The sequence below is a fragment of the Oryctolagus cuniculus genome, chromosome 11 (genome assembly GCF_051225735.1).
Source record: "Oryctolagus cuniculus isolate XC-2025 breed Fujian yellow rabbit chromosome 11, ASM5122573v1, whole genome shotgun sequence".
Classification (NCBI taxonomy): Eukaryota; Metazoa; Chordata; class Mammalia; order Lagomorpha; family Leporidae; genus Oryctolagus; species Oryctolagus cuniculus.
In genome coordinates this window covers 114,039,752-114,104,462 of record NC_142877.1, presented here as the reverse complement: position 1 = coordinate 114,104,462, position 64,711 = coordinate 114,039,752, and the positions used below count along the sequence as shown (strand labels likewise).

Genomic DNA, 64,711 nt, shown 5'->3' with positions numbered 1-64,711 from the left:
GGGGCTGATGCCTGGCCGGGTTTAAAGGAGTGGTGTTTATTCCTGTTTATGTTTTTACTTCGGTGTCTGTGTTACACTGGGGGGCAGGGAGGTCTTCCTTGTCTAATGTCCTTTGGTTTCTCATCCATGTTTAAGACACAGGCTCTCTGAGGCTGATAAGGAGCCCTGAGAGTTGGGGGCGGGGGGGGCAGCTCTGGGTGTGCAGGTGACCCTCTGGGCCTCTGCACGGGGAGGCAGCTAAGTTGTTGGGAACCCATCCCAAGTGATGGCGCGTGCCAGGCTTTTTCTTTTTTTTTTTTTTTTTTTTTTTTGACAGGCAGAGTGGACAGTGAGAGCGAGACACAGAGAGAAAGGTCTTCCTTTGCCGTTGGTTCACCCTCCAATGGCCACCGCGGCCGGCGCGCTGCGGCCGGCGCACCGCGCTGATCCGATGGCAGGAGCCAGGTGCTTCTCCTGGTCTCCCATGGGGTGCAGGGCCCAAGCACTTGGGCCATCCTCCACTGCACTCCCGGGCCATAGCAGAGAGCTGGCCTGGAAGAGGGGCAACCGGGACAGAATCCGGCGCCCCGACCGGGACTAGAACCCGGTGTGCCAGCGCCGCAAGGCGGAGGATTAGCCTAGTGAGCTGCGGCGCCGGCCGCCAGGCTTTTTCTTTACTAACATTTCCAGGAAGGTGTCCAGCACCTGACAGTCCACGTCTGGAACATACGCATAGGCTGGGATGGACTGTGGGCGGGAGAGGTCCTGACCAATCAGAATGGAGACTTTCAGCTTCGCCCCTGCTTTCCCCGCCCTCTGCTGTGCAGGTGCCCCGGTGTCCTGCCCGCCTCCTGCTGACCTCCTGCAGGAGGCTCCAGGCTCAGCCCTTGGCTTCTGGCTCTCAACCCATCTCCAATTCCCCTCCACCTGCTCCCCCAGCTCACAGCTCTCATCGGGGGTCGGGAGCCTCATTCATTTTCTTCCCCCGGGCACCCCACTCGGTGCGCCCAGCTTCTTCTGCTCTTGCTCCACACAAAGCCTGCGTCTTCCCTCTTCTTGCACCGATGAGGAACTGCACTCGCCCAGGGTCACAGGGGTGAGCTGGAACGGGAGGTCCCTGCTGCTCCCCGCCATCACCCGGCCTGGGGTCCAGAGCCGCTGGATGGGGAAGCCAGGTGCAGGTGCCCAGAGCCGGCCAGGCACTTGACTTGTCTGTTCAGTCCTGCTGGTGGTCACCGCTCCATTTCACACACCAGGGAACTGAGGCTGAGGGCGCCCAAAGCAATGGAGGGAGAGGCCTTGGGGGCCCGTTGCCCTGCACGGAGGCCGACCTCCCCGGGTATTTCAGGCGTCTTTCCAATGGGCCCCCCGGGCATCCCACAAGCAGAGCGGCTGGGCTGCCCCATGGGTCAAAATACGGGCAGACTTCTCTACCGAGCCCTGGTCCTCGGCACACTCCACCCCCCACTCTGCTCCAAGGACCCCAGGACCTCTCCGCGGTCTAGCAACTGAAGTGTTAACGCCCGGCACATCCACAACCAGATGGAGGTTGCAGCACCATTAACCGACTTCTAGAACCTTCGCCATCCCAGTGGCGCCCAGGCTGACCCAGGAGTGCCAGGCACGGTGCTAGCCCAGCAGACTCAGATAGGAGGCAGGCCCCTCGCAGAGCCAGGGGCTGGGAGCTGTGTCTTTGGCCAAAAAGGGAAGCACCCAGTTCTTCCTGTGCTTCGGCCCCACTGTCTCCCTCCAGAGCCTACTAGTGGCAGGGCCGTTCAGCGGCAGCTGGCAGAGCAGAACCGGATTTGCAGTCTTGGCCCAGAACCTGGGAGCAGCCGCAGAAGGGAGACTCGGCTCATATCCTGGAGACAGGACACTCTGCAGGGAAGGCCACCTTCCCCATGGGGACTCCCCGGGAAACGGGCCCCAGGCCGGGCAGCCACTCTCCAAACTTAAAGAGACATTAACTCTTTTAGAAATGAATTCTCATTGGCTAACATTTTAGTGAGCAGCTACTTTGTACCAAGCCTGTGCTGGTCCCTGAGGGGGGCTTTGGAACCAAGAGGGATCCTAGAGCGGAGTGTGCAAATGCTCCCTCCCCCGGTGGCCTCAGGGGGCCTCAGGGGGCCGCAGTAGTGCCCTCTGCTTTTCCACCACAATGTTCAGATGGCAGGGGCTACCCCGTGGGTCACGGAGCCACGAGAAGAACTGAATGAGCTCAGGGATCAAGTGGCCGGTGCACGGGCTTGCAGCCGGTCCTTCCTTTTCCCTCCCTTTCCATTCTTCTCTTCATCTTGGCTTCATGTCTGCTGCTGACTTTTTCTTCTCCCTCCTCTTCTTCCTCCTACATCATCATCACCATCATCATCATCACCATCATTTTCTTTTTTTATAAAGATTTTTATTTATTTATTTTACAGGTAGAGTTACAGACAGTGAGAGAGAGAGACAGAGAGAAAGATCTTCCTTCCGTTGGTTCACTCCCCAAAATGGCCACCATAGCCAGAGCTACACCGATCCGAAGCCAGGAGCCAGGAGCTTCTTCCTGGTCTCCCATGCGGGTGCAGGAGCCCAAGGACCTGGGCCATCCTCCACTGCACTCCTGGGCCACAGCAGAGAGCTGGATTGGAAGAGGAACAACCGGAACTAGAACCCAGCGCCCATATGGGATGCTGGTGCCACAGGCGGAGGATTAACCTAGTGCACCACCGGGTGGGCCCATCATCACCATCATTTTTTTTTTTTTTGACAGGCAGAGTGGACAGTGAGAGAGACAAAGAGAAAGGTCTTCCTTTGCTGTTGGTTCACCCTCCAATGGCCGCCAGGGCCCGCGCGCTTTGGCCGGTGCACCACGCTGATCCGAAGCCAGGAGCCAGGTGCTTCTCCTGGTCTCCCATGGGGTGTAGGGCCCAAGTACTTGGGCCATCCTCCACTGTACTCCCTGGCCACAGCAGAGAGCTGGCCTGGAAGAGGGGCAACCGGGACAGAATCCGGCGCCCCAACCGGGACTAGAACCCGGTGTGCTGGCGCCGCAAGGCAGAGGATTAGCCTAGTGAGCCGCGGCACCGGCCAACCATCATTTTCATTATCATCTTCATCACCATCATCTTCACCATCGTCTTCATCATACCATCAGCTTCATCACATCACCATCATCAACCATTGGGTATCTGCTATTTAGACAGCGTGTTAAATGTTTGCATGCGTTTATCGCTCACAGTGATCTTGTAAAGGGACACTATTATCCACATGTTAAGATAAAGAGCCCGAGGCCATCCGGTGCCGTGGCTCACTAGGCTAATCCTCCGCTTTGCGGCGCCGGCACACCTGGTTCTAGTCCCGGTTGGGGCACTGGATTCTGTCCCAGTTGCCCCTCTTCCAGGCCAGCTCTCTGCTGTGGCCAGGGAGTGCAGTGGAGGATGGCCCAAGTGCTTGAGCCCTGCACCCCATGGGAGACCAGGAGAAGCACCTGGCTCCTGGCTCCTACCATCGGATCAGTGCGGTGCGCCGGCCACAGCGCGCCGGCCGCGGCGGCCATTGGAGGGTGAACCAACGGCAGAGGAAGACCTTTCTCTCTGTCTCTCTCTCTCACTGTCCACTCTGCCTGTCAAAAAAAAAAAAAAAAAAAAAAAAGCCCGAGGCCTGCAGACTGTCAGTTGCCCAATGTTGCAATATGCACAAAACAGGCATGGTCACTCTTCCGTTGGTGATGGAAGCACAGCCGTCACTCAGCCCCCCGATGCGGTTCTCAGTCCCTGTGTGTGTGTGTGTGGGAGGGGAGGATCCGACTCACCAAACAGCAGCCACGTGCTTTCTGTGTTGTTCCTATCACAAAACAGGTTGCCAAATCACCCTGCAACCCACATTGCCCCCAGAGGCACTTTTTTAATGTTTAAAAATAAATCATGGTGAGGCTGGTGCTGTGGCGTAGCAGGTAAAGCTGCCGCCTACAGTGCTGGCTTCCCTTAAAATCACCGCTTCAAGTCCTGGCTGCTCCACTTCTGATCCAGCTCCCTGCTAATGGACCTGGGAAAGCAGTGGAAGATGGACCAAGTCCCTGGACTTCTGCCATCTACATGGGAGACCCGGATGGAGTTCCAGGCTCCTGCCTTTGGCCTGACTCAGCCCTGGTCATTGTGGCCATTTTGAGCAGTGAATCAGTGGATGAAAGATATTCTCTCTCTCTTTCTCTCTCTCTCTCTCTCCATCTCTCCCTCCCTCCCTCCCCACTCTGCCTTTCAAACAAAGTAAACTTTAAAAATTAATTAAAAAGGCCGGCGCTGTGGCTCACTAGGCTAATCCTCCGCCTAGCGGCGCCGGCATACCGGGTTCTAGTCCCAGTTGGGGTGCCGGATTCTGTCCCGGTTGCCCCTCTTCCAGGCCAGCCCTCTGCTGTGGCCAGGGAGTGCAGTGGAGGATGGCCCAAGTGCTTGGGCCCTGCATCCCATGGGAGACCAGGAGAAGCACCTGGCTCCTGGCTCCTGCCATCGGATCAGCGCGGTGCGCCGGCCGCAGCGCGCTGGCCGCGGCAGCCATTGGAGGGTGAACCAACGGCAAAAGGAAGACCTTTCTCTCTGTCTCTCTCTCTCACTGTCCACTCTGCCTGTCAAAAAAAAATTAAAAAAATTATGTAGCGGACTTTAAAAAAATGGCAAACGCCCCATCGTAGCTCACTGTGGGGTGCATCTCTAAGTCTCCCACTGGTGAGATTCCGACAGCTCCTGGCTCATCTTTAACCGGCTTTGATTTCGAAACCATGGTTTGTTATCACCAAGGTATTCTCAAGTGAGCATTCCTTTGTGGGCATATTCAGAAATACATCTGTGTAGTGGATAAAGGTAACACAGACCATGCCTCGGGTGGGACTGCTGGCTCAGAGGGCATGCGCCATTGTAACTGGGGTAGAAATCACCTCCTAAGGGGAAACTGAGGCTCCTCACCAGGATGCCATCGTTGCTGTGACCAAAGGTCTGCAAAGTTTTTTTCAATCTGATGAGAAAAGAAAAAATAAACGGGGCCTGGCACCGTGGCTCACTTGGTTAACCCTCCACTGTGGCTCTGCAATCCCATATGGGCACTGGGTTCTGTCCCGGTTGCTCCTCTTCCAGGCCAGCTCTCTGCTGTGGCCTGGGAAGGCAGTGGAGGATGGCCCAAGTGCTTGGGCCCTGCACCCGCATGGGAGACCATGAGAAGCACCTGGCTCCTGGCTTTGGATCGGCGCAGCACCGGCTGTAGCAGCCATTTGGGGGGTGAACCAATGGAAGGAAGACCTTTCTCTCTGTCTCTCTTACTGTCTGTAACTCTACCTGTCAAATAAATTAAAAAAAAAAAAAAACTTAAAAAAAATCACTGGTCCTGATTAGTGCTTCTTGGATGGCGGGAGAGACAGGGCGGAGCCCCAGATGTCTGGTGGCCGCTGGTGTTTCTGTTCCTTTCACACCGCATCCGCGCCCTAGGAAACCCTCTCTCCCATTGGCTCGCCCTTGCTTTCCTTACTGATTGTGAGCTCCGTCAGTCAGCAGGGCTGGCCCTGTCTCTGCCGTGGGTTGGCTCAGCACTGGGCACTTGGAGCCTTGTGGAAGTTCCCGGCCGTCCTGCGGTGCTGGGCATCTGTTTATCCAGAGGACCCGGGAAGCCTGGGGGCTGTCGGGCCGTCTGCTCCCCCTTCCCCCGCAGGTACAAGAACCTGCTCTGGGTTGCTCAGCCACAGGGCTGCTGGATGTGTCCCTGTGCCCGCCCCGTGCCACCCCTGGGCCGCCCCCTCGCAGCACTCAGCAGCGCCGCCCTGGGCCTGCCCCTGCCCCCAGGGCTGCTGCCTCCGCTTTTACGGCCAGCTCCGGGATGCGCCTGGCTCCTTTTAAGGAGCTATGCATCTTATACGTTCCTTAATCCTCCAACTAAATTTACCAGCCATTGCTTGCAGCCAAGGCATCAGCTAAATTAAACTTTGGAGTGGCGAACACGCTGTATCAGATGCCCCGCGCAGGGAGCCGTGGTGGGAGTAGCCAAGCCCCATCTGTCCTGAGGGCTGGGGGTCAAGCTCTCATGCCCCTCCCACAACCTCCCTCCCCCAGAATCACGACGGGCCCCCTCCCAGGCCCCATGCCCTCCCGCCATGGCAAAGACTCACCCATTCATTTGGCAGATACTTGTTCTGGGGCGCGATGGGGTTTGGCTTCCAGCAGGGGAGAGAAGCGATGCACACAGGAGTATGTGACCCCCAGGCAGGCGGGCAAGCGCACTGAGCAAAGCAAAGCTGTGGAAGAGAGAGGCAGGGTGGGGAGGGCTGCAGCCAAGGGGGAGCCCAGGCACACAGACCCGGATGAGACACCAGCAAGAGCCGACAGGTGTCCGGGCAAGAAGATTAGGGAAGACCTTGGGGTGAGAACTGCCAAGTACTGGGCACTGCCATGGTGTGTCCTGGACCAGCAGGGTGCCGAGTACATGTAGTGAAGAGTGGGGCTGGGTGGAGGGGGGGACCCTGCAGAGGCTTGTGGGCCAGGAAGGGATGGAAGTGTTGAGAACAGGGAGGGGTGGGGTCTCGGTTCCATGCTAAACGGTTTCCCCTTGTGTTTGCCCTCTGGGGCCCAGGATGCGGGGAAAGTCAACATGGACTCCCAGGATGGCGCCCGGGGACTGTCACTGGTGACCCACAAGCCTGGATGGAGATGTTTCAGGCCCCTTGCCATGCTGTCTCCATGCTGGGCTCAGAGCTGCAAGGTGTGACGGTCCAGCCGGGACTTGAACTGGCGCCCATATGGGATGCTGGCACTGCAGGCGGCGGCTTTACCCGGTACGCCACAGCGCCAGCCCCAGCTTCCCCTTCTTCCCTTTAAAAGCCCTGACTCATCTCCGCCCAGGAGGATGGAGGATGGTTGTGGAGACGTCTGTGGCTGCCCCCGCGTTCTGTGGATACTTTCTCTTTCTTTTACCCTTGAACCTCACCTTTGCTGACTCAGCACCTCTGCTGTGGCTCTAACTTCCCTTAGCATGGTGAGCCAGCCAAGCGGCCTGAGAACCCAGGCTGCACTTGAACTCAAATAATCAAACCTCTGGCAAGAGCCACCCTACCAGGGCCCACCCCCAGTGACCCGAAGACCTCCCACAGGCCCCGCCTCCTGGAAGGGCCCCACCCCCTTCATCCATCTGCCATGGACTTTCAGACGCCAGAGTTTGAGAATCGAGCATGAGCTGTGGGGATTACGCCCTGCTGCACCCATAACAGAATGTTCTTTAAGCCCAGCATCTCGCATCTTAAAGCCACAACCGGCGTTACTTTGTTCCTGATTCTGTACTCAGGCGAGACTGGGTGGGGGCGGCTCTGCTGTGCCCAGGGCGGTGCTGGCGAGCTTGGCTCCGTGAGGAGCAGAGGATCCAAGGTGATTCCGTCTCTCGAGGGTGACTGTGTTGGCTGGGGCTGCCGGGCTTCGCTCTCACCCCTCGCTGCCTGTCTCTCCCCAGGGCCGCCCTTTCCAGCTGGCCGGCCCGGCAAGAGCAAGGCGGTCAGATTTCTTCTCACGGGCGCTGGCTCTCTGCTGCATTGTGTTTGCTCACGCAAGGCAGAGGACCAGCCAGGACTCAGCCACAGGAGGGAAGTAGACTCCGTTTTCTGATGAGCAGAGCTGCAGAGAATGTGCGGCGACCATTAACTCACCACAACGAGCCCTGAGTTCACAAACATAATTCCCTCTGCTTCCGAAAGCTTGGTCCTTGCCGATGAAGTTACCCTGTACGTGTTGTTTTTCCTTTTGTGTAGGGAACGGCCCAGAGCTGTGGCTCGGTGACAATGCAAAGTTGGAAATCTCCGAGCCCTCCTTCCTTCCTTCCTTTGAGAGAGAAAGAGAAAGAGAGAGAGAGAGAGAAAGGTCTTCCATCTGCTGGTTCGCTCCCCAGATGGCTGCAACGGCTGGAGCTGAGCCGATCCGAAGCCAGGAGCCAGGAGCTTCTTCTAGGTCTCCCACGTGGATCAGGGGCCCAAGGACTTGGGCCATCTTCCACTGCTTTCCCAGTCCATAGTAGAGAGCTGGATGGAAGAGGAGCAGCCGGGACTCGAACCAGCGCCCACACGGGAAGCCAGTGCTGCAGGGGGAGGATTAACCCGCTGCGCCACAGCGCCGGCCCCTGGCTTTTCAACCAGCTCCAGCTCCGGGCGTCCGGGAGGATGGGCCTTTGCCAGCTGCTTTCCTTCAGAACGTGGTGGCTTCTCCTTGACTCTCCCTGTGTCCCCACAAAAGCGCCCCCGGAATTCTGTCCAAGACAGACTTCCCTCGACTCTGAGCGTGGCAGGCTGCGTGGGAAGCTCATGGAAGATGGTTTTTACACGTGGTTTTCCTAGGCGAGGAAGAGAGTGAGCTCTTCCCGGCCTCGCAGCCCCGCTGTGGTCTTTACACCGACGTCCCGGTCCGCTCGGCCCTGAGCCTCTTGCTGCTTGTGAGAACGCGGGGCTGACGGAAGGCACCAGCCTGGGTCCTCTGCCGCCGAGGATTGTGCCTGCACACCGGTCGGTTCCTTCTTTAACTTGTGGCTGGCAACGCCTTCTTACACGCCACCCGGAGAAGCCAGGGTCCCCCTCAGCATTCTGCCCGGCCGAGCCCTGCGAGCCTCCCCAGTGGCCGGAGGCAGCTGCGTTGCTCCAGCGCTGGCCCCCGGCCCGCAGCCCCAGGGCGACCTGCTCTCCGCAGCCGCAGTGCCCTTGCACCAGCTCCTCCCGGGCCTCCGAGCTCGTTCTGTGGCCAACGCCAACGCCAGCTTTTAGGTGTGGTGCCAGCAGACCCACGTCTAGGTGCCAAGGTCTATTTGGTTTGCTACTGTCTCGATGAGCGATCTTAACACCAGTGCGGTATGGTTTGTGATTCTGTGGGCTTGGCGGGCAGTTCCGCTCCATGTGGGGTCGGCTGGGCTCACGCCTGTAGGAGGGCATGTGGGGCAGACCAGCTGGCGGCTTCTCGTCACTCACTAGTCGGGCCTGGGCTTCTGTCCGTGGCAGCTGGAACCCAAAAGATCAAAGGTAGGGGCCGGTGTTGTGGTGCAGCAGGTTAAGCCTCTGTCTGCAGCACCAACATCCTGTATGGCTGCCGGTTCAAGTCCCGGCTGCTCCACTTCTGATCTAGCTCCCTGCTGATGCGCCTGGGAAAGCAGCGGAAGATGGCCCAAGTCCTTGGGCTCCTGCACCCATGTGGGAGACCCGGAAGGACCGCCTGGCTCCTGGCTTCAGCCTGGCTCGGCCCTGGCTGCTGTGGCCACTTGGGGAGTGAACCAATGGACGAGTGAACGCTCTCTCTCTGTGTCTTTACCCCTCTCTAACTCTGACTTTCAAATAAATAAATAAAATCTTAAAAAAAAAAAAAAAAAAGAATAGGGGAGACCGGAAGAGACAGATGCAGACACAACACCTGGCTTTTGCCATGCAGTGCTCTGTGGCACCTTGGAACTCAGCCACCACTTCATGCCGCCCAAGACCTTACACCCCAAAACTGGAAGTCTACATAAACCTCATGTTGTAAAAGCCGCCTGCCCCAGGGGTCTCATACAGTAATGAGAAGCAGACAGAAGCCTGTGTTGGCTGGTGAACCTGCCACGAGCGCCCGGGCAGCTCCGAGCACTCCACAGGAAAGGGCTGATCCGCGATTGTGGATCCTGGGGGCCCGGCCCACCGGGGTCTGCTGTGCTGGAGTGGCCGGGCCACCACAGCCGGGACTCTGACCAGGCTGTAGCCACAGTCAAGTCCTGCACAGCGATAGGGCCACAAGAATCACAACGGACAGGGAAGTGCCTATCGTGCCGTGACGTCATCGCATGGTGGTGACGTCATCGCGTGGTGGTGACGTCATCGCGTGCTGGCTCCGCGCCGGCTCAAGTGCTCTTGAAGAGGGGGGTGGAACTGGACTGTGGTGCTGCCAATCAGACGTGGGCGGCGCGTATCCCCTAACGACCAGGCTCCCGGCGCGTTATTTCTTCCTGCCTGCGGTTAGCGTTGTTGAAAGTGGACTTTTCTACTTAGTAGAGAGCACCACCGAGCGTAAGCCGGTGCACCGCATGCCGCTCACTGCCGAGTCTCTGGGTTGCAGCGTTGACCGCGCGTTGCAGGCTTGAGGAAGCACCGCTCCGTGTGCGCACCATAAGGTCACATCCGGCCCTCCCTACTACAGGAGGCCCCAGGGGCTGATGCACCACAGACGTGGCCACGGGAGAGCCCCCGCCCTTGCCAGCTGCTGGGAGGTGAAGAGGTCTCGGTGGGGCAGGGCTGGGACGCCCAGGGTGAAGAGAGGGGCTTAAGAGTCTGGTAAGGAGTCTCCCCCAAGAGTCACTAGCAACAAGGGACTCCGACGACCCCTGAGTGGTGTGCACCAGCTCCCTACTGACCGGGGAAGCCAAGCCTCCCTGTGCCCTTCCCTGAAGGCTCGGAAGCTGAGGGCAAGGGCTACCAGGGAGAGGCGGGGAGCCAGACCAGGGGACCACTGCCTGCCGCCGTCTCCCGCCCTGCACTAAGCTCCAGCTGGAGACGGGGCAAAGCCTTGTCTCTGAATAGCATAGAGTTTTAAGCATTAAACACGACTGGACGCACTGGTCGTGCTGGTTACGGAGCCCACAGGTTTCTGTGGCTCCCAGCACAAGGGAGCTTTTTTATTGGCTGAGAGCAAGAAGCTTGCCCCAGGACTGGGGCAAGAGCTAGACCCTGGGCTTCACAGAGGGGACAGAGGGGATCAAACAGCTTTTGGCTGCACCTGCTGGAGGCACTCACCCTTCTCCACTGCGGAGACCTGAAGGGAAAGACCCTGTGGCACATCAGCAGGTGCTCTGCCCCCCCGACCCCCCCCCCCAAGCCAGGGAGATGGATGTGCGCTTGTGTCTTCTTCAGTTCCAAGGCGTGCACACCTCACCCTGCGGACAGGATGCAAGTCTGCACACCTGCAGTCCCAGGCAGGGGCTCACGGCTCAGGGTCTGGGGGCAAAGAACGCACACACACATGCACTCAGGCATGCGTGCGTAACCCGGGTTCGAATCCCAACGCCATCAGTATTATCCAGGGGACCCAGGAGAAATCACTTCTTCTGGGCTTAAGTTGTCTCGTGGGTGAGATGGGGAGAGTAGCCCCCCCCCTTCAGGTCGCTAGGAGAACCGTGCACAGCACTCAGCTGGCACCGAGAGAACCCTCGCGGCCTGTTAACGCGTGCAGCGTGCTGCTGCCCGGCGCTGGCGAGGAGGGAGCTGGCCTGTGTGTGCCGTCACACAGTGGCTCTGGGGAGAAACGTCAGAGCTGGGGACAGGAGAGGGCGTGTGGTGCAGCGGCTAAGACACCCGCGTGCCACGTGAGACTGCCTGGGTCCCACGCTGGGCTCTGGCCCCTGACTCCCGCTTCCTGCCCCTGTGCACCCTGGGAAGTAACGGATGGTGGCACAAGGGGTTGCTCGCTACCTCCCGCACAGGAAGTGGGAGTTGGGTTCAGGCCTCCCGGCTTCGCCCCGAGCACAGGGAGGTGGCCGGCATTTGGGGAGTGAGTCACGGGAGAGGCACTCTCTGTGTCACGATTACGTGGACAATTCCAGGTTGAAAAATTATTTTAAAATTGTTTAACAAGAAGCTGACAACGTTGATTGCCTTTGTGGCAGGAACTGGGCTGCTGGAAAGTGACAGGGGCAGCCTCTCCTGTTAACTCTCGCACCCTTTCAATTTTTTAAAAAGAGATTTATTTATTCAAAGACAGAGAGCCCCACCGGTTCTCTCCCCAAATGCTCACAACAGCCAGGGCTGGGTGGAGCCGAACGCAGCCAGGTGCCTGGAACTCCAGGTGCGTCTCCCATGGGGGTGGCCAGGAACCCAAGCACGGGGCCTCGTCTGCTGTCTTCCCAGGCCCACTTGCAGGGATCTGGATCGGACACGCAGAACAGCTGGAACTTGAACTGGGGCACCGATATGGCTTAACCCACTGCACCACAAAACCCAGACCCCTTTTCAATCCCGAAGGAAGCAGTGTACTAACTATACCAAAAGCAAGCTTAAACTTAAACATTTTCCCACATTTTCTTATGAAATTTTTCTAAAGATTCATTTACTTATTAGAAAGTCAGAGTTACAGAGAGGGAGAGACAGAGGTCTTCCATCTGCTGGTTCACTCCCCGGATGGCCGCAACAGCTGGGGCTGGGCTAGGCTGAAGCCAAGAGCCAGGACCTTCTTCTAGGTCCCCTATGTAGATGGCAGGGGCCCAAACACTTAGGCCATCCTCCACTGCTGTCCCAGGCCATTAGCAGGGACCTGGATTGGAAGTGGAGCAGCTGAGACTCGAACTGGTGTCCATGAGGGATGCCAGTGTCACAGGTGGCAGTTTAACCCGCTGCACCACAGCACCGGCCCCACGAACATTTTTAAACAGAAAATTTGAAAGAATTTTATCCAGAATCCTGTGAAGCCATCGCTGAGACTGCCATTACCCTCCAACTACACCAGCTGGGCTTCACAGCTGTTACATTTGTTCACAAACGCGATCTACCTCGGAGGCCCGGAAAAGCCTCCTCACCTTTGAGAATCTCAGTGTTGTGTGTTAGGACTGCGAGCATGGAGCATTGCCCCTGTGACCCGGGCCCAGAGCTGACCTGGGGCGGGGTGGGGAACAGCCACTGGCCATCTCACCCCTGTGGGACATGCACCTTGCAGTGTGACTGTGTCCCCTGGAGAGCAGCCCCCATCACCCAGTGGTTACATGGGTGTCACCTGGCCTTGTCCCACGGGACAAGTGGCCCAGGGATGGTGGAGTAGGCGGCCTGCCTGTGGGTGGCCCCTGGCCAGGCTTGGTCTCCGATCTTATCTCGGCTGCAGAGGGAATTCAAGGAGGAAATGCACAAAAAAGGGAGCAGAGAAGCAAGCTGTATTAAAAACGAAACCCAGGAGAGGGCGTTGGAATCCACGAGGTTCAGGGTTGTCTTTTTGTGTGATCTGGAGGCACAGTGGGCAGTGTCGGAGGAGGACTTAATTGAATATTCAAAGAGGGCGGGGCCTCAGTGCTGCCCATTTCCTTACCCTTTTTTGGAAGTCTCGGAGGTGTCATGGCGTCAGGTGCATGATGGGAGGGGGGAGTGTCAGCCATAGTAATTTTATTATAATGGCATTATAATCACCTGAGTGAATATTTCCTACTATGGTCTGAAATGCAGGCAGAGGGCCTGGGAAGAACCACTGGGAGGTGCACACACACTCAAGGTCACACTCCACAAAGTCATGAGCGTGGATGTCTGCACCGCACCCAGTACCTGGCCTGTCACGGACATGACTGCCCACAAGGGCAGAGGGATTCTCCAGGGTGTTCTACTCAGTGGGCGCCTGCAGGGAGCCTGGGGACTCATTCCTCCATCCTGGAGACAGGCTCTGGGATGGGCCTTGTGTCGGGGGTGTATGGGAGCTGGGCCCAGGATCCCTGGGCAGGAGCCTCACAGAAGCAGGTGAGGAGGGAGCCGAGCCTGGCGCGCGTTTTCTCAGATCAGGGGAGCCAGAGGGAGGAGGCACCCACACACTTCTCTGTCCCTCACCCACCGCCCTGCACGCAGCTTCCGGGAGTCGCCGGGATGCTGAGAGCCCACCCCTGCCACTGTCCTCCCAGCTCAGGGCCTCCCTCCGTGGAGAGAGCGTTGGCCAGCCTGCCCCACTCTGCATGGAGGAGGCTGTGGTCAGGAGAGCACTGTGGTGGTGCAGGGCGGGATTGGACGCAGCTCGGCAGACTTGCAGGCCTCCAGCAGGATCCTGTGCACAGATGGTAGACTGGGCCCATTTCACAGATGGGAGCACTAACCCCAGGCAGCCAGGGCGTGTCCTGAATCCAGAGGCAGCCTAGAATTTGTAGTAAGTCTCCCATTCCAGGGGTGGCTGGAGGGGGGATCTGTCCATGCTTTGGGCTCACCGTGCTGAGGTCCCTTGCTCATTCATGCAACGTGTCCAACCAACTGTCAGTAACTCCTCCCCTGCTCTCCCTCCCTCCTCTGGATTGGCCCAGTCTCTGCGATCTCCGGCTAGCTCTCTGTCCGGACAGAGACCTCCAAATTGTGCACACGTGGGCTCTGTTCTCCGCTGATTAGCCTCCCAGTGGCTGTGGTGTGGAGAATCCCACAGGAATCTCAAAAGGAGTCATGGATCACCGCTTACCTGCCAAGGAGGTGAACTGTGGAAACACAGTAAAACATTGAGTTAAGAAGCTACCACTCGCCACAAAATAAAAGTCAAGTGGAGTTCTAAGTCAGGAGCTGAGGCGATGCCTAACAGCTGTGAGGGAGACGCTCCTACTCACACCAAGAGACATCGCTGGTCAGTCAGATAACAGTGCACCACGGGCAGTACCCTCCTGCCCACGCTGACTGGACCGTTCAAGCATAAGTAAGGCGGGGACAGTATTGACTGGACTGTTCAACTGCAAGCAAGGAGGAACCAGCATTGATTGGACAAGTTGGAGGATGGTGTCCAGCACGTAACAAATCTTTCCAGGCAGACAAATCAGTTCACAAGCTTTTATTGGGATTCCGCTCCCGGGTGGAATTCCACTCCCAACAGAGCGGCATTTGCCTTTACCCAATTTAAATTAGCAGTTACACCTAAATGACTTAAGATGCTGATATTATATATCTCTATCTGAATTTAATTAAAATTAAAATTGCATTCATCTAAAACAAGTACTAATTACCCATTGCTGTTTCATTTACTGATTACCCGGAAACCTGTTAAAATAAATTGCAAAAATAAGTTCAGCAAGTTACAAAGCGATATTTTCAAAGGTAGTGGTCTTCCTAGATTCAAAGAGAAATTCCTTCAAACTCAGTGTCTAGTTACAGTTGCCTTTTTTCCTAAGAACACCTTAGGCCCATGATGTCATATTCAGTTGGCCACGTGGGGATTAGGCACTTGACCTAAAACCCAGCAGACCAGAGGGGTGGGGTGAAGAAGGGAAAAAAAGAGAGAGAAGGAGAGTGTAAGAGAGAGACAAGAGAGGAGAGGAGCTAGTGAGGAGAGGAGAGAGCAGGAAAGAAGAGAGAGACCACAGGAAGAGGCTAGAGAGCCATATGTCAGGAACAGGTTCTTTCAAAACTTTGCCGGAGGGCGTCCAGGGAAGCAGGAGCAGCCAATCCCATTAGGATAGAGGTGGAGCTTGACACCGGTGGTTGGGCCACGTGGCTACCAGGCTTTCAGCAATGGCTGCGGGGAGCCAGAGGGAGAGGCAGGACGTGGCGGAGGGGTGCAAGAATGTGCATATGGGGGTGGGAGGTTCCTGGCTAGCTGTGGGGTCCCCAGGAACTCAGGAGGGTCCAAAAAGGCGGAGGGTGGAGAGTTCGGCAGTAACATAGAAGAGGCGTCCTTAGGAGGTGGGGGCCCGATCTTGGCCAGTAAGACCTGGGCCGTGGAGCAGGCAGAGAGGAAAGTAGGGGAGAAGGGAGTAGGACGGGAGCGGAGGTCTCAGAAAGCCTGGACATAGGGGACCTCTGACCATTTTCTCTCCCTGCGGCAGAAATTCTCAAGGTAATTAGGCCATGCCTGGATGGAGTAGAAGGTTAGGCGTTTATGCAGTAGGTCCTGGGCCAGTCCCAGTTGCTTCAAGTTCTCTAGGAGGCAGGCCGGGGGCATGTTGAGTCCCACCCTCGGGATTGGCCAGACCCCATGGTCTCCCCGGCAGCCCGGGATCGACTGGAATTAGGGCAAGGCGTCCCCTGTCCTGGACTTCAGTAGACGGATAAGAGGTCAGTCCTCTACGGGGCCAAGCCAGCGGCGGGACGTCTCCACATGTCGGGAGCGCCTACTGTCACGCAGCTCAACAGTAGCAAGTGTGACGTGTGACTTGTCAGTCACGGAGAAGAAAGGAACACCAGGACACAAGACTGTCTTTCCAATGAGAGATTTTATTGCTTACACACCAGGGGTTTTTTATCACACTGCTCATCAGCATGAGGTCAATACACTTATCAATATCAATATACTTATCAATCTACACTATTTAATACACTTATCAGTAAACTTAACACTACTACTTAATGTGACTTAACTACTTAGCTACTTAGCTTAACGTAACTACTTAGCTTAACTACTTAGCTTAATCACCTAACATAATTACTTAACACACTTATCAATATCACTAATATCACTATCGATAATGTCAATAATATCACTTCTCATAACTTATAGCTAACTTAACACACTTACTGAATCACTTAGCTTAACATAACTACTTATCCTCTACTTAACTTACTATAATACTTAGGTACCAGAGTAATACTCTTTCCTTAATGACTAGAGGGCTACTGGAATCAACACCATTAATATCAATATCAGTAATACTACTTGAACTTATTCATTAATCCACAGATCACAGTTCTCCAGCTCGCCATCCTCCGACTTGTCCAATCAATGCTGGTTCCTCCTTGCTTGCAGTTGAACAGTCCAGTCAATACTGTCCCCGCCTTACTTATGCTTGAACGGTCCAGTCAGCGTGGGCAGGAGGGTACTGCCCGTGGTGCACTGTTATCGGACTGACCAGTGACGTCTGCTTGGTGTGAGTAGGAGCGTCTCCCTCACAGCCGTTAGGCATCGCCTCAGCTCCTGACTTAGAACTCCACTTGACTTTTATTTTGTGGCGAGTGGTAGCTTCTTAACTCAATGTTTTACTGTGTTTCCACAGTTCACCTCCTTGGCAGGTAAGCGGTGATCCATGACTCCTTTTGAGATTCCTGTGGGATTCTCCACACCACAACCACTGGGAGGCTAATCAGCGGAGAACAGAGCCCACGTGTGCACGATTTGGAGGTCTCCGTCCGGACAGAGAGCTAGCCGGAGATCGCAGAGACTGGGCCAACCCAGAGGAGGGAGGGAGAGCAGGGGAGGAGTTACTGACAGTTGGTCAAGTGGGGTCCATAGTCAGCCTGGGGACCAGACAGGTTCAAGGAACGAGGGGGCCTTGAACCCAGAAAGAGGAGGCGCGCACCCTCAGCTCCCGGGTTTCGGCACCATCTGCAAGGTGTCCGGCACATAACAAATCTTGCCAGGCAGACGAATCAATTAATTCACAGGCTTTTATTGGGATTCCGCTCCTGGGCGAGGTTCCCCGGTCCCAGCAGAGCGGGGGCTGGGGAAGTCACGTGTCAGAGGTTGGGAGAGCTCCTTTTATAGATTCAGGGCATGGGGGTTAAAGGTTGAGGCAGGGCTGATCCTCATTGGTTGACCTTGAGGCACCCGTGGGGACCTTGACAAGGACTTTCTTCCCCGGATGTGCGGGCAGGGACTCTCCATTCCCGGAAGTGCAGGCCTTCTCTCCTTGCGGATCCCAAAGCTACCAATTCATGTGTCTCTCACTTCCCATTCGCTCCGTCCCGGACACTCGGCGTCCTCAGGGAGCTGCCTAGTGGGCTCTGTTTGCGGCGCTGCGCCATGCAAGAGCTGCCCAGGTTCTCAGCCAGCAGCCCTGCCGTTAAGGGACAGGTGACTGTCCCTGTGTTGACCTGACACACCCCAGGAAGCGTGGCCAGGACACAGGGGTCGTGGTGTTCTGCTTTGCATGGCTCACGTCCTCGCCCCACCGTGACCCCCGCTCTGCACTCGGGCGAAGGACCCCGAAGTCCCTGCTCACAGCAGTGGGAACGGGGCTGGGGGGGGTCAAGCCGCAGCCACCGCTGATCCCAAACATGCACCCCCCGCCCCCACCCTGGGCCCAGCTCTGCATGGCCTCAGCTTCCCCAGCCGGCCCTGGGTACCCGCTGGGCATCCTGAGTGGATGCCAAGGGTGTGCACACACACCCACACCCACCCACACACACACATACACAGAGACATCTTCCAGTGCTGGTTTCTCCTCAAATGCCTGCCAAGACCAGAGCTGGGCTGGGCCAAAGCTGGGAGCCAGAAACTCCAAGAACACGGCAGAGACCAAACCGGAGCTGTCTCTGCCTCCTTCCAGGGTGTGCACCGGCAGGAAGCTGGAACTAGGAGCAGAGCTGCTACTTGAACCCAGGCAGGAGGGGGACAGACAGCCAAGTGGACGATCACCCCACAGCAATAGTCACAGTCCATGCAGTGGACATGAGAATGTAACCAGCCAGAAGCAATCAAGGAGGGCTTCTGGGAAGTGGTGACGCCTGGGCTCAGCCCTAGAGGAAGACCTAGCGGTAGGAGCAGTGGGCCTGCAGGAGGGAGGAGCGGGGCCCTGTCTGGAGTAGGCAGCACGCTGTCACGGCCAGCTGTTACTACAAACCATTGTCTCGGTGACTTGTGTTAGCCCCTAGGGCAGACCAGAAGCTGTGTCTCCCGGGGTGGCGCCTGCATGGCTGGGTCAGCAAGCATAACAGGCATCTGACATTTTGTCGCCTGCAAGAGTCACCAAGAACCAAAACATGTGTTTGATTCAGGCGAAACTCACATCACCGAAAATTAACCACTGGAAAGCGAGCGATTCGGGGGCAGTTCCGGCCTCCGCGGGGCTGTGCAGACACGGCCTCCGTCCAGCTCCGGAACGCTAACTGCCTGTGATCCAGCCCATCGAGAAGCCCCGCCAGGCTCCCCCACCCCCGCCCCTGCCTGTGGGGCAGCCATGCTGGACAGGGGTGAGTCAGCCAGCCGGGATTTTCACGTCTGTCTTCTCTCACTGAGCGTGTCTCCCAGGGGCAGTCCATTTGCAGTGGGGGAGGTCAGAGCAGAGCTCAGACCATGGTCAGAAGGTGGCACGGCCTTCTCCCTTGCACCCCTTGCTCATCCCTTCCACCTGTCTGCCCTCCTGCACAGGCCCGGACGCGAGCTCCTTGCCTGCTGTTTGCCTCGACCCCGCCCTGCCCACTCGGAGCCTCGGGCTCCACACTTGGGGCATGAATGTCCTCAGTGCTACTGAATTCGCTGCCCACAGATGGCCAAGATGGCGAATTCTATGTCGTGTCAGGGTTTTGTTTTTTTTTTTTTAAAGATCTGTTTATTCGATCCCAGTTAAAATAAGAGTGGGAATGAGAGAGGGAGGAGCTGTTCAGTTCGGCACACATTCCCATGGACCTACCCCTAAGGGTGAAGCTAAAAACTTGCCATGGGACGCCAAATCCCACTAAGCTGGGCGTACTAATCCCATCTTACGTGATAAAGTGATCATATTAAGTGTGAAATTGATCATATAGATAGGATTAAATGTCAAAGAGATCACATAAATAAGACCAAGTGTCTGTTAATAACAATAGATAGAATTACAAAGGAGGGAACAATCCAACATGGGAAGTGGGCCACACAGCAGACTCATAGAATGACAAATGCCCTAAACAGCACTCTGGCCTCAGAATCAGCCCTTAAGGCATTCAGATCTGGCTGAAAAGCCCATGAGAGCATTTCAGGCATGGAAAGCCAAGACACTGTGGCAAATACTCTTCTGCATGAAGGATCTCTGTGAGTGAGATCCCAGTGGAAAGAAGAGGCCTGAAGGAGATACCTTTCTCTGCAGGGAGGAGACACTTCCACTTTGATTATAGCCTTCTCTAAATACTGATGAAGATTATGGGCTTAAGAGGCTTCCATAGCCTTGGCAGCTCATGACAAGAGCCTCGGGTGATTACTGACATCATAAATAAGAGTGTCAGTTGTTAAATCAACAACGGGGGTCACTGTGAACCTGCTCCCCATGTAGGACCTCTGTCCTTAATGAGTTGTACTATGAGAATTAACAGTAAAAAAACAGTCTTCAAGCAGTACTTTATACTTTGTGTGTCTGTGTGGGTGCAAACTGTTGAAATCTATACTTAGTATAGAGTTGGTTTTCTGAATATAAAGTCAATTAAAATCTAATCCTAATGAAGAATGGGAGAGGGAGTAGGAGGTGGGACGAGGGTGGGGGTGGGCGAGAAAGGGGGGAAGAACCACTATATTCCTAAAAGCTGCACATATGAAATTTGTATTCATTAAATAAAAAACTTCTAAAAAAGATTTATTTATTTATTTGAAAGTCAGAGCTACACAGAGAGAGGAGAGGCAGAGAGAGGTCTTCCAACCTCTGGTTCACTCCCCACATGGCTGCAACAGCCGGAGTTGCACCAATCCAAAGGGGAGTCAGGGGCTTCTTCGGGTCTCCCACAAGGGTGCAGGGACCCAAGGGCTTGGGCCATCTTCCATTGCTTTCCCAGGCCATAGCAGAGAGCTGGATTGGAAGTGGAGCAGCCAGAACTCAAACTGGCACCCATAGGGGATGCCGGCACTGCAGGCGGCGGCTTTAGCTGCTATGGCACAGTGCCAGCCCCATGTCAGGCTTTTTAAGCACAAGAATAGTTTTTTAAAAGCACCCCAAGGGAAAATCTAAAAAAAAAAAAAAAAAAAAAAAAAAAAAAAAAAAAAAAAGCAATACTGGGTGGATGAAGGTCTCCCAAGGACACATGAGTGACCTTGGGGGGAAGAAAGGGCAGCCAAGGGGCAGGAGAAGGCAGAGGTCCTGGGTCCCGGTCCCTCCTCTCCTTGCCCTGGGGTTTATGTCCCAGTCCTCAGCCGCTGTCACTCCACAACCCTCAGGCCGGGCCCCCAGCTCCATCGGCAGGACGGGAGCAAAATGGGAACGGCTGGATTTCCAAACAGATTCAGCCTCCATGATTAAAAAAAATCTTTTTCAGCAGAATTTGACCCAGTTCAGGGTAAAAGCAATAAATATTTGATAAGAAAACTGTGATTCCAGAGCCAAGCCTGGCCCTACTGGCAGAAGGGGCTCAGAGCGTGTGGCAAGCGCATGCCCCAGGTTTGGCCTCAAACCTCCGTCTCCCTGCTCCCCCGGGGCCCCCATCATCCAAGCGTGAGCTGCCCCTGGGCTCAGGAATCCATAGCCAAGCTCAGGGGAAGGCTGTTCCGGCAGGTGCCCCTCGGGTAGGTGAATAAGTGGCCTGAGACAGTGTGATTAGTAGGAACCCAAGAATGTTTTAGCGAACAAGCGCTCCACACACAGAGCCAAAAATAAAAACATCACATTGATTTATCCTCCTTGGAGTCCCTCCTGGAGCGAGGCCGCCTGCCGACCGCGCTGCTTCCAGCTCTCACTGAGAAGGCAGCTGCAACCAAGACCGCGTGCGGGATACAGGGCGGGCGCCATCCAGGCAAAAGCACGGCCATCGGGGGGAAGCAAGCCAGGAGGGCTTCCGGGACGCGGTGAGGCCACAGCTAACACAGGAAGAGCCATGGAGCAGGTGGCTGGGCTGGCGGGAGTTGGGGAGCAGGCAGCCTCATAGAGGCAAACACACTGGCACTGGGGTCGCACGGCTGGGGTCGCATGGCTGGGGATGCTGCCCCGCTCTGCCCCCACCCCCGGCTCCTCCATTTTCCGTGGCTTCTTTACAGAGTTTGTGTCACTTTTACAAGACAATGTCACACAGACAGGAAAGGACTGGTGCTGTTTCCCGAGAGCGTGGTCCAGAATCTGTGACCGCAGGGTGGCAACCCGTCCCTCGCCATCCCCACAGCTCTCTTTCCCTCTCCGGCGCCAACAGCCCAGGGCCACGGATCGGGGCCTCACACAGCAGGGCACAGCCGCCCCGGCAGGTGCATCTCCCCCTCCCACCTTGGCCACAGGAGTTCAGAGGAGCAGCCCTTGCTGGATCTCTGAGCAGAGAGAACGTGGCGGGTGCTGGGGTCCCCGCTGAGGCCGCTGGAGGGGCAGGGCAGGCTCAGGCCCCCACCTCCGTGAGAGGCAGTCAGGAGCCCTGATGGGCGTCCAGAAATCCATAGATCCTTCCCTGGACACAGACATACGTACACACATGAGCACACACATGCTATACTCATGCACAGAGACACACTACATGCACACTCACACATGCCACACATCACATGTGCACACAGACACACATCCCATGTGCACACACAGATACATGCACTCACATCACATGGGTACACATGCACAGACATTACACACATGCACACACACATGCACACAGACGCACACACTACATATACACACGTGCACAGACACGGCACTCATGTGCACGCGCACGCAGCACATGCACACAGAGACACATTGTACTCATGCATGCACACCACACATGCACACACACACCCGTGCACACACAGATGCTGTATCGGGCACATCTGCACACGCCGTCCTGCCCTGGGCACCCTCGCGCTTTGTCGTGGGTGCAGGCTGTTTTGGAGACGGCAGGCGAGGGCTGAGACTGACGAGGTGATGGGGAGGGCGTCTCCTCACTGCTCTGCGCTGGGCTTGGTACACAGGGCCGTCGGCTCGGGGGGTAGGGGGCACCCAGGCATCTCGGAGCCCAGAGCCTCCTTCAACCCTGTACAGCCCGGCATCCCTCTGCATCCGCACCCGCACTCGGCACGCCCCAAGGAGAGAACCCCGGAGGCCAGGCTCCCACGGCCACGGCCAGGGCCTCGGGGCCCTCACGGAGACCACGCCTGGTACTGGTTCCCTCCAGGCAGGGCTTCGAGGGCACACACAAACCCAGTGGCCTGAGCTTGCCCAGCCCCACCTTCCTCAGCCTCCAGACCACGCTGGGTCTGGGACCGTCCCCCAGGACCTGCACCTGCCACACTCTCCCATTCTCCCCCTCCCCTGGGAGGGCACCGAGTCCCGGGCTCCGGAGGTGACCGGGCCTGGACGCTGCCTGGTTCTCCAGGTTTCTGCCCATAAAGCCACTCTGAGTCCTCCCACCCAGGCACCGGGCAGCGCCGGTGACAGATCAAGGCCAAGCACAACAGTGGTCCCTGCAGTGGTCCCCTTTCTCAGGCCTGATCTCATCAGCTCCATTTCACAGGTTCACAAACTGAGGCCCAGAGAGCGTTGACGACTCACTGGGCAAGCGGCAGAGCCACAGTGGGGACCCACGGCTGCCGGCTGCCAGCCGACCAGCCCTCCCTCCCTCGGCCGCTCTCTGAGCGGAGACTGTACTTAACTGGGGCTGCACGGGCAGGAGCCCCAGTGCCCAGGAGCGGAGCCGAGAGTCTTTTGAGCTCATACACGTCACCCCCCACGCTGACCTCATAAATATCATTAGAGCCCCGGGCGGGAGGAACTCTGTATCCTGTTCCCAGCCGCAGCAGGTGGAAATAGTGTGAACTGATGAAATCTCACCAGCGAGGCTAACAGCTGAACGCCAGGCTCCTGGCAGCCGGCAGTGCTGAGACCGCTGACCCACACACACCGGCCTCCACGCGCCGGCAGCTGGGAGGCCGGCGTGAGCGCGAGCTCGGGGACAGCACCTGATACGGGGGAGGCAGGCAGGCCAGTGTGGTCCCGGCGTGCTGTGTGACCTTGGCCAAGAGACTTGACTTCTCTGGTTCGCTCATCTGTGAAGGGGGGTATTAGGGTGCACTGTGGGAACATCTATCTGTGAGGGCGTCAGCGGAAGGCCACGCATTGTATGAGGACCCGGGAGGAAGGGGGAGTCTGTGTGGGGGTGTCACACCTGCCCGTCTACCCAGGAGCCTAGGATCGGGACAGGGACATCTGCAGCGTCCTGGGCACCCCCCAAGCTACCTCAGCTCTGACGTCACAGGCTCTGAGCGCCCAGGGTCCCCTCCCCGTGCATGTCCTGTGGGGTTGACTCCCCACCCCTTCCACGCCTGAGGGGCGCCCTGGCCCCGGGCTGTGCTCCCGATGGTCCCCCAGAGTGCCCGATTTAGGACCGCCATGGACCGCACTGAGCGGATCGCGGCCGGCCAGCCCAGCTCGGCTCTGGGACGCCTGCTCACGCTGCCGGGGAGGTGGCGGCTCTGCACGTTTACAGCGGGGCAGGGGCCACCCAGCCAGTCTGCACCGGACACCAGCTGTCGCTGAGGAAGAGAAAAGCAGCAGGAGTTCTGGATCAAGCCACACCTGAAGCTTCCTGGACGCTTCTGCTGCACGAATCAATAAATCTCCCCTTGTCTCCAGCCAGCCTGAGCCCAGCTGTCCTGCCGGTTGCAATCACAGGAGTTGTGATGGATTGATAGCTCCTTTTCTGGCATTACAGCTCTTGTAAAATCAATCAAAGCAATGAGGTGACGCCTGCATGAATGAGCTCAGATTCAGAGCAAAAAGCTCCGGATACTGGGGCAGGAGCCTCTGCTCCCACTAAAGGCTGTGGGAATCAGAAGAGTTGCATTCAAATCCTGCCCTCCCACTGACCTTGCAGCTGTGTGGCCTTGGGCAAGTCCCTAAGTGTCTCTGAAATTCTAGTTCTTCAACCCCTGAGGGCTCTGAGAGGGACAAAGTGACACAACGTGCTCAAAGCACTAGATATACAGTCGGTGCCCAATAAGTGTACTCCCGCAGTCTGGGTCAGCCCCTCTACATTCACTTAATTCCAGGTACCGGGAGAAGACTCAGGGGACAAACAGGAAGGCTGATTTGGTTCCTGAGAATCCACTCCCAGTGGGTGCTGCCCCAGGCGTCAATCAGCCTTATGCCCAGAGCAGGGGACTATGGGAAAAAGGGAACAAGTGCTTGAGAGTCAGAGAAACCTGGGTTTAAGCTCTGTCCCTGCGTTGCGGCCTCAGGCAAGTCGCCCAGCCCCTCTGAACCTTGCTCTTTGGTTGGCAGGATGGGGAGGGCACCACCTGCCCCTGAAGGCGCCACGGGGATGCAGGTGTGGTGGCGAGGGCGCTGCACCGTGGGAGGGATTGCCTTGCGGGCCCTGTCCAGTGGGCTTCCTGGAGGCACCGTGCTCAGGGCCGCAGCACGCCCGCCACGTGGAGCTCGGCCGTGACCGTGACTTTACCTCCTTGACCTCTCTGGCAAAGCCCTATGCCGGCCCTGACCTCGCTCCACAGTCCAGACCTCCTGAGCACCTCCACCAGGAGGGTGCGCGTGGAGCGGCCCCCCATGTGCGCACGCCCCCATTGCCACTGTCGCCATCCTCATGCAGGCCCCAGCCCCAGCTTCCCCATTGCTGGGCACCCTCTGTCCTCCCCACCCACAGCGCCGATGTTGAACGCCGGCCAAGCACTCACTCCCCAGCAGGCTTTGCGTGGACGCTCAGCCTCCTCCTGCCCTGTCCAGAACTGGACACGCCTCCCCCACCCTGACAGTGCCAGCAGCCTGGAGGTCCTCTTTCAGGTGAGAGGCGAGGAGGGGCGCAGCTCTTGGGGTTCCTCTGAGACACTCAGTAAACACTTGTGAAACCCCTCGTTCACTCATTCACTCATTCATTCATTCGCGCTTGTCTTGGGGTCATCCCCAGTGCAAGACACCAGGGCAGAGAGCTTTGCGCCTTCGTCCCTGCCAAGCGTCCTTGCCTGGGACATCTCGCATCCAATTGCAGGGGCCCCAGGCCCAGAGAGAGGACCCAGGTTGCCTCCGATGGAGCCCATTTTATAGATGGGGAGACTGAGACACAATAGAAACCATCCGAGGACGTGCAGGGCGCTGCTTCCTGCCAGGCGTGGGTCATCGTGGGGGCATGCCACGCCCACTCCCGGCTCCAGGCCCCCGGTGCGCAGTGGCAGGTCACTTGGCATCGTGCCTCTCCCAGCCATGTCCACTCGTGGGCTGCACAGCCATGGCGAGAAGAGAGCACGTGTGTAGGAGCCTGGCCCAGGCCTTCGCCTCTCCTTTCTCTGCCTTGCAGGGTTTAGAAGCAGGAAACACTGCTGCCATCTAACGTGGTCATGGAAGGCTTCGTGGAAGAGGCAAGCCCAGCTCGGGCCTCAATTTTGGGTGCTGAAGGGAGGCAGGGGCCAAGGGTTATTAATAGGCCCAGGGAGGGTGAATGTGATACAGACACCCAGCACCGTGGGTGGGGAGTACCTGACACCGGAAGGGGAGGGGGCCGGGGCCCGGGGCAGCAGCACCTCCCGAAATAGCTGGGGCAGAGACCTATATAGGCGGCCATGCCCCCAGCAGGCTCACTTCCCGACAGGATCGCCCACCAGCCCAGCCCTTGAGTGCAGGCTCCAGCCCTCCGCCCCCACCGGAGGTGAGTGGCAGCTGCTGAGGTAGGAGGAGGACGGAGGGATGCTGCAGGGATGAGGCCGCCAGGAGGGAGAGCCACACACGTCCCCGTCCCCAGGGACCCAGGGGCTGGGGCGAACTGCAGGCCTGAGACAATGGCCCCCCACCCCGTTCTCCATCCCGGCTCCTGTGGGTACTGGGGCAAATCCATGCCCCTGCCTGGGCCTCATGCCACCCCATCTTTGGCGTGAGAGGGGCGGAGCCAGATATGCAGGGACTGGTAATGCCATCAGAGGGGACCCAGAGGAGGCAGGGTAAAGAGGGCGGATGGACTCGCTGGGCCACGCTGCCCGAGGCTGCAGCCGGGGGGACCTGGGTCCAGAGCAGGTGTCCCGTTGATGGGAGAGGCGGAGGAAGGCAGGGAAGAAGGATGGTGGCTTTTGCCACGGGGCCAGTTTGGGGTTCTCAGGGAGCCAGCATGTGCTCAGACACGTGGTACTCTGCAGGGCTGGGTCCCCAAGATCAGGGAGGGTCACAGGGGGAGTCGCACACTCTGAGCCCCGCCCTGCCATGGCCAATGCCCTACCTGTATAGCGTGAGGGTCCCTCAGCCAGGATGATACCTCTCTAACCAGGTCCCTGCGGCGAGCAGAGCCTGCAAGTCGAGATGCTAACACACAACACAGCACACCCCAGCAGGCAGCCGGCTGGAAGCCAGGGGCCGAGGTGCTGGCGGCGGCAGCAGGGGCAGCAGAGCCCCGAGCAGCTGAGGGGCATGGGGAGGCCTCCTGCGGAGAGATACTGGGTCAGGAGCTACAGCCCGGTGCCTTGGAAGCCAGTTGGCGGGCTGGGGCCTGAAGGAGCTGACTCACCCGGAGCCGGGCGACGGGAGCCAGCATCGCCTAAGGTTTCCAGGGAGGGCAGCCATCCAGAGCCAAGCCGGGGGCGACAGTGTTGACAGCGAGTATCAGGCAACCCGAGCTGCCGGGCAGCTGGACAGCTCCCCCCAGGCCCCGCCCCTGCCCACCTGCCCAGCTGCGGTCTCAAGATCCCGCTACATCCAACACGAGAGACGGTCGCAGAAGCCCAAAGACGGCCCCCAAGGTCACACGGGGCTCAGTGCGGCCCCTGGTGTGGAACCCAGGCCGGCTAGCTCCTTGTCCAGTGCTCACACACTCTCGGGAAGCCCCAGTATAAAGTTTGGTAAAGTTAGGGAGTGTCCCCTTCCCCAGAGGGGAGGTTCAGACCGCAGGGCCAGCATAGGTAGTCTGCAAAGCTGGTCTGACGGAGCCGCCCCTCCTCCAACTCACCTGGTGCCTTCTGGGAGGGGCCACAGGTGTATTCCAAGTAGCACCCCTGAAAGGATTGAGGGGGCAGGGAGGCAGGAAGGTAAGTGTTCAAGGAGGTGGGAGAAACAGTTCTTAGAAAAGTCAAATAAGCAAAAAGAATTAAAAAAAAAAATGGTTTCTGAACCATGTGTCCCTGCCCAGCTGTGGCAGGGCTCCTGCGGGGGGGGGGGGGCAGCAGCTGGCCCTGGCCCTGCCCCTGGCCCTGCCACCGCCCCTCCTGGGTCAGATTTCTCAACCTCAGGCTCAGATTTTGCAGCATAAATTTGCATCCAGGACCAAGCATTGAAGGCTGGGGTAGGAGAGGAAAGAGATCGGAGGGAGCCGGGTGGAGGAGGGGCCCGAGAGGGCATAGCCTGGACCCTGAAGCCCGGGACCTTCCCAAGCCCCGGACATCTCCCTAGGAGCCCAGGTCGGAGACCCCCGCCTCCTGCGTGTCCCGGAAGGGAGCAAACTGCCTAGACCCGCCTGGTGGAGTAGGAGCCCCCGAATCATCCAGAGCTTGCCCCTGCCCCTCGCGCCCCCACGGCAACCCCTGGGACCCCAAGACCTCCGGCTGGGCAGTGCGGGGCGGGGAAGGCTTAGGGTGGGCGCTGCTCAGCCGCGCGTGCGGCGGGACTGAGCTGTTCCCGCGGCGCGCGGCGCCCGGCGCCCCTGGCGCGGTGCCAGGGCGGGCGGGCGTGCGCCGGGCGCGCGGCACTGCAGCGCTGGTCATATGAGCAGAAATGATGAGAAAAGCACTTTTTAATCTTTTCGCACTTGCTCTGCCCGCTCAAACAGTTGCAGGATGGCGATGACAGAGTTGCTCAACGCTGAGGACATCAAGAAGGCAATAGGCGCCTTTGCGGGTGAGCAGCGCACCACCCTCCCCACCCTCCCCTCTCATCCTGCACCCTCGCCCCGCACCTCTGCTGCCCCGCAGCCCGCGCATCCTCCCCGGCGCTCCCCTGCCCACGCATCCAGCGGGGCGCGGGGGACCGGTGTGTGCTGGGGGCCGGGGGCGGAGGTGTGTGGTGGGGCAGGGAGGCTCAGCATTTCCCAAACTCGGTCCAGGCGGGACTTGGCGCGGGGAGCGTCCTGCCCGAACAATGCAAACTCGCGGGCGCCCGGCCCCGCCGGGAGGACGCTGGGTCCGGGGACCAAGGGCAAAGAGCTGGCGGCGGGAGGGACCTCCCGGGTCCTTGGGCGCGCTCAGGACTCCCCTGGAAGGCACGTGGAGGGGCTGCCGGCGCGCCCGCTTTCTCTCCCCCGGGGCCCCTTTCCTTGACCCCTATTCTGAACAGGACTTTTCTCGCCCGCGATGTCCCCCGCTCCCGACTGTCCCAGCCCCCTCCCTGCGGTCTGGGACCCTCGCCACCTACGGGCTACGGGCTGGCGCGGGGGGAGGTGACCTTCCCTAGGGAGCGCTCAGCTCTGCTTCCAGCCCCTTCCAGAGGACCAAGGGCGAACCAGCAGTGCCCTCCCCCTCCCCCGGGGAAAGGGAGGCTGGGAGAGGAGGAAAGACTTGTCCAAGGGCACACAGGAGGGGTCCAGGTGTCTCCCAACCTGGAGTCAGAGGTGCTTAGAGTGGCTTAAGCTGTCTCCCTCTGAACCTGGGCTGAGGGAGAGTGACTCTCAACAGCCTCTCCTCCTCCAACCACACACACACACACACACACACAGGTGCACACACATGTACACACACATGCTCACACATATGCACACACACACTCAGTGGACCATTGCACTCTCCCCAGGATGCTCCAACAAGGAACCTCAAGACAGGAAACTGGGGAGCAGGACGGGCTCCCATCCCCCTCCACATCTCTCCGGGGAAGCCCCCTCCCAGGGCACCGTGGTACCCATGCTCTCTGCCCTGAGTCACAGAAGCAGCGTGGCTGGGCGATCATCCCCCAGCCCCCTCCACGTGAGCCCCTAGAACAGGTGACTCCAGGCCCTTCCCCCTCCCCCCACCCTGTGACCTTGAGAGAAACTGGTTCTCTCCTTGTCCATTTCCTGGAGACGCAGTCTGGTCTGTGGTTCGAGAAAGAGGTCAGCCTCCCCCTCCCCCACCTCTGTGCAGATGCCCGCACCGGGCTCTGCTCTCCCCACGTTCATCTCCCCGCTCACTCCCACCGCTGCCCCAAGCCTCCATGGAAACTCAGGAGGCCAAAAGGGTCTGTTAGGTGTTCGGGGAAAGGTGCAGTGCGGTTGGGGAAGGAGGTCGTCTCCCACCCTGGCTGCCTGACCTTGGATGGAGGAGACACCTGCCTTTGCCTGGGACCCCGGAGCCCCGCACCACTGGTGTGTGGGAGCCCCTACCCTACAACTACCCTCCCCCAGCCTCCCCTGGGCCCCTCCTTGCCTCCTGTCACCTGCTCCTCCCCTCCCCCCACAGCCGCCGAGTCCTTCGACCACAAAAAGTTCTTCCAAATGGTGGGGCTGAAGAAGAAGAGCACGGAAGACGTGAAGAAAGTGTTCCACATCCTGGACAAGGACAAGAGCGGCTTCATCGAGGAGGAAGAGCTGGGGTACACGGAGGCTGGCGGGGGCGGGGAGGGGGACTCTCGCTGCTCCCAGGTCCCCTCAGCCCCACCCTTCTCTCGCCAGCTGCGGGTGACCGCAGGGCCCACGGCCGGCTGGGCTAATGCCCCTCAGCCGACTCGGTTAAATCATAGCCACTTAATATCGCTAATGGAGGGACGCTGCTTAGTAATCGAGCACACACAGAGAGCCCGCGCTCTCGCCGCCTCACCGCGCTGCCCGGCCAGACGCTCCGTGGCTTCGGTCTTCACTGATTTCTGCCTGTCTGAAAGCCACCTTCCACCGCCCACCTGCAGAGCCCAGCGCCCTCTGGGCCAGCTTTGCGGGGGTGGGAGGGTGTCAGGGCTCCCTGGAGCGAGGCGGAGGGGGAGAAGGTTGTGATTAGGCAAATGCAAACTGGCAGCAAAGAGCCGTGCCTCTGCCACCCGGCCTGTACCTGCCCACCCGACTGTGCCTCACGCCTCTCTGGGGCCACGGCTGTGCCCACTTTTGTTCAGAGAAAGGAGAGGGGTGAGAGAGGCCTTTTGAGTAGAGACGTCCCCTGCCTATCCTGTGTGTCCCCTAAGCCATCTCACAAGGGTACCCGTATCTAGAACCTTCTGCTGCCCACCCACACCCAAGTCACGGGTACACAGCCACTCCCAGGCTGACTTCTCCCTCTGCCCCGGGCGTCACCTCCGTTCTCCCCGTGGGGGATGGGCGCCTTCCCTGGGTGCCTCTCTCCTTGCCTCCGCCATCACGGCACCCCTCACCCTCCGGGGCCTCTCCCCATTTCTTCCGGGGCTTCCTAAGGTCCCCACTGTGCTCTTGGTCTTCGGCACAGCCCTGCTCTCCAGACACGTTGGTTGAATGGATTTTAAAATGAAGCGGGGTCGACCCCGGAGGACAGCCTGTGCCCCACCCCAGGCCCTGCACGGTCAGGCTACCCCGCCCTGCACAGCTGCACGCAAGCCTGCTGTTTGCTGCCTGTCCAGTTGCCCCATTCCCACCCCCGCCCCGTGTTGCTGCAAGGTGACCTTGGCCCTGACTCCCTCCTCTGCTTCCTCCCCTCCATCCTCCAGATTCATCCTGAAGGGCTTCTCCCCAGACGCCCGAGACCTGTCTGTGAAAGAAACCAAGACGCTGATGGCTGCCGGCGACAAGGATGGGGACGGCAAGATCGGGGCGGATGGTGGGTAGCTGCGCGCTCGCGCTCGGGGCCGGGCGCCCTGGGGCTGTGTGGATCTGAGGCTGTGTCTGTGACAGGCGTGGGAGTCGAGGGCCCTCACCTCCAGGGTTAGGAGGAAAAAGTCAACCTACGAGGTCATAAGACAGCCAGTGAAAACCTGATAGCTTTTTCTAATTTCACACAACCCAGAAGGAGTGAAGTCTTGTCTTTGCCCCTACTGGACCAGGAGCCTAGGAAATCAGGCATTTTTTTCTGAACCTTGCCTGCCCTTTTTAGCCTGGGTTCTGGCGCTGACACTAATCCCACCCTGCTGTGTGACCTTGGGCAGTCTTTCTCCCTCTCTGGGCCTCTGTCTCTCATCTGTCCTCTGAGGGAACGAGGCCACCTGACCCCCATGGGGCCTCCGCCCCCCCCCCCCCCCCGTCTCAGATTCCAGGCATGGAAATCCTTATCTCCTGTCCTCCCCAGCATCCTGCCCGGCTGCCCTCTCAACTCTCCAGCCCGGTGTGGGCTGTGCTCAAATGCTCCGTTCCATGGGTGTCAGAGAGCCAGGGGAAACAGCCAGCCGGGAGTCTCCAGGACTTAGAAGAAGGGGGGATGCCTGAGCAGGAGGCTGGCGACCAGCACCCCACACCCTGGTCCTCCTAAGCGGCCTCGTGCCTTGCTCTCTCTCTCAGCATCACCACGTCCTTGGGAGTGCATGTCGGCTCAGCCTAGGGCAAAGGCAGGGCGCGGTGGTGGAGGTCTCGGCTGTGCAGCCAGGGCTTTGGGTCCCCCTGCTACCGTCTGTTCCCCAGATCGTCCTGCCTGCATCCGAGGGAAAGCTGGGGTGCAGCTGTTGGGCCTCTGGGTTCCAGTCCCAGCCCTGCTATTTCGTGGCTGCATGACCTTGAACAGTTGGCAGGACGCCGCTGCGCCCCGTTTTCTCATGTCTGAGCTGAGGCTGGAGGTAGCTGCTATCTCGTAGGGTCGGCATGCGTATTACCTGTCGACAAAGCTTGCTGTCGGGGGCCGAAACGGCACCTGGCACAGCGGAAACGCGCTCCGTGCGTGCACTAGGGAGTGGGTTCCGCTCATCCTTTTGTCCCCAGTGCGGAGCCAAGGGCTGACACGAGGCAGGAGCGTCCGCAACAGCTGTCGCCCGTTCCCCGTGCTCGGCTTCCTCTTGCCCGTTGCCAGCTGTGCCCTTGACCCCGTTGCCTCTCCCCACCCGGGTTCCCGTGCATGATAAATGGGACGCGCAAGCTTCTCAGATGGGCTCAGGCTCGTTGTGCAAATGAAGTGGCCACAGACACAAAATCGCTTGGGGACAGGCACGAGGATTCTGAAAGGGAGGGTCAGTTTATTAAAACTGTTTCTGTGTGCACCAGAAACAGGAATGGGGACTAGCAAGGTCAGGTGAGGCCAGCGGGCAGGAGGGAGGTGGCTGCGAAGGAGCCGGCGTGCAGGGGGTGGAAGAGGGGCTGCTCTTCGTGATGCTGCTGAGAGCAGGTGCTCCCCCCACCCTCGCCCCTCTCATCAGCTCCGCCTGCAGCCCTGCCCTTCACCCTGACCCCCACCCAGGCCCCCAGACCTGCCTCACATTTTTATTTGAGGCCAAGAAGCCACAGCTCAGAAGCCCGGGGCAGGGTCTTCATGGCTGGCTGCACACAGACAACCGAAATACTGGAGAAAAACCAGGGCGGCCCAGGCCTGGTTCCCCGTCTCCCTGCTTTCCTCCCTCCCTGCCACACCCAGACCTTAAAGAGCCAACTCAGCCCTTCCCAGAGACCCCGCAGGCATCCACGGAAGCAGCTCTGGTCCACGGTGGCAGGGGGGAAGGGAGGAGGTTACGACGGACGGCTCAGAGGCACCGAGTCCTGGCTGGGAGCCCCTGGGCAGCAGCTCTGTGGCCCTCAGCCTCAGTCTTCTCTCCTGTAAACTGGGCACGGTCACGTGGGCACGTTGCCTGCAGCTCTCCCTGAGTGCACACAAGAGAATGATCCTATGGCATGAGCATCTCTTACCCAGAAAGCTTGGGACCAGAAGCGTGTCAGGTGTCCCCCACCCAGACTTTGGAATATTTGCATAGCATCGTGTCTGAGGTCAGGGAGTTTTAGATTTCAGATTTCAGCCTAGGGATGCTCAGCCAGGCAGAGGCGGGGAGGGGCGGGCAGCAGGCACCTTGAACGGATTCCGAGGGCTACAGGCCAGGGTTGCCGCAGGCTGGGAGGGGCAGGTGATGGGAGGACCAGGCAAGGTGCTGGCAATGACAAACGAAGGCTGGCAAGTTGAGGTGTGTTTGGAAAGAGGCAAGAAGATGGGGGAGTGGAGAGAGGTGACCTGGGTACGTGGCAGGGCCACGGCCCAGGGCTGGGCTCTGTCCGAGTGTCATATCGTGTGACCTTGGAAGAACAGGGGGTGGTGTAGGTGCCCGTGTGGAAAGGGCAGCTCAGGGGGTCCTAGACCACACTGCCAGCAGGTGCCAGAACCAAGGCTCTGCCCCAGGTCTGTCTGGCAGCTCAGTCCAGGCCCAGGCCAACCTGTACGGCTTCCACTGAGCTCCTGTGACTGGGGCAGAACACAAAAATGGTGGACAGAAGAGCTGAAAGGGGGGGGCGAGCATGGCCCACCCTGGGCTGGGGACCCGCGCTTCATGCTTTGGAGGGGGAAAGATGCAGGAGGCCCCTCTCCCCTCCCACCTCCCAGATGCAGGAAGAGTGGACTTGGTGCTGCCCAGGGGGTCCCAGGCAGGAGGCAAAACCCATTGCAGGGCTCCAGGGGGTCTGCCTGGGGTGCTCTGTGGGCTGCCAGCTCCCTCTGAAAGCCAGAAGGGTCCGAGCTGCACTCCCAGCCAACAGGTGCCTTCAACTCCCAGAAAGACCTGGAACAGGTGACTGAACCCTCTGCCTTGTAGAGTCTCAGTCTGTGAAACGAGGGTCCGATCGCTAGCCAGTCCCTGCGTCCTTTCCAGCTCTGGATGCCCTGATGGGTAAAGCTGCACGTGTGGACCAGCTGAGCACAGGCGTGACCTTGACCAATGAGAGCAGGCACCCAGACTTCATGGGGCGCCTCCAGGCACTGTGCTTGGCCCTTCCTCATCACTCTTCCTTGCCAGCTTGGGGGTGGCTGCTACTTTTTTTTTTTTTTTTTTTTTTTTTTTTTACAGGCAGAGTGGACAGTGAGAGAGAGAGAGGGACAGAGAGAAAGGTCTTCCTTTTGTCGTTGGTTCATCCTCCAATGGCCGCCACGGCCGGCGCGCCACACTGATCCGAAGGCAGGAGCCAGGTGCTTTTCCTGGTCTCCCATGGGGTGCAGGGCCCAAGCACTTGGGCCATCCTCCACTGCACTCCCTGGCCACAGCAGAGAGCTGGCCTGGAAGAAGGGCAACCGGGACAGAATCCGGCACCCCGATCGGGACTAGAACCCAGTGTGCCGGCGCCGCAAGGCGGAGGATTAGCCTATTGAGCCACGGCGCTGGCTATGGGGGGGGGGGGTGGCTGCTACTACTCGCCCATTCTGCGGGTGAGAACCCCAAGGCTCAGAGTTTGCCTGAATTCCCATGACTGGATCTGAATTCGGGTCTGTTGGGTTCCGATGCGCAAGCCCTGGACTGCCTCTTCCACTTGTGCGCTTGAAGTTTGGGGAGCAGCCACCGCTGGACGGCTTTGTGTAGTGACCTGCCATTCGCTTCTCTCTCTGCTGCTGAGATGTCAGCCCTACACGGCAGGGGCTTTGTTCTATGCAGTTCTGGCCTCAGTACCTGGTCTGGGGATGTGTCCAGCTCTGGGCATGCAGTATAAGGAAGCATTGCCCTGTGGGTAGGCAGAGGCTGTGTGCAGGCCACGGGTGGAGACCCGGCCAGCAGGGACTTGCACGCTGCAGGTGCTGGGTGCATCTGGGGCCAGGGACTGCCTCTGTCACGGTTGTCTTTGTCCTTCCGAAGGTGAGTGCTATTTCCTGGGTTCTCTAGGGTCCCAGACTGAAGGGAGGGGCCAGAAAGACAGCGTTCTAATAATAACCCTCTGCACTCCCGTCTCTGGGGTGACTACTTGCAGGAAGCTCCAGGACGTTTATAGATGCGGTCAATCGACTCTTCCCAGCCACACAGAAAGACTGTGCCCGGCTGGCCTGGGTGGGCGTGTGGGCTAAGGTATTGAAGGGGAGAGGAGCTAGAAAGATGGGGGAGGTCCCCAGACCCCTGCTGCAGGTGCAAAGCCCCAGCACCAAAGCAGGTGCAGAGAGTGAGGCAGGTGCATGGACAATGCAGCAGGTGCCTTTTCACGCAGTTGACCTTCACACGCCGAGGGGTGTCCAAGCGTAGCCGCTGTCAGAACCACCTGGAGGGCTTTTCACAGCACCCAGGGCAGACTCCCGGGTGGCGCTGAAGTTGTTGCCTTTCTACCAAGATACCAGGTGGCGCCTGATGGTGTAGTGAGCCTTAAACAGCCCTAGGCAGGAGGTGCTCCTATCCCTGTTTTACAGGTGAGGGAATGGAGGCACTGGGGGGGGGGGGTTAAGTGGCAGGCCCAGGGTCACTCAGGGGCAGAGCTAGGACCTGGCCTGCCTCGCACACACCTGTGTCCCCAGCCCGGGCTCTCCAACCCACAGCCTGCCCCGGAGGAAGACGCACAGCGACTAGAATGAGGTGAGCACCCCTGCTGCCTTCCTGGGGCCAGGGTGTGCACACAGGCCCTGCCTCTCTCGGCGCTCCACAGCTCAGCGCAGCTCCACAAAGGGCAGCGTCCGCGGGGGAGGCACGGCCACCGCTGCGAGGCATCGGCCCCATTCAAACGCTGGCTCCAGAGGTCTCAGTCCTGGGGCTGCTCGCAGGATCCGCACGCCCCTGTAGGCACGCCTGCACGCCCCTTCCCTGTGCCCTGAAGCCCGACTGGGGGAGGGCCCGCTTTCCTGTGCTCTAAGCCTCTTCTCCCTCGGGAGCCTGTGGCTTGATTTTGCAACCCCCCTTGCTGAAGCCTTCGACCTCGCGATCGCCCCACCACGGTGGCCGCTCCACGCTCCCACCTGAAGGCATTTGCCGCTTCTGCTTCCTTCCAGCAAAATCTGTGCTCGCTCATCCTTCAGTAGCCTGTTAAGCCTGCTGGGCGGGTGGGAGCGATGCAGGAAGACCCTCCCCTCCCAGAAGCACAGGAACCAGGCCTGGATGTGACCTTGGCATTTCAGCCCTTGGGGCATCCATTCTGTCCGAATGTTCTGGACATGAATTCTTTCCTCTTACTGCCTGTGAATGCAGCCCCACTAAGTCTCGGCTTAACCCTTGGGAAGCAGCGGGGTCCCGTCCTTAACACAACCCAAGCTGAGTTTCAGAGGAGAGAAAGGCCAGAGCGGGGAAGGAGAGGCTCCCCGCCTGCCTGTAATCCCAGCCTCCACCCCCGGTGGGATTTGATCCCAGCAGAGCTGAGCCTCGCACCAGCTCTGGGAGGGCCAGGACCCAGAGCCCCACCCGTGGATGTGGAACCTGAGGTCGTTGGATGCCAAGGGCACGTGGCAGATCCCCGGCTGAGGGAGACCTGGGTCTCCTGACTTCCTCCACCCCGCCCTGGGCAGGGCTGAGACTTTGCAGTTCGGAACGGTTTCTGTACTTGGCAAGTCTGCTCCTTACTATTCCCGCGTGGACTTTCCTCAGCCCCAGCCCTTATGTTGCACCAGATAAGCTTCGGCGCTGCTTATGTAACTGGCCCCCTGCGAGATGGAGCCGCGGTCAGGGCCGCAGGAGGATGTGGGCCGTTTGTCTCTCTCCTTCTGCACGAGGGCTGCAGCTGGGGTCCCCACGCAGGGCGTGGGACACCCCCTCCCCTCCACCCCGCCAGCACCGCTGAGGAGCACCCTGGTGGGAGCCATGTCTGAGTTAGCATCTCCCTGGTGAGCCACTCTTGGACTCAGTTTCCCTTGCAGGAAGAATGGGGATGAGAGAGCCGGCGAGGCTGGAATGCAGGACCACGCGGGGCAGCGCCTGGCACAGACGGATGCCCCAGAACTGTTTACGTTGCCTCCTCACGGCTGGCCGGCTTGACCCCAAATGACCCTGCCTCCTGTCACGGGAAAGTGATCCCTGCTTACAATACTAATTTATAAGAACTCGAGCCGGGAGCTATTTCGAGGCAAGGGGATAAAACCAGGAGACCGGGTCCTCGTCCCCGCTCACCACGACAGAGGCCGGGAGGCAGCGTCCAGCCGCTGACTCTGACAGTCTCGGTTTCACTCCAGGCTATCAGCGTGTGCCGGTCCCACCTGTCAATAGCTTCTAAATTTGTCCGATCCCAGTGGCACCGGCCTGGAGCGGACCTAATTAGGCCAATTGCAGTTTCCGAAGGGAAAGGAAAGAACAGAGTCCGCGCATCTTCTCTTCTGCCGCCTCCCCCTGCCTGGGGCTCTTTCCGATCAGACGAGGAGGCTGTAGCAAGCTTGGGGTGGCCTCTGGCCGCACGGGCGGTGCTACACTTGGCCAGAGTCTTGCGGGGAGAGGGTTCCGGATCCCTCTCAAGGAACGCGGGCTGTCAGGGCTGCAGTTAGAGCTGATCTGTGCCCCGGCTGCGAGATGCAGCTGAGCACAAGGCACTTCTGGTCTGTTACTCATGTAGCCCCTGCTGCTACCTTTATTTTGGGGAGGTGGGGGTGAGCCTCGGTATGCCCATTCACTCTGCATCACTTGTGCATAGGAGCTCTGAGGGGGTGGGCCTAGCACTCATAAACCACCTACTGTGTGCCTGGCATCTTTATCTTCTCTGCTGGTCTTTCTCATAGCTGTGCAAGTAGGCATTGTTGTACCCACCCTGCAGACGAGAAAACTGAGGCACAGAGAGGTAAAATAGTGACCCCGGCCCCTCCACCAGGTGGCGCTGGACCCAGCTCCAGGGCTGCTGGAAGGCTGCAGGCTGGTGCCAGGGTGGAGTCAGGCAGTGGTGGGGGTGATGGAGACGGAAGCCAGCAGCAAGAGCAGCTCGGATGCTAATGAGAGTCCCGCTGCCACCTCCAGGGCCCTGCCTGCACCCGGCAGTCACCAGACGTTGCATAGGCTTGGTTTCAAAGTGGCCCAAAGCATAGAAACATCTAGAATCCAACTGCTACCGGATGTAGCGTTAGCCCAGGAGGTAGGTGCTGTCCTAGCTCCATTTTACAGATGAGGAAACTGAGGCAGAGGATCTACTTGAAGGTTACAGAAGCAAGGAACAGGAGGCGGGAGCTGACCCTCAGCCCGCTTGCCCCAAACCCCGGGGTGAGCGTCGGAGGGACATCCCCCAGAGCGGACGCCCCACAGACTCAGGAGCTGGACTTCCGCGGCTTCGCTCCTGTCCCTGCGTCTTTGCTGGGGCGAGGGCTGCGCAGCTCCGGGAAGCTCTTAGAGGAAGCGCCCTTGACGGGCTGCTGGGAGTTAATTGCCTGGCTTCTAACCGCGCTGCCCGAGGCAGGCAGAAAGGGACAGGAGAGCTGCCCTCTGCCCTCGCCAAGGCTGGGATGGGACAAAATTAGAATCTTGTGTTCTCTTAAAAAAGCCAGGGCCCGGGGGCCTCGTGACATCCCGGCTGCGTCAGAGACCTCAGGGCAGGCGCGGGGTCTGACTTAAGAGGGTTTCGCATCCAACCCCCAATCCTGAAAGTCACCCTCAGCGGGGCTCCCACCTGCTGGGCTGCCCACTCCCTCCCAGTCCCTCGGCCCCTCCCCGCCGGCTGCACGCAGTCCCGGCCGGGGTGAAGGTGATTCCTGAACTCTTCCGATGAACAGTCAGGGAGCCTGGGGGTTCCAGGCGAGGTCCGGGGGCCAGTGCCGCTGGGAAGGGGAGGACCAGAGCCGGCTCCTTGCAGTCTCTACGTCTTAGGTGTCTCTGTGCTGGAAGGGAACAGCTGAGACCCCTACGCGGGGCTGGAAGGCAGGGGGTGCTCAGGCTCTGTTGCATCCACGTTGCGCGGACGGGAGAGGCAGGCTTCCCCTCCCTCCAGGGCTTTGCAGCAGTGAGTCCATAAACAAGACCCTGTCCCAGAGAGGGCTGGGAACCACGCAGACTGAGATGGGCTGAGGTGACAGCAGTGGCCATGGGGACATGTGAGCCGGGACGCGTGGCCCTACGCCTAGGTCAGGGCAGGCTGAGGACCCGCAGGTCGGGAAGGGTGGCCCAAGAACGTGCATGCTCGTGTCCACTGTGTGGCCATGGTCGAGCCGCTGAGGTCCCGGGTCTTGGTCCCCCCGTCTGTAACGCACACACAGAAGTGTGTCTGCTGGCCGGCGCCGCGGCTCACTAGGCTAATCCTCTGCCTAGCGGCGCCGGCACACCAGGTTCTAGTCCCGGTCGGGGCTCCGGATTCTGTCCCGGTTGCCCCTCTTCCAGGCCAGCTCTCTGCTGTGGCCAGGGAGTGCAGGGAAGGATGGCCCAAGTGCTTGGGCCCTGCACCCCATGGGAGACCAGGAAAAGCACCTGGCTCCTGGCTCCTGCCATCGGATCAGCGCGGTACGCCGGCCGCAGCGCGCCGGCCATGGCGGCCATTGGAGGGTGAACCAACGGCAAAAGGAAGACCTTTCTCTCTGTCTCTCTCTCTCTCTCACTGTCCACTCTGCCTGTCAAAAAAAAAAAAAAAAAAAAAAGGAAGTGCGTCTGCCGTGGCGTAGCCGTGGACAGAGACCATCTATGTGAAACGCGTTCCAGGCAGAGAGCCCGTGAGTGCCCGATCCTGGCCATGGATGTTGCCGGCAGTCTGGGGACAAGAGAGGGCGGTGTCTGTTTCCCAGGCCAAACCCCAGAAAGCGGAGGAGCTCAGATGCGCGTCCCCGCACGTGGTCTGGGCCAGCGCTGGTGGTTGCCATGGCGTGGCATGTGTGGCCATCAGAAGTCTGACCTGCGAATCAGTGTAGAAAAGCCCACGGGGCAGCGAGAAGCCAGCCAGGGCATCGGGTGGGCTCTGCCAGTACGCCCCCGCCAAGCCCAAGAGGGTGAGCCGTGCCCTGGGCCGTCCCCGGCACTTTCTGAAGCCATTCCACACCAGCCTGGCCTCTGTCCCTCACAGGGAATGGCTCCTGTCCCCTCTCTGCGCTCCGCGGATAGGTAAGGGGACTGACTGAACCCGCAGGCAGGCACCTTTGCTGGCAAACAGAACCAGGGTAGGCCTGGGGCTCCCAGCTCCTGCTCCCCAGGCCAGTCTCCCCCACACCGCAAGACTGCGACGGGGACTTGCCCGAGACCCTGCACCCCCCGGCAGGCCTGGGACACGGCACCTCAGAGACACCGTGGCTTGCGGTGGCAAAGTCCTCGTCCTGTCTCATCTCCTGGGGTTGGGGGGCAGCAGAGAAGTTTAGTAAAACTGCTGGGCCGTGAGCCTCAGCTTCCTCACCTACAGAATGGGCCTGATGAGAAAAACGCGCCTGTACAGTCTGTTGGAGGCGGCTCAGGAAATCTCTAACCGTGCGTGTGAGCAGGAGACCCGGGAGCCTCCGCGCCTCTCCTCTCCTTTCATGGGTTCACGCACTCCCACACTCAGGCTTCCCCTCCCTCTGGGTCTGCCGCAGGGATTGCAAGCAGCAGCAGTAAGCGGCGCGGGAGGCGGGAGGCGGGGCTCAGGCCCTGTTCGCGGGAGGCGGGGCTCAGGCCAACTTCCCCGCCTGGGACTCACCTCGCTGTGTGGTTCGCTTTTGCAGAATTCTCCACTCTGGTGTCTGAAAGCTAAGAGGTGCTGACTGCCTGCTGGGACCTTCCACCCCCCACCCCGAAGCCCCCGTCACAGCCCCCCCTCCTGCTGTTCGGTTTGTTTATGTCATTTTTTACTCCCCCGACCCCTGCGACCCTCAGATGAACACCCCCACACACACCCCCCGATTATTCTGGAAAATGATGGAGAGACAATAAAGGCCATACCAATCAGACTCTGGGCCCGCTTGGGAGACGGGGTTTTCCAGACCACCTGGGGTGGGGGAGGGGCTGGGGTCCTCCACGAGGGCTACCCGCTGGACCCCTGGGACCCATCCATCAACTCCCATTTTATAGATGGAGAAACTGAGTGCTGGAGACGGGAGGTAATGTGTGCAACGAGGACTCATTGGTGCTGGGATGTAAATGCAGGTCTATGGGTGGATGGGTGGATGGGTGGATGGGTGAACAGAAGGATGGATGGGTGGGTGGATGGATGGACGGATGAGTGGGTGGGTGGGTGGACATGTGGGCGGGAGAGTGGGTGCCACTGACCCTGACCTGCAGTTGCTTTAATGGCTCTCTCTCCCCAAACTCTCGACTCTACACAGCACAGGGCACAGCAGCCAAGTGTTTGAGAGCAAGGCCACTTGACCTCCCGGCTCCAAAACTCTGCTTTGGAAAGAATTTTCCCAGAGCCTGGGAAAGACGGCAAGGGGGTGATGGCTTCTGGCCCCTGCCGCTGTTGCTAGCAGCAGGACGTGGAGGGACAGGCGAGAGCTGCTTGGGAGGGGAGTGGCTGCGGGGCTCTGCTACACGGCATCATCTGCCGGCCTGCCGCGAGCAAGCTGCTGCCATGGGCACCATGTCTGTCCTCTTTTACAGAAAACCAAGACAGGCAGCCGGCGTGGGCAGAGGTGGAATCGTGCCTGACAGTGGCCCCCTGCGCTGTCCCCTGTGCTCAGCACCTCGTGCAGGGGAGGGGGAGCTGGGGGCACCGCGGGGCCCACCTGTGTGCCGTGGACTCGGGATTCAGCCGTGTCCTCTCACCTCTCAGCTCCCGGCCTTGTCCCCGCCCGGGGTAGGGCCCAGGTCTCACTCCCTAAGGCCCCGCCGAATGCACTCTGTGATCTGCTCTTCGGGCGGCGCCATTCTCCGTCACCGCTTCTAGCTCAGCCCCGGTGTGTTCGTGATCTGCGGCCTGCACCGTGGGAGGCGGTTGGCCTCTCCCGGTCCCTGAGAGCCGCCCAGGTCAGGATTCGCCTGCCCAAAACTGTGCTGTGGCTGTCCAGGCTGCAGAAGGAAAACCCAAAGCAGGTGCAGCCCTTAGGGCCTGAGGCCGCCCAGCCTCCTTGCCCCGCCCCTTCTCCCTTGGAACTTCCGCTCCACTCTCTCTGCCCTTTCTCCCCGCCTCTCCCTGGCTCCATCCTCTTCCTCCCTGGGGACAGCCGCCCTGGACAGTTGCCCCGGACGGGGACAGAGCCCCTGAACTTCTGCAAGTGAAATGGGGAAAAAAGTGACCACTTGATTCCAGTCCATTCTTGCCAGGCCACAGGTGCTTGGTGGAGGGGACTGTGCAGGACCCCCACTGGGACTCAGGGCCGGAGACCCCAGGACAATGAGAGGAAGACCCTGAGGGCATCTCAGAGATCCCTGGGGCTGCCCCTCCCAGGGCGGGTGCGTCAGAGGCCTGGAGGGGGTGGCGTCCTGTCTGCAAGGAGCCCCTGGGTGCCCTGGGCCAGCTCTGGATTCCGGCTTCCCAGGCTCAGGTGCGCATCCTACTGGTGGCAGACCTTGGCATTGCCCGCGTGGTGCCAGCTTTGCAGGCAGGATGGGAGGGTTACAGCGTGGAGGCAGTTTCCACGGAGATTCCAAAGGGAAGCAGCAAGGCTGGGCAGAGTCCCTCCCTCTCCGGTCCCTGTCTGAAGGCAGGCAGGAGGGGCAAGTCTGGCTCAGAGGAGGACAACCCCCCCTACCCCGCTCCCGAAACACACATTACAGAGGGCACATGCCTAAATCTATCGAGGTCCATGCTGGCTTCGTCCAAAAGACCCTCACGGAGGCAGCCAGGATGTCTGACCACACAGCCGAGCACCCCTTGGCCCGGTCAAGTTGACACAGAATCCATCACCGCCAGGGACAAGGTGGCACAAAGTCAGGACCCACGAGGGGACTTCCCAGGCCATGGCTCCTGTCTAACCCTGAGGAGGCCCCGGCTTCCCTCGGCTCTGCCAGGCAGACAGGTGCACGCACGGAGCACCTTCCTCGCGGCTCCAGCACGCTGTGCTGCCGTGACCTGGGCTGGCTCACGGGCCACGGGCCACGCACAGTCTGCTGAACCCCCCGCCGGCTGGTTGCTATGGATGTCACACGCGTGGATCCAAAGATAGCGGCCCCACCCAAAGATGCAGAGAAGTCTCCAAGGCGTTCCTCTATTTCTCCCTCCCGACCTGGCCAGCTTTCTGAGGGCCAGCGAGCGCAGGCTTGGAGGAGACGAGCTGGCGTGTCTCTCTCCCGCGGGAGGCTCTTCCCGGGCGCTGTCCCCTGCTGAGCTCGCCACCTCTGGGCTCCAGGGTTGACGTCACCCCAGCCGCTGCCCCTGATGCCTCTTCCCTGGGTTCACCTTGGCGCTGAGGCCCTTGGGACCAGGCCCCGCTGTGTGAGACAGAGGCGCTGAGAGTCTAGAAGGTATGAGATTAAGAGAAGTTAAGGGGCTGGCGCCACGGCTCACTAGGCTAATCCTCCGCCTTGTGGCGCTGGCACACCGGGTTCTAGTCCCGGTTGGGGCGCCAGATTCTGTCCTGGTTGCCCCTCTTCCAGGCCAGCTCTCTGCTGTGGCCCGGGAGTGCAGTGGAGGATGGCCCAAGTGCTTGGGCCCTGCACCCCATGGGAGACCAGGAGAAGCACCTGGCTCCTGCCATCGGATCAGCATGGTGCGCCGGCCGCGGCGGCCATTGGAGGGTGAACCAACAGCAAAAAGGAAGACCTTTCTCTCTCTCTCTCTCACTGTCCACTCTGCCTGTCCAAAAAAAAAAAAAAAATAGAGAGAGAAGTTACGGGGCACCCACAATACACTGACTGTGACACATCCTCGAAATCAATCAATCCCTGTCAATGTCCTATAACAACATGGGGAACCCCTATCATGGGAATTTTTTGAAAATATTTATTTATTTATGGGGGTGGGGGCTAAGAATCCATCCGTGGTTCATTTCCTAAGTGGCCACAACAGCTGGGGCTGGGCCAGGCTGAAGCCAGGAGCCTGGAACGCCATCCGGGTCTCCCACATGGTTGGCAGGGGCCCAGGTACTTGGTGCCTTCCCCCCAGGCACATTAGCAGGAAACTGGATTGGAAGCAGAGTAGCCAGGACGCAAAGCAGCGCTCCAGTGTGGGATGCCCGGGGCACAAGCGGAGGCTTCACCCGCTGCACCAGGAAGCCAGCCCGAATTTAAGGCGCCACCGTCTGTAGTGTGATTGCCCACTACCCATGGCCACTGCCCGCCCATCTCTAAAGCTCACCCTTCTGTCCATCAGAACCTATCAGGGCAGGGACTCCCTGAGTCCCCCAGGGGACACGGCTCCGTCCCGTGAGACACAGTCACACGTGCCTTGGGCACATCCATCCCCACGGGCCTGCAGGAGGCTTCCAGGGAAGCAGCCCTCTGAGCCCGAGGCCTTGGCTTTCCTACAGGAGGGTGAAGGACGCTCGCTCAGTGCCCAGGCATGGAACCGCCTTCCAGGATTACACAGTCAGCGATGGCCGCCTCCACCAGGGGGAGCCCCGGGCCCCGATGGCTCCCTCATGCCTTCCTACTGGCCCAGAAACTGCCGGACCTGGAGAGTGCTTGGGACCTGGCCAGTGCTTCTAACGGGAAAACCGGCTGCTTAAGCGGCTGGGCTTGGTACATGAGGCCGCCATAACCCTAAGCGATGCCAGGGTGACTACAGAAAACTTGCGAAATGCAGCACAGTGGCTGGAACAGCACCCCCCCCCCAACGACACGGCCCCTAGAACCTTAGACCAGGACCTCCCTGGGAATACGGGCCCTTGTGGGTGCAATTAGGGAAGGATTTGGGGGCCCTGCTGTGACGTAGTGGGTTATGGTGCCGCCTGCAGCGCCGGCATCCCATATGAGGGGCACCAGTTCAAGTCCCGGCTGCTCCATTTGCAGTCCAGCTCCCTGTTAATGCACCTGGGAAAAGCAGCAGAGGATGGCCCAAGGGCTTGGGTCCCTGCACCCACACGGGCGACCTGGAAGAAGCTCCCTACTCATGGCTTCTGCCTGTCCCGGCCCTGGCTGTTGCAGCCATTTGGGGAGTAAACCAGCAGATGGAAGACCTCGCCCTCTCTCTCTCTCTCTGTGTAACTCTGCCTTTCAAATAAGTAAAAAATAAATAAATCTTTAAAAAAAAAGTAAGGATTTTGAGATGAGACCATCCTGGTTTCGGGCGGCCCCTAAATCCAATGACAGGTGTCCGTGTAAGACACAAGGGGGGGCGGCCGTGGGAAGATGGCGGGGGCTGGGGGCAGAAGCTGGCGTGACACTGCCACCAGCTGAGAAGCAGCAGCCACAAGACACCCCTCCCCCCGAGCCCTCCCACACCTGGACCCCAGCCTTCCGGCCTCTGGAACTGTGGGTGGACTAAAGTCTGTAGTTTAAGTCACTGGGCAGGGGTCATCACCTAGGAAACCGGAGGACGTGGGATCCAAGGCGGGCGTTTGACGTTTGACGTTTGACGGGTGAAGGGGGGCTCATGGGGCAAGTGCGAGGGCAGGGCCTTCCTAGCTCGCGCCAGCACTCTGGGGTAGGAACAGCCATGCCGCAGGGCCCTTGCTCTGCCGGGTCCTTCCCGGCCCCTCCCTCAATCCCAGGACCCATGACCTCGAGCCTCCCTGCAGAGCGAGGCAAGGAGGGTCGTGACACATCCCGCAAGGGGGCGCTGCCCCTCACCCTGAAGACCGAGCCACCTCCTGCTGCGGGAGCCCCGCCCCTGTGCCTGCCCAGGCAAGGCAGAGCTGCCCAGAGCAGCGCCCTCCCTCTGCCAGTGGGGGCTGAGTCAGACTCAGAACACACCCCCTTTGTCCCCTTTGGCTGCGGGGACTCAGACACCAGCTCCACGCAGGTCTCCCGTTCTCCAGCAGGACTGAGCGCCCACTGACCCCAGGGGGCTGTGACATCATTGCGCCCCTGCTGGCTTTGGTCCCCTGCCCAAGGGGGCCACCACTTGCACTCGCGTCCTCACAGAGGACCTCAACCCCAGACAGTGTCGGAGGAGGGGCTTAACCCCAGCTCACCCAGCCTGGAGCCCAGGGGGACACTGCCCCTGCCCCTGCCCATGGGGTTACAAACACAGCAGTTTGGTCTCTAGGGACACACATGAGAAAGCAGGCTCTCTGCAGCCCAGGGCAGGAGGCCGAGGGAGACGGTGTTGGAGAGCATTGGAGGAGCCACTCCCACCCTGCAGGTGCCTGAACACAGGGCCGAGGGAGCCCAGGAGGATCTCAGGCTGTTTGTATTCACCGCGCTGCCTGCGGCGCCAGCTCGGCCGCGTGCCAGCGAGCAGCCTGCTCCCCTCTCTTCCCACTCCCACTTCTGCGGGTCTCAAGCCACTTGTCACCCTCTCCTCTCGCGCTTGCATCTGTGAACTCTCGAGAAATGAGCAGAGAGCACTCAGTCGTGCCGAGCGCCGCGGAGACAATTCCAGGGGCGGCTGGGAAACCTGCCGGGCCAGCCAGCGCCAGCTGAGAAATCGCTACGCCCCAGCAGCTCTGCAAAGCCCACGGCGATTTCTGCTGGAGCGGAGGTCAGTTATTGGAAGGCTTCTTGCATAATCATCACAAAACACCACCTTGTCAGCATCGCCGGAGAGACCCTGGCAGGGGACCTGGGGCCAGCCCTCTCTCTGCTTCTAGAAAGATCCTGCCCGAATGCGAATAGCACAGAGGGAATGAGCCCGGTTCTCCTGCCCCAATAAACCGCTTCCGTAAGCACTTTCTTTCCCACGGCAGGGAAGCTGCCTGCATCTCGGGTGCCCTGCGAGGAAAGCGTCCTGTCTCCCATGAGGGATAAGAGTACATTGGAATTCTTCAGCCGTTCAGCAGCAGCGTGCCCCGGAGCCGTAGCAGCAGGTGCGCCACTTCCGCGTTTGCTCTGCGCCTGTGCCCAGTGCTTGCCTTGCAAAACCCCATGTAATCCCTGCATCCATCTGAGCTTGATCCTATCATTAGCCCCATTTCACAGGCGAGGAAAGAGAGGCTCGACCAAGTTCCCCAGTCACCCAAGGTCCCAGCCAGTAAGCAGGAGCCAGCTTGGGAGAAAGAAGATTGCATGCCCACCATCCCAGTATCTCTCTCTCTCTCTCTCTCTCTCTCTCTCTCTCAAGGTTTATTTCAAAGGCAGAGAGGGAAAGAGAGGGAGAAATCTTCCACCTGCTGGTTCACTCCCCACATGGCTACAACACCCAGGGCTGGGTCAGGCCAAAGCTGGGAGCCAGGAGCTCCATCTGGGTCTCCCACATGCAAGGCGGGGGCCATCTTCTGCTGCTTTTCCAGGCCACTAGCAGGGAGCTGGGTCAGATGTGGAGCAGCCAGGATTCGAACCAGCACCTTTATGGGATGCTGGTGGTACAAGCAGCAGCTTAACCCACTGTGCCACCACACCAGCCCCCGGTCTCACTTTGTACTCACGATGTGGGCACCTCACTTCACTGCATTAGCTGAGCCTGGGGTCCCTCTGCCCTCTGCTGGAGCCGGGCACGGCCACCGGCGGGCACACAGCCCTGGAGGGGAGAAGTGGAGCGGTTCTGGGCTGCCTTGGGTCTGTCCAGCTCCCCCTTCAAGAATGAGGAGGAGCCCAGCACCTGCTCACACTGCAAGAGGCCCTACTGGGCTTTGGGGGTTGCCTGGCCCGCCTGTGCGCCGTGGTCAGGTCAGGAAGGGCCCCTCCACTTCCCAGGTGGGACGATGTCCAGGGCTCTTCTCCACCGGCGTGGGGGCCACCAAGCTCCAGCTCCCAGATGTTGCAGCAGGGCGTGGCGAGCGTGTGCAGATGGAAATCTGAAAGGGGGGGGGGGCCCGGAGGCAACAGGCTCTGTGCATGCTGTTCCGTCTTTAAATTGCAAACCTTGGCAAGAGGTGCAAAATTATCACTCTCGGGGCCAGCGCTGTGGCATAGAGGGTTAAGCTGCCGTCAGTGAGGCCGGCATCCCCTATGAAGGCACCAGTTTGAGTCCCGGCTGCTCCACTTCCGATCTGGCTCCTTGCTGGTGCACCTGGGAGGGCTGGTGGGCCCTGCCGTACATGTGGGAGAGGGGCCAGCAAAGGACATCGGCAGGTGCATGGTCAAACCAGGAGCAGCACTCAGCAGCCCTAGACTCTGGGATGTGAACCAAGGCCCTGTGCCTCCAGCAAGACGCCCCGGAGAGTTGGCAGCCCACTGCCAGCCAGCAAATGGGCAAAAGTCAGAACGTTCCAGAAAAGCTGCTCTCGGCTTCTGTGGATGAGCTGCCGCAGCCTGTTAAACAAGGCCTCGGGTGGCTGTGGCGGGGATGACTGGCTCAACTGTAAGTAAAAGCAGCCGCAAAGTTAACCTGAAGGGCCCGGCGCTCAACCGCAGTTACCTGGGTGCTGCTGCCCCCTGCTGACGGAGCGAGGCATGGCGGCCTCCGTGCCTGCCGCGGCCCTGGTTCCGGCGGCCACTTTGCATTCCAGGCACAGGGTGGATGGGTGCGTCAGCCCCATTTCCTCTGCCCTTTATGGAGGCGGCCATGCATGGCCAAGCACTGCATCCGCGGAGACGTCGTAAACAACCAGGCCCGCGTGAGCAGTGGAAAACGCACGGCCGAGTCATTACCACGAGAAGGCCGTGTACCAGGTGCCACAGCCGCCTGACACGCTGTTCATCAGGCCTGGGCCCTCCCACCTGGCCGGCGCGTCCCAGGCCGCTTCCCCCGGGAGCAGGCGTGAGCAAACTGAGGCACAGAGGAGCCGGGGGCAGGGGAGCAGGGACCAAACCCAGACAGTGTGAGTCCCCGCCTGATTTCACTTTCAAAGTCCAAATCCTTGACCACGGAGTCCAGTCGTCTCGACCGGCGGTTGTCCTCTGTGGAAGACCTTGGCAACGCCTGGGGACATCTGTGGTTGTCTCAGCAAAGACGGATGCTTCTAGCAGGGGCCAGCGACGCCAGCAAACATCTCCCAACACCCCCACCCCACCCCACCAAGCATCGGCTACCCCAAAACTGCAGAGAGCCTGCGGCATGCACACTCCGTTCCTGCAGCTCCCCACCCCCACACCCCACCTTCTGGGCCTGGCCTCGGACGCCTTTCTCCACCTATGTCCCCAAACCTCTCATTTCCCCAAGGGGCTTGTCCTGCACCCAGCAACCCTACAAAGCCTGAGAGTGATGGGGCCCTGAGGAGGCTCCCTGGGGGCCCCCGCCAGCCCTGGCGCCGTGCGGAGAATACTGCGGCTGCGGCTGGCACCGGGCCGCGGCTCCGACACAGGCTGCTCATCAGGGCTGTTGGGAGGCGTTCAACCCCACGATGATTGAACAGTCCCTGGGAACGACCGTCGGCAGCTGCCTGCCTCCCCACCCCACTCTCCCTGGACCCTTGCTTTGCAATCAGCCCGCGTGCAGCCAAACCCAAACTGTTAACTCCTCCTCCTCCTGCACGGAGCGAGCGCGGGTCCAGCTGGGCGTGCAGCCAGCAGGTGGGAGAGGCCCCGGGCCCGGGCTACCTGTACCCAAAGGCTACACCTCTCCCAGTAACAGGCCCCCCGGCCTGCCCAAGTTCAACAACGGGTGCTTGTTGAATGAATGAATGACCACACGGGCAAACACTAAGAAATCCATTCATTCATTCAGTTTAAAAATAGCCCTGAGTGTGTCATGCTGGGCCCCGGTTCTCATGCCGCTCGCCTTCCAGTGGAGGGAGACAGAAACTACACAAATAGGCAACCAACTAGGGACAATTGTCCGGGGTTGAACAGAGGGTTGTCAGGAAAGCAGAGAGGCAAGGGGACTGAGACTGATGGGTGGAGGCGATGCTATACACTGGGTGCCTGGGAGGGCTTCCCTGGGGACGTGACCTTGAGGCAGCGATCCAAGGTCATGAGAGCAAGAGACCTGCAGTCCTGCTGAGGGCAGTATGTGCAAAGGCCCTGGGGTAGGAAGGCTCCGGGGACCTTGACACACAAAGACAAGCAGATGCGGTGGCTAAGGTGAATCCTGGCACCACCTACAGACACCCGGGTCACAAGGAAGGCTGTGGCAAGGCCGTGGGCCCCACCCCCAGTGCTGGGGCCTGGGAACCTGAATTTCTAACAGCTCCCCGGGTGAGGCTGACGCTCTGGTCCGTGGGTCACAGCACCACTGCTTACCACACAGTCCTAGGTGACCACTGTCTGAGCACCCGCCTGCCCCTCTGCATCCCAGCGCTTGGTCATCCCTCAACAGACTTTTGGGGAGAGGTGGGCTCTTGGCCTAATAACCACCTAAGATGCTGCCCACTCCCCGTATTAGAGCACCGCATTCGAGCCCTGGCTCCAGTGTCCTGCTAATGCAGACCCTGGGAGGCAGCAGTGGCGGCTCAAGTGCCGCCCATGCGGGAGCCCCAGCCCCAGCCCCAGCCCCAGCCATCCTGGGTACGTGGGGCGTGGATCAGTGCGTGGGAGTGCTTCGCTCTCTTTCTCAAAACAAAAAAACACATTCCCATTTCAAAAACCATCTTCATTGGGTAGATTCCCCCCAGAAGGGTTCTCTGGCCAGTGTTGTCCACTGTCTGTGCCTGCCCGTGTGGCTCCGCCTGCCCGGGTCCTGGCTTACCCGGTGGGACCCGGTCTCCCATTCACACCCAGAGAGTGGCACCTGCCATTCTCCACATGCCCGCACCATGTGCCCTGCCTGTGGCCCCACCCAGCCCCGGTGGGGCCCCCCCTCCGCGTCCACCGTGTAAACTTCCAGCCCTTCTTCAAGGCCTCCTTTCCGGAGTCTCCTTCCCAACCCCTCTCCCCCAGCCAGGGCGAGGCGCGCTCCTCCAGGCGCAGGAGGACCTGTGCCCACGTAAGCCTCGGTGACGGCTCCTCGCTGACTCCTCTTCTCCACCAGAGGTCCCGGCTGCGCGGACGGCCCCGAGCCGGTGCAGGTCTCCCCACGGCTGCCCTGTCTTCCCTTTCAGTCCGTTTGCATGGCAGACAAAAATAGATTCCTGGCTCCTCCACACCCGCATGGCCCTGGCGCGCCACTGCGAGGCCTAGGACCCTGCCTTCTTCCCTTCCGTGGCCCCAGCAGCGGCAAAGGGCCCGGCCCGCAGCCAGCACTCATGTACAGCTGCTGCTTTGTAAGATTTATTTATTTATTTGAAAGGCAGCTATAGACAGAGGGAGAGACAGAGAGAGAGTCTTCCACCCACTGGTTCACTCCCCAAATGGCCTCCATAGCCTGAGCTGGGCTGTCAGGAGCCAGGAGCTTCTTCCAGGTTTCCCACGCGGGTGGAGGGGCCCAAGGACTTGGGCCATCTTCTACTGCTATCCCAGGCCATAGCAGAGAGCCGGACACCCACACAAGGGCCGGTGCTGCAGGTGTGGCTTTATCTGCTACGCCACGGCCCCGCCCACCATGAACAGCTTCTAAATGAGACCAGGGCAAGAACACGGGGTGATGGGAAGCCATCAGCCCCAGCAAGCATCGAGACGCGGGCTGGCTACGCTCCTGGCTGATAGTGCTAGAGTCCTGGCCTCCCTCAGGGACCCCAGCTCCCTGGCCTGAGAAATTAAAGGGACCACAGCTTCCACTTCCCTGGTGTAGGAGCGGTGGCTACGCAGGGAGGGTGCAAAGCGCTCTGCCCGAGCCTGGCGCCCCAGGCTCCCCAGCAGGGAACTCGGGGAGACGCTCGCTCTCCAGGGTGACAGGGAACGGGGCAGCGTCCCCGGTGTTCAAACAACTCCAACGCTGCCACTCAACAGCCATGCAACCTTGGCATCAACTTAACCTTGTACGGTCCTTGAAGAGGGAAGGGGGGTCACTGCAGCGAACAGCCTGGCCTGGGGAGGGGCCAGCAAGAAGCGGGACGAGGAGGCAGGGGTTTGTCTGAGCGGTCAAGATGCCACTTAGCAAATTGTATGGAAAAACACAACATCGCATAAATGGAAGGATGTATAATCGCATCTAAGTAACTTTTTATACCCAGGCGAAACAAACTGCTTCATGAAGGGGAAAAAAAAAAAAAAAAAGATGCCACTGAAGAGCGCCCGCGTCCCACGCCGGTTAGCCTGGGTTGAGCACTAGCTCTGCTCCGGTCCAGCCGCCTGCTGACGCCACCCGGAGAGGCAGCGATGGCGGCTGAGTGCCTGGGTCCCTGCCACCCACACGGGAGGTCTGGATGGAGCGACAGGTGTCACCAGGACACCAGGGGTGAACCCGCGGAAGAAAATCCCAAGCTATCCGCATTGGTTACCCTGGTCCAGGGCTAGGGAGTGCGCGCGCCAGCGAGCAGAGGGAGGGCTCCGAAGGGCACCTGCCGCCCCGGGCCCCCGGGGGCTGCGGCTGGGGCTGGGGGCGCCTGCCCGGGCGGCGGGCAGGGATCTGCGGCCCGGGGGTCACACGCCTCCCCCACCCCCGTCAAACGCCGCCACGGGCTCGGTTTCAAGCGCGCACCGTCCTTGGGCTTTCTAAAGCACGGTCCCTTGGGGACACAGGGCGTGCACGTGGTGGTGCTCCTGGAGCCGCGATCCCTCCAACCCGGGACCCGGACGCGACACCGAAATGCCCCACGCCCCCAGCCCCCAGGCCCTGCTGCCGCCTCTTCGACTGCGCAAGCGCCGCTCAGGACGGCCGGAAGCCAGGCCCCTTGAGGGCGAACCCACTTCCAGGAGGGCAGGGGGCTGTCGCGAATCCCCATTTCTCTGGAAGATGGGCCAAGCCAACCTCTGACCAATCAGAAAGCTTCTTTCATCAGCGCTTTGGCTACTTGGTGTTGGAGTTTGTTTTCCCTGTAAGCAAAGGCGGAGAGAGGGCGGGAGACAGAGCTGATTGACATAACCTGAACCCATTCAGAGTCAAGCGGAATGAACTTGAAGAGCAGATGCTGCTACAAATTGTCTCTCAAAAGGAGCCGATTAGTCCCTCCCCCTCCTCCCATTGGGTCTCCGAGAGCTGTCGGGGGCGGGAGTATTGATGACAGCCAATCGAGGGTCAGCGAGGAAGAGGCGGAGGCGGAACTAGGGGCGGTGGTTACCAGGCAAACACCTTTGGCGCGGGACTTCGGACGCGAAGGGTCTGGGCTGCGAGGCTGGGCCGCGCTCCGGGGTCGCGTCGCTTCGCTTGCACTTTCCCTGGCTGCTTCTGGAGCCTTGAGCCGGGCCCCGTCAGGAGCCCTCCTCCAGCCCGCACGCCCACCGCCGGCGTCGCTGTCTGCCCCCAGCCCCTGTCCAGGAGATCCAGGCCGCGGAGATCGGCCCTCCCACGCACCTCCCATCAGAGGCCGGCGCAGGGCCCCGAGCAGCCGCCCTGCCCCTCTCGGGTCCGGGGCGGCGGCTGTTACCATGGTGAAGCTGGCAGCCAAGTGCATCCTGGCCGGTGAGTCGGCGGCCTCGCGCTCCAACAGCGGCTCCGGCGTCGTGGGAGCTCTTGTCCCTTCCCTTCCGCTCTCCTGCAGTGGCTGGGGCAGTAAAATCCGTTAGGCGGGGAGGAGTTGCCTCCCAGAGCACCTGTGTAGCCCCGCCGGCCTGGCCCGGCGCGGTCAGGAAGCAGGCTTAGCGGTCAGCCGAACCCTGCGCTGTCCGGCGGGGCGAGGCATGGGGGAATTGGCCGGTCATCACTCCATGCGTCCTGTCGGCTTGGCGCCCTGGCCTCGGCGCTGCCTCGTCCACCCTCGGCCTGTTCCTCCTGAGGCACCGAGAGGGGCGGCCCCAGCTCAGACCCAGGGTTTCCACCACCTGCAGCTTCCCCGGGCTTCCCCAAGCAGCTCAGGAAAGAAGCGGCAAGAAATTGTATGGAGAAAAGAATCTCCTTTTTAAAAGTCAGCGTTAGATGTCGGGGGGCGGGGGGACAGATCAATTTTCCATCGGCTGGTTCACTCCCTCACTCCCTAGATGGCTGCAAGGCCCAGGGCTGGGCCAGGCTGATGCCAGGAGCCAGGAGCTTCTTCCTGGTCTCCCCCGTGGGCGCAGGGGCCCAAGCACTTGGACTGTCTCCCGCTGCTCTCCCAGGCACGTTAGCAGGGAGCTGGATCGGAACGGGAGCAGCCATGGGGGATGGCGGCACTGCAGGCGGCAGGTTAACCCACTGCAGGCTCAGATGAGATGGTCATATTGGGGATGACTTTCCTGATTTGAAAGTAAAAGGGTCCCCCGGAAGGGTGCCTGGCAGCCTAACTCAGCTCATGTTAGGGCTGGAGAATTAGGGGTTCTCAGGGGAGGCGGCTGCCCCAAGCGCTGGGGGAGGCAGTGTTGTGTATGAGAAATAACTGGGCTGTTCCTCTCGCCGGCTCCGTCATGTCTGCTTTGGGGATGAGCTGGCCACAGTTTACTTTCTCCTCCGAATGGGCGGCTCTGACTGTTCCTCCTCCTGTTGCTTTTCAAATCGAGCTGCCCGCTGGAGTGGTTTCTGGGCGCCAGCACCGTGCTAGACTCTTAGCCCTTCTCCCCCTGGGCGGGACTGTCCTCCTCACTTAGAGGGGAAGAGGCCCAGAGAGGGGAGGACATGCGCAGGGTCACACAGCAGGAGCCGCACACTGTGTGATCAGACCCTGTGGTCTGGCTCCCGGGGCTCTGTTCCCAGCCCAGGCTTTCAATGTCTCTCATTTTGCCCTCCTCCTCCTCCTCCTCCCCGTCCTCCTTTTTAGAGGCTGAGTGACAGTAAGAGGAGAGGCAGAGATCTTCCATCCACTGGCTCGCTCCCCAGCCGGGGCGGGGCCAGGCCAAATCCAGGAGGCTGGAACTCCATCCGGGTCTCCCTGGTGCGTGGCAGGGGCCCAGACACATTAGCAGGGAGCAGCCAGGACCTTCACTGGCGCTCCACTGTGGACCGCCGGCACCGTCAAGCAGCTTAGCCCTGCCAGGACGCCAGCCCCGGTGTCCGCCTCTGCCCCTGCTCCCGAGGCCGACGTTTCTACTCGGTCCAGCTGCCGCCTGCGGGAGCAGGAGTGACCCTGAACCCCAGCCCGGCCTTCAGTCTGCAGCCTGCCCGTGAGGCCCCAAAGGCCTCTCTTCCTGGAAGTGTCCGGGGACCTAAAGGCCTCAGCCTGGCGCGCCAGCCCCCTTTCCCACCACGCACACGCACACGCAAGCACACGCATGCACGCACCATCGCTGGCTTTCTCTTTCCTTTCACCTCTCCCGGGCCCGCTGCTTAACCCGTGCGGCTTTGTTTTTTCTCCCCCGTAACCAGCCCACCAGTCCAAGGGTGTTCATGCGACAGCCGCCACTGGGCACCTGCTGCCGGGGAGTCGTCCTGCACGGGGAGCGCAGGGCCGCTTCAGCCCAGCCCCTGCGCTGCAGGACGGGCCGAGGTGCCCGTGAGAGGTTGATCCGCAGCAAACACGAACCAAGACACCCGAGATGTTATATATTAATGTCAGCCGTCTTAAAACACACCGGACACCGGAGTAAGGGAAAGGGTCTATTGGGGAACACCCAACAGACCGGAGTGAAGGGGCGGCGAAGGGAAAGAGAAGGAGACTGTAAGGGAGAGACAGGAGGGAGGAGAGAGACGAGAGGAGGAGACTAGAGAGCAGAACCAAGAGAGCTCGGTGTTCAGAACAGGCCTTTTTAAAACTTTGCCCGAGGGCGGGCAGGAAAGCAGAAGCAGTGAATCCCATTAGGATGGGGGTGGAGCCTGGCTCGGGTAGCTGGGCCATGCGGCCACCTGGCTACAACTGCGCCAGTTTCCTAACACAAGAAACGCCTCGTGTGGCTGGTTCTGGCTCCCACCACGCGAGCAAGGCACACTTGGTGCTCATCTGTGTTTTCTTAGGAAACATTTAAGCAGCACCTACTGTATGCCAGGCACTGTGCTTTTTAACTCACGAAATCCTCCCAGCAATTTGAGGAAGCGGGTGTTACTGCTGGCCCGTTGGATGGCTCTGGCCGCTGAGGCACAGAGAGGCTAAGGGACTGACCCACAGTCACACAGCTAGCAAGTGATGGAGTTGGTCGTGAGTCTGCACCCTGAGGTGCTGTGACGTGCTGCTTCACGGGACGCAGGGGACGGTGACGGTGCCTCCGGGGAGGACGCACCTCGCCGCCCGGGGACGGACAGACAGGACACCGGGCTTTGCCTGGCAGATAATGGGCAGGCTTTGGACTTGGACTGGGGCACCGGACGGAGCTGGCCCTGGGCTGAGAGCGGGAGTGCAGAGCCCAGACTGTGTGCTGGTGAGAGCTGGGCCGTGGGCCGGGGCAGGCTTGGCGGGCGGGCATCGCTGCGGTTTGCGCGAGAGCCGGGAGGAGGGCGCCGCCCTGGGAGGGTCCCTGGGCGGTGCTGTGCACAGGGCGGCTGAGGCGGGGAGGAGAGAGCGGCCTGCTGGCGGGCCTTCCTACCCGAGGCCTGGTGGAGACCACAACGCACTCAGCCCTCAGCGAGGACGGCTCATCAGGCATGGAGGGCCAGGGGCAGGCAGCGGGCAGAGGTGGGGCCGCCGGAGCTTAGCAGCCCTCAGAGCTGGGATGCAGACCCCCGCGGCCCCTTGGCTCACGCGGGCACTGCAGTTCAGTGGCCCAGCGGGGGCGGGGGTCACTGTGACTCACTTCCTGCAGCAGCAGGGTCTGGAGCACAATCCAGGTCCCCCACATGGGCGTGGGCGGCAGGAACCCAACCAGCTGAGCCATCACTGCAGTGTGAGGTGTGGGCGGGCCAGTGTCGGGAGACGCCCAGGTGTGGGGTGTGGGCGGGGGCAGTGTCGGGAGATGCCCAGGTGTGGGGTGTGTGAGTGGGGGCAGTGTTGGGAGATGCCTGGGTGTGGGGTGTGGGCGGGGCAGTGTCGGGAGACGCCCGGGTGTGGGGTGTGGGGTGTGGGCGGGGCAGTGTCGGGAGACGCCCAGGTGTGGGGTGTGGGCGGGGGCAGTGTTGGGAGATGCCTGGGTGTGGGGTGTGGGCGGGGCAGTGTCGGGAGACGCCCAGGTGCGGGGTGTGTGAGTGGGGGCAGTGTCGGGAGATGCCTGGGTGTGGGGTGTGGGCGGGGCAGTGTCGGGAGACGCCCAGGTGTGGGGTGTGGGCGGGGGCAGTGTCGGGAGATGCCCAGGTGTGGGGTGTGTGAGTGGGGGCAGTGTCGGGAGACCCCCAGGTGTGGGGTTTGAGTGGGGGCAGTGTGGGAGACCCCCAGGTGTGAGGTGTGGGTGGGGGCAGTGTGGGAGACCCCCAGGTGTGGGGTGTGGGTGGGGGCAGTGTCTGGAGACCCCCAGGTGTGGGGTGTGGGTGGGGGCAGTGTCAGGAGACCCCCAGGTGTGGGGTGTGGGTGGGGGCAGTGTCGGGAGACCCCCAGGTGTGGGGTGTGGGCGGCGGCGTGGGCTTGAGATGCAGCAGAGGATGTGAGAGAGGGAAGGGCCACTGCTGGATAGGGGAGGGGGCAGTGAGGACGCGGCGTGGGGGTGTGCAGAGCCCCAGGGACCCGGGAGCCTGGCTGTGCACAGACGCGTTGGGTAAAGGCCCACGGGTCCTGGGAATACCAAGCACAGCAGGGAGGCCTTGAGGGTCGAGGCCGTGAGAATGATTCAGAGCTCCGAGGACTCACGTGGGGGCCGAGGAGTGGGCAGAGTGGCAGGAGACTCTGGCCAGCGCCGGGGCCCTGAGACCACAGGGCCAGGGCTCAGGGTGGAGGGTCACGTCGGGCTGCCTCATGCCCTTGAGAGCTGTCAAGGATGATGAGAACCAAGAACAGACATTGGACTTGGCAGGTCCGGGGTCACGGTGGCCTCCGCCGTCACCCTCGGGAAGCCCGCCCGCCGCACAACTCACTCCTTCCTTCCGCGCCTCGCTGCTGCCGCAGACGGCGCCCTGGTTCTCAGTGCTTGACCTTGCACTTGTCAGCTTGCTGCTCTGCCGATGTGGGTAGCAGTGGTTTCGCCTCCTCGCAGCCACCGCAGGAGGTGTCCTGTAGGCCGGTGACGCCGCCTGACAGCTGGGGGTGAAGCAGATCAGACCTGCGGGCACTGTCCCACCGCGGGGAGGGCCCATTGCCGCCGCGTGCGGGAGCGGGCAGCTGGGTGCGGGCAGGGCGTGCAGGAGAGCTGTCTGTGCTCCAAGAACGGTGGTGCCCGGCCCCGGTCCTCACTGTGGGCCAGGGCTGGGTCAGCAGTGGGCCCCGACTGCAGGGGAGGAGGGGCCTTGGAGGGAGGGCACCTGCTTCTCCCACCCTCTTCATCTGTCCCCTGAGGTGCACGGCAGCGGCCTCGGCGGGGAAGGCAGGTGTGGGCGCACGAATGGGACACGTGGGGCAGATAGGGAAGCCAGCTCACTCACACCTGGAGGAGTTAAAGCGCAGTGCCATGCGCCATCCAAGAATTGTCTTCCGGGGGAATTATAGGTGGGAAAAGCCTAAACTGGAGGCGAACAGAGCGGCCAGCCCTCAGCAGGCAGCGGGCACACAGGGTGCAGGGGCGCCGGCGCTGAGGGTCGAGAGCTGGTTCTGTCTGGGGCTGGATGGACGAAGGGCTGGGAACCAGGGTGCGGCTCTGCAGGTGCGGAAGATACTGCAAATAAAACAGGCGGCCAGCAGGCGGCCGAGCGGGGTCATGGGTGCAAAACTCAGCAGGACGAATGGAGAGGTAGAGACGGGCGGAGAGAGCCGGCGGCACCTGGCGAGCTCGGGCAGCGCTCCAGGCCCCACTGCTCCCGGGTGGGATCCCAGGCTCGCCGCGTCCCTGTGCGGGGCTGTTGACCAGCCAGAGAGCGTTGGGAGAAGCCCAGCTTGGCGGGAACAGTTCCTGCTGCGATGGGGCTGTGGCGAGGCTGCGAGGAGGAGCCCGGGCAGGTGGAGAAGGTCCCCTGGACACGGGTTTCGGGGTGGGCAGGGAGAAAGACGGGGCCTTCCACCCACTGGTTCACTCCCCCTGTGCCCACAGCAGCCAGGGCTGGGCCAGGCCACAGCCAAGACCCCAGAACTCCGTCTGGGTCTCCCACGCGGGCTGGCAGGGACCTACTGCGAGAGTCACGCCTTGCTGTCTCAGCGCACGTTCGCGGAAGCTGGACCAGGCACGCCGGTGTGGGCTGTGGGAGTCCCAGCTTAGCCACGGCACCAGACGCCCGCCCCGCCGTGAATTTAGGGTCTCACAAGTCCATTGCCCTGCTCACGACCTCCAAACAAGAGCCCACGCAGGCCCAGGACGTCGTCGGTGAAAAGCCACTGGCATTCCGGTGTCTGGGGCCAGAGCTTCTCGGGGCTGATGAGAACTCACGGCGTCCCCTGCCCTGACCTCACAGGAGACCCCGCGGTGGGCAAGACCGCCCTGGCCCAGACCCTCCGCAGTGACGGGGCCCACTTCCAGAAGAACTACACCCTGGTGAGCCGCATGAAGGCTGTGGAGCAGGGGCCACCGAGAAGCCCCCTCCCCCACCGCTGCTCGCGGGGGCCGGTGCCATGGGGTGGGGGGCCATGTGCCGAGCGGGCTGCCCAGGGCACCGTGTGGTCACCAGGCCCGCTCCCGGGCATGGAGGGGAGGGGCCTGGCAGGTCTGCTCTAGCTGCCACACTGCCCGCGAACACCGAGGCGGGTGGTGGGGGGAGCCTCCAGGGACCGGGGTGCTCATCCTCTCCTCCTGTTGCCCCCCCGACCCTCCATGCTCACGCGCTTGGTGCTCATGGCAGACGACGGGGGTGGACTTGGTGGTGAAGACGGTGCCAATTCCCGACACGGGCGACAGCGTGGTGAGTGGTGGCCTCCCCCCACCCCCACCAGGGGACCCAGCGCTGCTCCACCTGGGCTCAGGGCCCCTCCCCGTGAGGGCTGCCACGCGAGGACTTGCCCCGGCCTCGTCCATGCACCTGGGAACAGCATCCGGGACACAGGGAACATGGGGCAGATGAGCTGAGGGCGAGCAGGGGAGGAGTTCGGGGGTGTGGGCCCTGCCGCCAGAGAGCTTGTCAGTGAGCATCTGGGTTCTTACACCTCTGGGTGCATCCGGGAACTCTTCCGGCTGAGTGGTGGGATGGGAAGCTCGTGTGTGCGCACCTGCGGGAGGACTTGTAGCTTTTCCTAGATCCTTTAAAAATCAAGATTGATTGATTGATTTGAAACGCAGAGTTAGAGAGAGAAGGAGACAGCTTCCTTCACTGGTTCACTCCTCAGATGGCCACAATGGCCAGGGCTGGGCCAGACCAAAGCCAGGAGCCAGGGGCTTCATCTGGGTCTCCCATGCTGGTGCAGGGGCCCGAGGACTTGGGCCATCTTCTGCTGCTTTCCCAGGTGCATTAGCAGGGAGCTGGATCAGAAGTGGAGCAGCCAGGGCTCAAACCGGTGCCCATGTGGGTTGCCAGTGTCACAGGCCATGACACGGATCCCTTCTAGAGATCTGTGGTGGGGCAGGCATTTGGTACAGTGCTTAAGCTGTCTCCTGGGACACCCAGATCCTATGTCAGACTGCCTGGGGTTGAGGCCTGGCCCGGCTTCCTGCCAGTGCGCACCCTGGGAGGCAGCAGTGGTCTCCCAGACACCTGGGTCCCCACCACCCACATGGGAGGCCTGTGTGGGGCTCTGGGCTCCTGGCTTTGACTTGGCCCAGCCCAGGCTGTTGCTGGCATTTGGGGAGTGAACTAGGGAATGGAAAATCTCTTTTTGTCCAGCTGTGTCTCTCTTTGTCTCTGTCTTTCAAATAAGAAAAATTATATATATAATATATAATATATATATTATATACATGGAGAAACCCATGAGCAAAAATATGTCCCGGATGCCCCTGATGCGGTGGGAAAGGCTGGGGCGGGTGCTCCGGCGCCCATATGCAGGGGGTGCTGGGGTCAGAACCCGCAGGGGGAGGGCAGAGGGCGAGGAGAGGGGGGCTTCGGGGGCAGCAGCACCGGGACAGCCTCCCCTGGGCGGGGTGAGGTGGGGGCGAGGCGGGAAGGGTCATCCCTAGCCCCCCATCCCGGTGGGCGGCCCCTCAGCCATCCCAGAACCTGGACGGCCCAGCCTACTTGACACACACACCCCCACCACCACCACCACCAGACCTCACCAGGGCTTCTTTAAGACTTGAAAATCCATTTGGTTAGCAAAGCACGGTGACCTCTGGAAAACAGAGCCCCTGTGGCCTGCGTAGCGTTCTGCTCCCCCAGGTGGGAAGTGGGAGGGGTGAGAAGGGGCGGGGAGGGCTGGGTGGCCTGCGACGGGGGTCCGGGGGTCGCTGCTCTGCTCTCCGCCTTCCTCGCACCCAGGGGCCAGTGTGTGTGCCCGGGGCTAAGGCGAGCACCAGCCGTGACTCTCGCCAAGGGCATCGCGCATGTAGGCATGGTCAGCACGCATGTTTCCAATTCCAGGAGCTCTTCATTTTCGACTCTGCGGGCAAGGAGCTGTTCTCAGACATGCTGGATAAGCTGGCAAGTAGCACGCCCCTTTCCTAACTGCCGCCCCTCCCCCTCTCAGCCACCAACATGCACGGTGGCCATTGAGAAAAACTGCGGGGGCGAGATTCCTTACGGGGCATTCTTCTCAGCCCCGGCCCCCACCCCAGCTCTGGACCAGCTGGGTTCCAAATGTGCCAGAAGCCACGTGGCTCTGTCCTTGCAGCCCCTGCTCTGGGTGCCCCCTTCTTGTAAGCACCCTGCCGCAAAGCCTCCTGGGACACACCTGCTGCGTCCGTCCCTCTAGGGACTTGCCTAAGGGCCCTGAAATGAGGCGCAGGCCTCCTGGGGTGGGGGCACCAGGGCTTCCTGGGGGCATCCCACGGGGGTCTGCTCTGGGCCGGGCGCTCGCTGCCTCCCGGGTTGATCCTACCTGTCCGGCCGCACCTCCCCAGGTAACTGCCTCACTGAACTAATTAGAAGGCTGGGCTCCCCCAGAGCCCTCCCCTGCCTTCCACGAAGGCCACATTTTCATGGAAGTTGCCTGCTGCGGCCTTTTGTTGTCTAAGAGAAGTGGGTCCGATGATGACGTCACACAGGGCGCACTGTGCGCCGATTCCTGCTGCTTCCCAAGCAGCTGTCAGGGGCAGGGCCTGGTGCCAGCTGGTGCCATGTGGCTCCGCCCTTGCAGCCACCATTCTGGGCCCCCTCTTCTTATCAGCCCCCAGCCGCAAAGCCTCCTGGGTGGGGGTTCCTGTCTTGGTTCCTCTCACCGTGGGGCAGTCAGCTTGTTTCGGGGGCCTGGCTGCCCGAAGGGCTCCTGGCTCAGTCGGAGCTCCCCCGAGACACCTGGAAAACCAGTGAGGCCCTGTGAGTTGGGGGTGGGCGCTCCGGAGCCGAGCGGGAGCCGGCCTTGCCAGGGCGCCGGGGGAAGAGAGCGTCCCTCCTTCATGCTTTGGGAGAGTCCCGGCGTCCCCACAATGAGCCAGGCTGTCCCCGTGCAGGAGACCAGGGTGACCTGGGGCTCTCTGAGCAGCCCTTGTGAGTGCAGCCGCAGCCCCCGATGCCTGCCCGATTGTGGGTGAGGTCTGGGGTAGGGCTGCTGTGGACGCCGCTGCGCTGCCGGGGGAGCACAGAGAGCCCTTGGTGCATAGAACAGCCGGCACCCAGGTCCCAGTGAGGAGAGGAAGAAGACGGGTGGGCTGCAAGGCTGAAGGGCGGAACAGCGGGGGCAAATGGGCCTTGGAGAAGAACTCGGGCGAGAGGCGAATGGAACAAGCAGCAGGTGCACGCACATCCTCCCAATGGAGAGAGCAGCCCCCCTACAGCCAGGAACCTGGGTCCCCAGCTCCAGACTGGGACTGAGCAGCACCCTCCCCCGCCCCCGCCCCGGCCCAGGAGGGACACGTCACAGCCTTTGCTCACCGGGTGACCGGCTCTGCTGCTGGGGGTGTGGCCAGTCCCCACTCGCGCCCCCTTCAGGGCGGTTCACGCCCTGGCACCCTCATCCCTTCCCTGGGAAGGCCCCCTCCTCCCCCAGCCCCACCTCCACACCGCTGACCCGGCCCCCTCTCACCCTCACGCCCAGTGGGAGAGTCCCGACGTCCTGTGCCTGGTGTACGACGTGACCAGCGAGCAGTCGTTCAGCAGCTGCGGCCGGTGGCTGGAGAAGGCACGCTCCCTGGCCCCCGGCGTCTCCCTCCCAGGTAGGGGCTGCGGGCGGGCCTTGGCCCCTCAGCTGTGGGGCCCAGGGGGTTGCTAGGGTGGCTGGGTGCCAGATGGGGTGCTGAGGGCATGGCCTCTGACGGCCTTGCTTGTGCAGGGGCCCCGCCTCTGGCCACCCACATCTACAAAAGGGGAGCAAAGCCGCCCCCCAGCGGGGCTGTGGGAGAGACTCGGGGGAAGAACGCTTGCTCCCGGAAGGCCAGCCCGGGGAGGACCCCTCCTGGGCCTGGGGGACAGGCAGCGTGCGCGTCCCGGCCTCACCGCCGAGCGCCTTCAGTCCGCCGAGTGTTCATCGCTGTGTGAAATCAGCAAGTCCTCCTCGTTCCCACCCAGGAGACAGGCTCAACAGTGCGTGCCGCTGGCGCCGAGCTGCCTTGCCCGCCAGCTCTGCCTGGGCCCGGGCTTGGATCAGCATCGATGCCCGTTTTACGCTGCCCCCTTGGCTCACACACACCTGGCCCTGCCGCCCTGTGCACAGGGGGACACAGGAGCTCGTGATGGCCAGGAAGAAAGGCCACGCAGCAGCAAAGCCCACCTGGGGGGCCGGCATGAGAGGCCCCGGCCCAGGGAGCCGCTCTCCCAAGGTGCCGCACGTCCCTCAGAGGCCGCGTGCTCGCTCGCGCCGCGCTGCCCGTGCCCCAGCTAAGTGCCGTGTGTTCTGGATGCTTCTCTGGAGCAGGTGTGTTGGTGGGGAATAAGACAGACCTGGCCAGCAGACGAGCCGTGGACCCCGCCCAGGCCCAGGCGTGGGCACTGAGCCAAGGCCTGGAGTGTCTGGAGACCTCCGTGGTGAGTTTGCCCGTAGGGGTGGGGGCGGGGGCGCGCACTTCACCGCCGTAGGTACGCAGAGACCAGCGTGGAGCTGATGTTTGCATTCTTACTTAGCCCAGATCCTTCTGCCGTGCACTAGAAATCCTCACAGGTCAGGTCAACCACGGGAGCCGGCCAGCCCCGGGGGAGCTGTAGCTCCATGGCGGCCCTCGCGGCTGGGCTGGGGTGGGGCGGCACCTGATTCCCCCGCACCCGCACAGTGTTGGCCCCACAGGCCCCAGGTGGGCGTGGAGGAGCTGCGGTGGCTGGCCCGAGGCAGCGTGACGGGTGACAGAGCCAGCCGGGGCTGGGGTCCCTGGCTTCTCATGCCATCAGTGCAGCTGGCCCCCACTTGCTGCGCCCCGGGGTGACTCCAGCCCACCAAGTGCCCTCCAGCAAGCTGGAGTGGGAAGTTCAAGGGTGACAGGATTTGGGCTGTCCAGCTCTGCCCCCTGGCGGTGCTCGTGACCCCTACAGCCCTGGCCTTCCCATGGCCAGCTGCAGCAGCTGACCCAGGCCCCGCCTAGAAATGGCCGTCTCAGCACCAGCCCGGGGCCTTGGTGGTCGTTCCCTACCCAAACTCTGCTGCAGCCCCTGGCACTGCCTTTGTGGGGTGCCGTGACGACATGAGCCTTAAGAGTGGCGCTGCCCTCCTGCGGCCAGTCGAGAGCCAGCCGGGGAACCCTGGGCGTGGCACTCAGCCGCTCGGCGCTCCGTCTGCCCCTGGGAAGCAAGGGAAATGCGGCGGCGCCCTCCTGGATTGTGGGTGCGAGATTAAGACGGTGACGCCAGAGCCCCGGCACAGTCTGCTAAGTGCTCAGTGAGTGGCCGCTGGTTTTACAGCATGAACGTCCCTGGCGGTCTCACTTGCACCCTTACGGCTGAGCCCTTGCACTCGTAGCCGGCAGTGAGGAATGTCACCCCTGCCCCTGGTCCAGTGGCCACAGACGCTGAATTAAGGAAGTTCCAGCTGAGTGTTTACCACACTGAGGGCTCCCTCGGTGGCGCCCCGGGCGAGCAGCGTCCCGGGTTCCCTCCTCCTGGGTTCCTGCCCGTGAACTTGGCCCCTCACCCCGAGACCCATCCCGGGACTTCCCGGAACTCCTGATGGAACTCAGAAGTTAAAACCCAGCTGCCGTGAAAGCCGCTGGGCCGCGAGGTGCAGGTGTCCGGGTGTCGCAGTGGGTGGGGAGGGGGCTTCCG

The 64,711-nt window shown here is 60.8% G+C and overlaps 2 protein-coding genes across 8 annotated transcripts in view; both read left to right on the top strand.

Annotated features, from left to right (window-relative positions):
* Positions 1 to 25,649: 25,649 nt before the first annotated feature.
* On the top strand, positions 25,650 to 40,712 carry PVALB (parvalbumin). 2 transcript variants are annotated; one of them, XM_008257076.4, is made up of 5 exons: positions 25,650 to 25,852; positions 27,953 to 28,020; positions 29,550 to 29,682; positions 30,757 to 30,866; positions 40,488 to 40,712. In XM_008257076.4, exons 2-5 carry the CDS (start codon positions 27,960 to 27,962, stop codon positions 40,514 to 40,516), a joined length of 333 nt encoding a protein of 110 aa, XP_008255298.1. In that variant the 5' UTR covers positions 25,650 to 25,852; positions 27,953 to 27,959; the 3' UTR covers positions 40,517 to 40,712. The 2 variants fall into 2 exon arrangements, with proteins under 2 accessions (XP_008255298.1, XP_002711455.1); XM_002711409.6 differs by lacking the exon at positions 25,650 to 25,852 and adding an exon at positions 27,400 to 27,584.
* An 11,972-nt stretch (positions 40,713 to 52,684) lies between these two features.
* The window catches only part of IFT27 (intraflagellar transport 27), a 14,958-nt gene continuing 2,931 nt past the window's right edge, over positions 52,685 to 64,711 (top strand). The window contains exons 1-6 of one of the 6 annotated variants that reach the window (XM_008257077.5): positions 52,685 to 53,056; positions 58,898 to 58,977; positions 59,282 to 59,341; positions 60,950 to 61,009; positions 62,562 to 62,679; positions 63,378 to 63,487. In XM_008257077.5, coding sequence (XP_008255299.1) covers positions 53,023 to 53,056; positions 58,898 to 58,977; positions 59,282 to 59,341; positions 60,950 to 61,009; positions 62,562 to 62,679; positions 63,378 to 63,487 — 462 coding nt within the window. In that variant the 5' untranslated portion in view covers positions 52,685 to 53,022. Of the gene's footprint in view, positions 53,057 to 58,539; positions 58,978 to 59,281; positions 59,342 to 60,949; positions 61,010 to 61,375; positions 61,834 to 61,929; positions 62,201 to 62,561; positions 62,680 to 63,377; positions 63,488 to 64,711 lie in introns of those variants that run through there. The other 5 variants (XM_089307594.1, XM_089307597.1, XM_089307596.1 and 2 more) reach the window with 5 other exon arrangements.

Bases quoted from the DNA above. Each gene is read 5' to 3' on its own strand.
- PVALB (XM_008257076.4), top strand. From the start codon at position 27,960: ATGGCGATGACAGAGTTGCTCAACGCTGAGGACATCAAGAAGGCAATA. The intron at 28,021-29,549 runs GTGAGCAGCGCA...CTCCCCCCACAG, and splicing joins GGCAATAGGCGCCTTTGCGG to CCGCCGAGTCCTTCGACCAC. The intron at 29,683-30,756 runs GTACACGGAGGC...TCCATCCTCCAG, and splicing joins ATCGAGGAGGAAGAGCTGGG to ATTCATCCTGAAGGGCTTCT.